The sequence below is a fragment of the Talpa europaea genome, assembly GCF_964194135.1.
Source record: "Talpa europaea genome assembly, chromosome: 3".
Taxonomy (NCBI): domain Eukaryota; kingdom Metazoa; phylum Chordata; class Mammalia; order Eulipotyphla; family Talpidae; genus Talpa; species Talpa europaea.
In genome coordinates this window covers 21,633,682-21,705,770 of record NC_140069.1, presented here as the reverse complement: position 1 = coordinate 21,705,770, position 72,089 = coordinate 21,633,682, and the positions used below count along the sequence as shown (strand labels likewise).

Here is a 72,089-nt window from a genome sequence, read left to right as displayed (position 1 = left end):
GTTTGTTGATTTTGATATTTTCTTTCTTATAGTTATTCTTTTTCCTGGTTCCTTAATTAAGTTTTCTAGATTCCTGCTATGAGGAGACCATCTGGTATTTTTCTTTTTCTTTCTGGCTTATTTCGCAGAGCATGATCCCTTCCAGCTCCATCCATGTTGCTGCAAATTGCATGTGTTTATCTTTTTTGAATGCTGAGTAATATTCCATGGTGTATATATATCACATCCTCTTGATCCATTCATCTATTTTTGGGCATTTGGGTTGTTTCCAAAGCTTAGCTATTGTAAATTGTGCTGCTATAAACATAGGGGTGCAGGTGCTCTTTGGAATTGATGTTTCTGTGTCCTTTGGGTAAATACCTAGGAGTGGAATTGCTGGATCATATGGAAGCTCTATCTTTAGTAGGTTGAGGAATCTCCACACAACTTTCCATAGTGGTTGGACCAGTTTGCACTCCCACCAACGGTGCAGGAGAGTTCCTTTTTCTCCACAACCTCGCCAACATTTGTTGTTGCTAGTTTTTTCATTATATGTGCCATTCTCACTGGTGTAAGATGGTATCTCATTGTAGTTTTGATTTGCATTTCCCTGATTACAAGTGATGTTGAACATTTTTTCATATGCCTGTTGGCCATTTGCATTTCCTCTTCAGAGAAGTTTCTTTTTAGCTCTTCTGCCCATTTTTTGACTGGATTATTTTCTTGGTTTTTGTTGAGTCTCGTCAGTTCTTTGTAGATTTTTGTGATCAGTCCTTTATCATTGGGGTTGTGTGCAAAAATTTTCTCCCAGTCGGTGGGGTTAGTCTTTGTTTTTGCTATTGTCTCTTTTTTTCTGTACAGAAGCTCTTTAATTTGATGTAGTCCCAGCTGTTTATCTTTGCCTTCACTATCACTGTTTTGGGTGATGTGTCTGTAAAGGTGTCTTTGATATGCATATCATGTAGTGTTTCACCTATATTTCCTTCAATGTATTTTACGGTTTCAGGTCTTATGTCTAGTTCTTTAATCTATTTTGAGTTGGTTTTTGTGCATGGTGTGAGGTAGTGGTCAAGCTTCATTCTTTTGCATGTAGCGACCCAGTTTTCCCAGCACCATTTATTGAATATACTTTCTTTGCTCCAATGCATATTCTTTGCTCCTTTGTCAAAGATTGGTTGACCATAAATCTGTGGGTTTATTTCTGGATTTTCTATTCGATTCCATTGGTCTGTGTGTCTGTTCTTGTTCCAATACCATGCAGTTTTGATGATTATGGCTTTGTAGTATAGTTTGAAGTCTGGGAGTGTGATGCCTCCATTCACTTCTTTTTTTTTTTTTCAGGCGAGCTTTGGCTATTCAAGATTTTTGGTGATTCCATATGAATTTCATCAATAATTGCTCTATTTCTTTGAAGAATGACATTGAAATTTTGATTGGAATAGCATTGAATCTGTATATTGCTTTTGGTAGGATGGCCATTTTAATAATGTTTATTCTTCCAATCCATGAGCAGGGGATGTCTTTCCATTTCTTTGTGTCTTCTTCTATTTCTTTTAACAGTGAAAAACAGGTGTTTGTTTTTTTTTTTTAATGAAATATATGAGGTTCTAATTCCTTAGAGGAATTATTTTCTACTTTTTTTTATAGTCAGGAATTTTTCTGCTCACAAACCTAAAGTTCTGTGAATTACAACCTGATCTGATTTCCACTGAGAATATTTAAAGAGTCTGTGAACTTCAGTGAGGAAAAATGCAAAGTTCTTTTCTGGCAACTGAATTCTTCTAAGTAAGTAAAATGTTGAATTTTGTTACTTTGCAATTCCAGAGGTCTTGCATCAGGAAATCAGTGGTCTGATTTTGCATTATTTGAATTATAAATCTAATGATCTTATTGTGAACTCAGAGTTCAACTCTTATAACCCTTAAAAAATCAGAGAAAGACAATTAAATTGAGATGCATTTCCTTGAATATGTCACAAATTGAGAATGGGGTATTATTCACAACCATCATTTACATCATAAGAAATTATCACCCTAACTTCAAGAGTCATGCACTGTCACTGAAGAATTACCTGCATAAAAGAAACAAGCATTGAAAGTTACAGCTAACCCCTGATCTCCCAGAAAACTCTAATTTCTAGCTGCCACTGAAAAAGAAAAGTGATTATCATACCCCTATCCTTACTCAATAATAGTTTAGAAGTTTCTTTTTCAAAGACAAGCTTAGGAAAATTTGATGAAGAGGCTCATTTTTCACAATTATGTAAACTGCGCATAGTGAGCATAAGAGAGGAAAAAGCTTTCTTGTGGGAGAGTCATCAGCAGAAGCCTAGGTGTGGATGAGTGGCTTGGGTGGACTTGAATCCAATCAGTCTAAGGACAGGAGAATAAAAGAGGCTAAAAGGAAACAGATTAAAGCAACAGGATGCTTATTTGGAAGTCTCGGCTGAGGCACAGAGAAAGGCTATAAAATAACAATGGTTTATAATGGACAAGACCCAGTTCAAAGAGCTTTTCAGACTTTAATATTCATGATAAAGACATGAGATGGGCACTTCTGTAAACCCCATTCTCTAGACGAAGAAACTGAGGCACAGACAGGCCAAGTTGTGACAAGCCAATATCACAACTATTGTTATGGGTCTTAGATTCCAATTTAAACCCAGGCATTCTAATTTAGAGTGCAAGCTAAAAAATGCTGCATTAAAGACTGTTGTAGCTCGAGGGACTGGCCATCTGCAGAAATGCATGCAAAACAACTAGCTAGTGGAAAACTGTTTCTACAGCACAAGAGAGGAAATGCCATCCACACAGTGTGATAGTCAAAAGAATGCAAGTGAGGAAGAGGTTTTTGTGAGAAAGTCTTTTGGATAAAAATCTTTCTTTAGAGCCCCATCCCCCTCTTCCTTCTATTAAAATTGATGAATGTCTCTAACCTCTTAGAGCAAGTGCAGAGATTGAGAGAGGGCCAGGGAAAGGAGATCTGACCTTTTCCTCTGGACATCTGAAGGCAGCAGAGATGGCTCAGGAGCTGCTCAGAGGCAGGGGGAAGGCAAATTTCTGCAGCTTGCTAAAAGGGACTACACCCCCCTTTAATATGTTTGAGTAATACATGATTGTTTTTCTGTAAAACAAAAGAAACAGAATAGAGAGAAAATTGACCTAGAAAACAAAGAAATTTATATCTATGGTCTTGCAGTTTTCCTAGAACCAAGTGACTACAACAGATGTTCAATGAATATTAACTTTATAAATTATAAGTTTATTATCAGATATAATTTTAAATTGTTTAATGTGTATTTAAATATTCATTAGTGAATTCTAATTAATTGATTAATGAACAAAGCACTGCAGAAGGAGTGGCCAACCTAAGGAAAAGCATTGCTGTATCACAGAACATCGAGCTCCAAATGCTACAAGAGCCTTCCAAAATACCCATTTAGATTTCTGAGAGAAAAAATACAGCATTTCTGTCTCATTTGCCCTGATGATTTCTGGCAGATGAAGATAATAATGGGTATCATGTGATCTACTCCCCTAACTCCCCTCCTGGAGTTACTATACTCCCATCCCTCCCCTTGCAGTTAAGGGAACAGAAGAGAAAAGCAAAGAGATGGCCTTTTCCCCAGGGCAGTTGACAGGTTGGGAAATATTTAATATCAAATCAACATTCAGGTTTTAATTACTTTTGGAGTCTGTTGACTTCAGTTTCTGCACTGAGGCAGTGTGCACTTAGAATGCCTGCAGGATGGAGGCAGTTATTGCAATTTGTGCTAGTGGCTTGCTAGAGCCTTGAGATAGTCGATGGGGCACTTCTCTTCCCCACTCCTAGATGTTCAGTGGCGTCATACTGATATTGAAATCAGTCATGATGGGAGGGGCTGGGAAGAAATATGTCATGAAAATTATCAGGCACCACAAATTAGTCACGCCATCTCTCACCCCAACCTAAAGCTGATGTTGAACATTTAGCAGATTCACCCTAGCATCACTAGATGCATAGTTTCATAGGAAAATGTGATTAAATCAAAATCAACAAAAAACTATGAACCAGAGACACTCGGTGGGGGGTGAGAGGGATTGGGGTCAAAATAAGGGGGTTGCAATTGTATGGGGAATATAAAAATAAAATTTATTTTAAAATAAAAATAAAAAAACAATTAAAAATTAAAAAATAAATAAATAAAAATTTATAAGCACTGAGCAGCATACTCTTCCATAAACTCTTAAAGAATAGAGAGATAAAATATTCCTAAATTCATTCAATGAAAACTGACCTGGAGGCAAAGCCAGACAGAGAAGGGAAAACAATATCATTTATGATCATATCTCCCATGATCACAAACACAAAATATTCATCATTTCAATTCAACAACACATAAAAGTGAATAACTTGGGTAAATTGAGGGATGCAAAGATGGTTTGGTGTAAATGTAATTTATAACATTAACAAGTTTAAAAGAGAAAAATCATACAACCTTTTTCATAGACCCACAAAAATTTGATAAAACATCATAAATTCAGGATAAAACCTTAAGCAAATTGTAATAATAAAGGGTATCTAAGCAACAGCAAATACTTCAGTAAACATCACCCTGAGTTGGGATAAGTAGAAATAGATGAAGATGCCCGTTATTACCAATTATACTAGCATTTTTATTGGAGGGTAAAACCAGAAAGGTAAGAAAAGAAATAGAAATTATGATCATAAGGATTGAATCTAAAAAATAATGCATAAAACATGATCATTTACATAGGAAGCCCCAAATAATCTATAGACAATTTATTAGAAATAATGAAAGAAGGGCCTCCCAGGTGGCGCAGCGGTTGAGCGCTGGGTTGCGAAGCTGCCCGCAGCCTCTGCAGCGCCGGTTCCATCCCCGGCTGCTCCCGGCCACCAGAGGAGGGTCCCACATGGCGCGCAGACCTCTCCTGCCGACCGCTGCTCCCCTCAGCAGTGTACTTTGGTCCTTCTGCCTGCTCTGCTCCCCGCTCTGGCTCTGGTGAATCCTCTCACCCTCCCGCGCTTCTGACTGTACCCAGTGCTTGTATAAATAAATAAATAAATATTTAAAAAAAAAAGAAATAATGAAAGAAGTTACTATAATGAAATTAATTCCTCTACACCAGGAAGACTTTGGAAAAAAATTTTTTAAAAGTTCCTCTTTGAAATAACCCCCTTCAAAAAATCAGAGACATAAAACTAAACCATAGCAAAAGATGTGAGAAATATCTTGAGAAATTTGAAGATATTAATAAGAAAAATAAAATAGTTTAAAGGATACACATGTTCATGAGAAGAGGGCCTGATTTTAAAATTAGTTTGGAAGAATAAAGGTTCCAAAATATATCAAGCACATCAACTATTCAGACTCATTTTGAAGTTATAGTAACTATGTTCTGGTACAGAGATAGAAAAACTGATACATGGACTGCAGAAGTCAGATGCAGAACTCTGATATCCAGCAAGAGTGACATGCCAGATCATATGGGGAGACGGGCTGTTCAACATATGGAGTTAGAATAAAGTTGTCTATAGAGAAACAGATGAAATAGAGTTCCTCTTTATATCCTATCCCAAAATCAACTGCAGATGCTGCAAGACTTTGGAAATTAGTTTAATTCTTACATTGTAAGTTTAAATATATTCACAGCCCATGACCCAGCAATTCTTTTAAACAAGTGCCTAAGAAAGCCCTGCACTGACATACCAAGAAACCTCTACAAAGGTTTTATAATAGCCCTGTGTATAGTAGCAAAAACCTGGAATCTACTTTATTGAAAGGAGATGGGTAAGTCAATTGTGGTATTGTGGTATGCGCACATAATAAAACATGCCAGTCAAAACAAATGAACTACACTTAGACACAAAGGTATGGATGAGTCAGCACTGTAATTGTAAGTGAAAAGTAGGCCACGAAGTAGCATATGTATTTAATTGCTTTTTATGTATTTAAGTATGACTAAAAATTTTGGTGAAGATATACTAGAAATCTCCTACCAGGCTAGAAGGAGAACCATAAGCACCACATTTGGTATAGTAATTGTTTTACAGAAGAGAAAAAGAGAAGTATGAGATGGGAAAGAAATATATATAGAGAGAGATTAGCTATTATCAGTATTCCAGCTTTATACTTCTTTAATTCTTTGACTGTTCTCTCTGGGAAGATCCAGGTTTTGTTTGACCCTAAGGGAATCTTTAAGACTAAATTTTTTTGCCACTAAAATCTAAGACAGCGATATTTACACAAAAGAAATCAGCCTTCTGGTTTCTCTAAAACCTCAAATCTGGACATATGGGGCTGCAATCCCATATTGCAAAATTTTTCTGGATTGCAGTAATGCCCCCACAAGGCAGAGCATGTGATTATTTATTTACATTACCTGTCAGACTTGGTGGAAATTTGAGTATGTGACCCCTGGTATGAATAGCACTTTCATGCTCCCTGGTTGGTTATTGTTTGTCTGATTTGGTTTAGTCCAATTCAATGAATCTTTTATTAGCACTTAGAGTGTTGGCTCTGAGAAGAATGCAATAAGGTATGATCCACATCATCAAAAACATCTAAGTCTAATGAGGGTGACAGAAACTTCAAAGGAGAATTTCATGTGTAATACTATGAAAGAAACAATGGAAGTAGTATGAGAACCAGTGCAGAGTATTTCATTCATACTGGGTTACTAGGGAAGATTCTGGAGAAGATGATGCCTCACTGAGTTTAAAAGGATTAGAGAGGGGAATAACAGAAACTTGACAGGTGAGTAAGTTGGGCAAAGGGAAGAAAACATGAAACAGCATGTGGAATGCGAAAAAATACTAGTCTTTTTTTTTTTTTTAACAATCCAGCAGTTTATTCTGCAGCTCTGTTTTAACCTATGACAGTCTCTAACTACTGATGATAAACCCTTAGCCACAATCTCTGTCTTTACTCCTTGCTTGTATGCCCACCCTCAACATGGGCCCGTTACAGGATTTCTCTCCCTGTAGGAAACAAATCTCCTTTAAAATATCACCCATTACTTATTTCATTTATTTCTCAACTTTTAGAACCCTCTACTATGGTATAGCAAGTGAGGAATGAGTTTTCTCTGTCACTGCTGTATCCACAACTCTGCAAACAGTATTTGACACATATTTGACATATAGTCAGTGTTAAATATACCTATTTAGTTTAGTTAGAGATTTGTCACAATTAAAAATATTTTTAGGTCCTCCCTGGTGGCGCAAGTGGTTAAGAAGCAGCACTATGAAGCTATCCGCAGCCACTGCAGCATAAGTTCGATCCCTAGCCAGGGAGGTGACCCACATGGCACAGCAGTCTTCTCCTGTCTAGCCTGCTGCTCCCCTCAGCTGTGTATTTCAGTAGATCTGCCTGTTCTGCTCCCCACTCTGTCTCTGGTGAATCTCTCACCCACTGCATCTCTGGCCTGCACACCTGCTTTTGTCTGCATAATAAATACATTTTAAAAAATATATTTTATAGTTCCATTTGCATAGTTTTTTTAAATGCAACCAAGTGTAGTCATATTTATAAGAAAATAGTGTGAATGAAAGGTTTAAACATAGACTAGAAATATTTCTTTATCATCTGTAAAAGAAAATTTGGTATTGAAAGCTCAAACTTCCTTCAAAAAGCAGTACCTCAATTACAGTCAAAATTATTTCAATCTTTCTTGTATGGTGTGAAGATCCAAGCAACTGATACAACTGAATCTCTCTCTTTAAACTGTAAGATTTATCAAGTGGTATGTTGGGGGTTATTTTGTTGTGCCGTTCATAAGGTATTTCCAGGAATGAACCAACATAAATAGACAAGTTAGCACTTTACTCGACATTACCACTGGCTTTGCTATTACATATCTATATATATCCAATCTTGTTTCAGAAAAGATTGAATGTGACTTGCAAAGTATATAAATAAAAGTAGTAAAAAAGGAAGAAATAAAGGAGATAAAATGGAACTAGGAATGATGCTAACATGTGCATTATAAATGATTGCTATATGATTGCTGTAACTGACTCAAAAATTTGACTCAGTAATCTACCACATTTGCTGGAAGATGGAAAATTGAATTTCTCAATGCACTGGATTAATAATAATATGAGAAATAGCAATTTATCAGACTGAGTACAATGATTATTGTCCTAAGATGAGACAGGATGTGCTCAATAATGTTCTTATATTTTACTTCAATATAACCTGATGATCACAGTAGAGAACAATTTAATAAAAGCAATTCTACAGGGAGGAAATACCACCTGGTGATTTCTCTCTTGTTATTTACCTACTTGCCGTAGTCTGCATGAGCAGCTAATAATCAACAGTATTCATAGCGTGTAGTTTCTGGAACAGTCCTTTATGTAGAACATTCCTATTCTTATTTCCAAATTATTTTCTCATTTTTATACAACATATCTTTAAACATCAAGCACAGAAGTAAAAGAAAAAATCCTGCATCTTTCACTGTGTCATTCTAAAAAGAATCACTCATAATCTTGACTTAGATTATAGGCTTTTTTGTTTGCTTCTGTGTAAAGAAAATTATGATCTTTATCATTTAAAAGCTCAGAAATATTCTACTTCCTTTCTATTTGCATGTAGTGTATAGTTCCACACTGCATAGGCAATAGCACTTAAAATCTATTGTTATTTTAATTATTTCTTGAACAAAGATTATATTGTTTAACAAAGATACCATGACTAAGCAAATAGGAGTGTTTTACAAAGGGAAAATGTGAAATTTTGCTTTTAAAAAATAATCATTTCATAAGCCAGAAAGAAAGAAAAATACCGGATGGTCTCACTCATAGCAGGAATTTAGAAAACCTAAATAAGAGATCAGGAAAAAGACTAATTATAATAAAGTAAAAATCAAAATCATCAAGCAACTATAAACTAGAGACATACTATAGGGGGGAGGAGGGAATAGGGTCAAACTAAGCGGGGTGGTATTGTGTGGGGAATATAACCAAGATGAAAATGCATACATTGTGCAAAAATGAAAAATGATGTAAAAAATATATAATTAAATTACATTACATTAAAAAATAGACAAAAAAAATCATTTCACCTTATACAAATCAGGCTAAAAAGAAAATAGCTGTTTTTAAATCAACCATTGAAAAGGGAGAACAAGATTTTAAACCCCAATTTAGCAACCATTTGTTGTACATGGCTTGTATTCTAAGCACTATACTAAAGGTTTGCACACATATACACCATAAAATATACCATCTCACCACCTTGTGAAGTAGTGTTATTATTCTTAGTTTATAGATGAGGAAATGAAGCTTTCATGTTAGAGCAGTACACTTTTTCTTTCTTTTTCCCCTTCATAATTTTGACTGAATTCCCACTTATTTATATAATTAGATAATCCAGTAACTATCTTTTGCTTCCTGACTTATTTTTATTTAGATCCTCAAGCATTACACATTTTGTGCCAAAAGTGACTATTTCATCTTTTTAATAACTGAGTCGTATCCCATTAAGTATATAATCCATAATTTCTTTATCCAGTCTTCTATCAATGGGCATTTTGGTTACTTTCATGACCTGGTTATTCTGAATAATGTTGCTATGAAAATAGGAATGAATATATCTTTTTGTATTAGTGTTTTCATATTCTTTGGGTAAATACAAGTGGTGTTGCTGGATCATATGGTATTTTACTTCAGTTTTTTTTTAAGGCATCTCCATACAATTTTCCATAAAACTGTACTAAATTTCATTTCCACCAACAGTGGATGTATGTTCTTTTTTCTCCACATTCTGGCCAGCATTTGTTGAATCTTGTCTTTTTGATACAGGTCATTCTTACAGGAGTGAAGTGATATCTCAATGTGGTTGAGCATTTCAAATGCTCAAAATGTTGAGCATTTTTTCTTGTGCCTGTGAGTCATCTGTTTGTCTTTTGTAAAAAAGTGTCTATTTAGGTCTATTGTTCATTTTTGATTGGGTTGTTTTATTTATTATTGAATTGTGTGAGTTCTTTATATATTCTGGGAATTAACCTCTTGTCAGATGTATGATATGCAAGTATCTTCACCTAGTCTGTAGGTTGCCTTTTCTCTGTGCTTTCGTTCATGGTATAAAAACGTCCTTTTATCTAAGATCAAGGGAGGTATATTTTTTCAAAAACAGAATGAGACAAATTATTTTAGATATTGTGGGCTACTCCGTCTTTCTCACAACCACTCCACTCTGCTGTGGCAATGTGAAGATAGTAATAGACAATATTTAAACTGATGGTGCAACTATGTTCCAATGTAACTATATCCACAAACCAGATGACAGGTCCTTGGGCCATACTTTACATACCTCTGAAAGTCATTAGTAATTTGCCCAAAATAATTCCATTATTAAGTAAGGAAATCTGCATTAAAATTCAGATTTTCTCTTTTGAAGTCTGACATCCTAGTCTCCTATAGCTTCTTTAGTACCTAGACATATGGAGTTAAAGAGATATATGTTGGCAAAATTTAATTAGCTGCTTTCCATATAGCCAAAATAATATGCCAGTTAACTTGTTAGAAAAATGTTTTGTAATGCTCGATCAACAATCTACTACTAGCTTTACATACAAGCTACCGAATAAACTTCAAAAATGTTTTTATTTAATTCAAAGGTAGCTGCTTTTCCTTTAACAAAACAATACATTAATGTATCTGTCTACACAGCCAGCAGATATTTATGAGAAACTTCCAAACCCCAGACATTGCACTCAAATTTGGAGAAATAAAAATGAATAAGGCGGGCCTCCCCAGTGGCGCAGCGGTTGAGCGCTGGGTTGCGAAGCTGCCCGCACCTCTGCGGTGCCGGTTTGATCCCCGGCTGCTCCCCGGCCACCGGAGGAGGGTCCCACATGGCGGTGGCCCCACATGGCGCACAGACCTCTCCTGCTGTCCGCTGCTGCCCTCAGCAGTGTACTTTGGTCCTTCTGCCTGCTCTGCTCCCGCTCTGGCTCTGTGAATTCTCTCACCCTCCCGTGCTTCTGACTGTACCCAGTGCATGTATAAACAAAAAAAAAAAAAAAAAAATGAATAAGGCACTAGCTAAAAAGGACACTAACCACATGCTCTTATCATATACACACATCTCCCTGGGATACATGCTTTAAAATAAAGACGGCTCTGAATTTTCCCTGACATATCTTAAATGCAAGCCTTAAAGGTATAAAATGAAACCAAGATAGTCGAACAAGGTGCAACACTATTCAAATAAAACAACAAAACCAATATTCCAAATGTATAAATACAACATGTCTGGCACCCAAATAAAATTACCAAGTAGGGGAAGAAAATGACACATAGCCAGAAATTCAGTCAACAGAAACAGATGTAAAAAATAATTTGCTCAAGATCATTCAACTAATAAATAAGGAAATCTGTATGTTTAAATGATGGTGGAATTGGCAGATGAATGCATTAAAACCACTATCTTAAATATGCTCAATATGTCCAAGTAAGAAGGAAAAAACAATTATGTGAAGAAATTTATGGAAGGTATAAAAGACTCAGGAATTTCTAGAGTTAAACAGATATTTAGTGGGATTAAGAACATATTAAATACTGTAGAAGAAAAAAAATCAGTAAACCTGAAAATATGATATTATAAACTATTCAAAATGAGGCCAAGGAAGGAAATAAAGAACTGAAAAGCAAATTGAGATGCAGTAATCTATAGGAAAATATCAAATAGTCTAACATACTGTAATTGAAATCTCAGAAAAAGAAAACAAGGTGGAACAAAAAATTTTTTAAGAAACATAACCAGGGCCTCCCCAGTGGCGCAGCAGTTGAGTGCTGGGCTGCGAAGCTGCCTGCAGCTTCTGCAGCACTGGTTCGATCCCCGGCCGGCCTGCAAGGGTCCCACATGGCGCGCAGACCTCTCCTGCCATGCCCGCTGCTCCCCTTAGCAGTGTATTTCGTCAGTCTGCTGTTCTGCTCCCTGCTCTGGCAAATTCTCTCACCCTCCCCTGCTTCTGACTGTACCCAGTGCTTGTATAAATAAATAAATCTTAAAAAAAGAAACATTACCAAACTTTGTATAGATTTGATATGAATTATAAGCCTATACTCCCAATTCAATAAATCCCAAGGGATATGTACATAAAGCAAAACTTCCAAGGTACATGGTAATAAATAGAAAATATTTAAAAACCCATAGAGGGATAAATTATTATATACAAAAGAAAGAAAATAAGAATTACCACAGAATTCTCCAGAGACTTCTTAGCAGAAACTATCCAAAATAGAAGAAAATTCAGTGACATTCTTAAGGGACTGAGTCAATTTTCAACCTAGAATTTTTTTACCCAGAAGGAATTTATTTCAGATATAAGTGAGAATAAAGACTTTTTATCCCAGACAAGTCAAATGAAGAGAATTTATTGGTAGCAGAGCTGCAGAAAATGAAATTTTGGAGAAAGTCCTTCAGCCATTAAAAAAAAGATGATACCACTTTTGCCAGAAGAATGAACAATACTGGAAATAATACCTATTTCATACCTAATACCTAGGTAAATATGAAATATAGGCTTTCTGCTTTTTCTAATCCTTTCAAAAGGTAATTGATGGTTTAGAGCAAATATAATAGTAGTATATTGCAGTTTATAGTATATGTAGAAGAGAAATGTATAACAATAGCATAAAGAATAAGAGAGAAGTAACACAAATATACCATTTAAGGTTCCTATATCATACATAAAGTGGCTAAATATTATCTAAATGTAGACTCTGACAAGTGAAAGAAGTATTTATAAATTCTGGAGAAGCCACTTTAAATTTTAAGATACAGAGTTATAAGAAGCCAATATCAAATATAAAATCAAAGTAATACAAAAACTTCAATCTACAGAAGGCATTAATAAATTGGGAGAAAAAAAAGGAACAAATGTGAGATTGGATAAATTGAAAATAAATGGCAAGACTGTAGTTTAAAACCAAACCATATCAACAATTATACTATTTTAAATTATCTAAGCATCCCAATTAATAGACATAAATGTTAGACTGGATTAAAAGAGCAAGAGCCCACAACATGCTATCTCAAATAACTGAATTCAAATATATAGACACATATTCAAAGTAAAATGAAAGTTGTACCATTTAAAAAAAACCTGTTGAGATGATTATGTTACTTTTAGACAAAGTAGATTTAAGAATAAGGAATATTGACAGATTTACAGAGGCATATTTGTAACTATAATCCAATGTTACATCAATAAAAATAAGAAAGACATAGCAACCTTAAACATTTAATTATTTATTAATAGAAATTCAAAACTAATAAAGCAAAAATCTAATAATAGTTTAAATACATACACTGCCATTTAATTGGCAATTTCAACAATCCTTTCTCAGTACTTAGTAAAACAAATAGAAAGAAATTCAAAACCCTTATAAACTAGAATAGTAGCATATTATTAATCCAACTTGATTTTCATAAGTTATCCCACCATTCTAATAGCTGAAGCTTATATATTATTCTCAAATGTACAGAAAAACATTCACCAAAATTGAATATACTGAGGATTACAAAACAACTCTCAACAATTGTCAAAACATGTAAACCAATCTTACCTCAATAAAAACTATTTACTTTTTAAAAACATAATATAGGGCCTTCCTGGTGACCCAGGCGGTTGAGCACTGCACTGGGAAGCTGTTCGCAGCTTCTGCAGCACGGTTTCTATACAATCCCACATGGTGCGGCAGACCTCTCCTTCTCGCGTGCTGCTCCCCTCAACAGTGTATTTCATCAGTCTGCCTGTTCTGTTCCCCACTCTGTCTCTGGTGAATCCTCTCACCCTCCCACGCATCTGGCCTGTACTCCGGTTCTTGTATAAATAAATAAATCTTTTAAAAAATAAAAAATAAAAACGTAATATAATAATAGTAGCAATGACAATAAAAATAATGATAAAAATATGCATACCAAATGATAATAATTACATGAACTTGTAGATGGGCAAAGCTGTAGTGATAAAAAGTAAATCAGTACTGGCCACAGGCTGAGAACTGATGGGAGGGTACTGGATAAATCAAACATTATACAAAAATGAATAATGATGTAAAATGTATATTTATAAATAAATATATTTAATAAGAAGAAAAATAAATGTAACTCGTTTTCCCATGTTATTTATATAAGGTCTTTCATAATCATTTTTCTGCCTTCTTAAATAGTCTCACTTCTACCTTCTTTAATTTTTTTCTATTTCTCATTTATATTATACTGCAAGCAGTTCTCAGAACATGCCATGCTATTTTATGATTGTGTGCCTTGGGACATACTTCTACCTTTTCTTAGAAAATCCTTTGAAATTCTGCTTAAATATCAACTTTATGAAACCTGCTTTCACAATTAATCTCTTATATAGCAATTTGTGCATTAATACATTAATATCTCTTTCACTGCATTGTAATTCTAACATTTTTGTCTTACTCATTTTTATTTCCTTAATACAAATCTTGATAGCCACTATTGTTAAGAAAGGCAAATTCTAGAACTGCTAGAAATAGGAAGTGGGGAGAACGAAAGACCTGTAACACATTTTAATACCTATAGGTGGCAGGAAATGTGCATCTAAGATATGGGAGCTAAATATTTTTGTCATCATATCACAAGTGAAGAAACTGACACTCACAGCCGAGAACTAATGTCCTTGTGGTCATCTACCCATTATCTGACAGAATCTTAATCCTAAGTCAGGCAAGTCTACCTGAGTCAAATACCATTTTATTTTCAATATACCAACAATAGATAAGTAGATATTATACTGTGAAGTGGTATAGACAAATTTTCCCTTCTGTTTACCTTCACCCTTAAATGTATGACCTAGCACTAAATTTAAGAGTGAGATACTTTTAGTATTTGAAATTAATTACACTATAAAATATTGCCATTTATCAGATAATAACATTATTCGTTCATTTCCAGGATCACAGTACATGGTTGTACAATGGAGAACCCCAGTTATCGGCACTATGGTCTGTGAGTGCTTCCCCTGGAGTTGTGCAGGTGAGCGCCTGCACAGACATACCTGCTCTGCCTCACTCATTAATTGAACAAGTATTTGCTGAGTGTCTGTTAAGTGCTGAATTCTGGGATGGACTCTGAGCATACAAAAACTAACAGAGATTTTAGTGTTTGGGGGGAATTAGACAAAGGAGAGGTAACTGCTACATGTTATCATAAGAGCAGAATGACATGATCAGTCTTAGGAAGGACTTCTAACTCAGAAGATGAAATGAGTATCTTGGATTTGCCTCTGTCCGTCCTCTCCCCACACTGACTTTTTACTGCCATCAAGTCACATTTCCCCTCCACAGAGGTAGTGTCACACCAAAGGTCAAGGCAGAAAAGACCTTGTTTCTGGCTCCTTGTTGGAAAGATGGTGATAGACCCTAATGGGTTGTTGGGTCATTACCGATCTCTTAGGTGTGTTACTCTCTAAGGCTAACAAATCTGTGCCTATAAGTATATTGATTGTTTTTCTTTATAATGTCAAAGTCATTAGGCTAAGAGAGTATCCCAAGAGCAAAGCTGAGAAGGAACACAGGAAGGGAAGGTGATGGAGAAATCTGTCAATGGTGTAAGTCCCCTGAGCAGAAGAGCCCTGTTTGTCTTATTCATGATTACACTCCTCTTGAACCCTACCCTCTACACACACTAGTGCTGGGTTGTACTTGAACATCAAATGAATGAATGAAGAATTGAATAATAGATATATGCATGTATTATTAGCCAGGGAACTTGGACCTTATAATGGATGGGAGAGAATGTTCCAAGCAAAGAGAAAAGTAAATGCAAAATTATATGCTAAAAAAAATAGATAAGAAAATATGATAGGGGGCCTCCCCGGTGGCACAGAAGTTGAGCGCTGGGTTGCGAAGCTGCCCACAGCCTCTGCAGCGCCAGTTCGATCCCTGGCCACCGGGCGAGGGTCCCACATGGCGCGCAGACCTCTCTTGCCGCCCGCTGCTCCCCTCAGCTGTGTACTTTGGTCCTTCTGCCTGCTCTGCTCTCTGCTCTGGCTCTGGTGAATTCTCTCACTCTCCCGCGGTTCTGACTGTACCCAGTGCTTGTATAAACAAATAAATATTTTTTTTAAAAAAAGAAAAGAAAATATGATGGGCTTCAGGAACTGAAAATAGACCAGTTTAGCCAGAGTTGAGAAAAAGGGGGGTTAAGGAATGAAATATAGAATTGTAATTCTGAAACAAATAACTGCTCGATTCAATAATTAGGCACCGTAAACTTGTAGAATAAACCATTTCTTTCCATGGACTGGGCTGGCATTCTGGAACATGTCATAATATCTAGTTAGTAAAACATTGAACTACCTTCTCCATCTCATTTTAGATTTAAACAGAACCATCATTTTGAATATAAGCAAACAATGATTTAAAACATAACATAATTTAAGGTTTTCTCAATATTAGTAACCATCTGCGTTGTCATGGTTGGGAAGCTCATAAAATAATCCTATAATCCAAAAATGCTACTAATCAATCTGAAAATAGACATTTTTTCTTGTGCTTTCAGCAATAGCTTCGGAGAGCTTCATTTTAATTAGAAATATCCAATTATAATAAATGCCTTCAATGAAGATGTAAAAGGACAGGGATAAAAGCAAAAGGAACAGGAACACTAAAGAGCTAGGTTCTAAAGGGCAACCATTATTCAGTTTCTTGTAATTGCCCTCAGAATTCACCATCTATCTTAAAAGAAAAAAAATGAATTATATAAAATGTATTACTAGCAATGATACTGTAGGACTTTTTCCAGGTGGTTTACATAAACAGAAAAATAAGTGTATATGAGGTCACACATATCCCTCTCAGTACTTAGGGATGATAATACTAGTCTTAAAATATAGTAGGAAAAAAGGGGTTAATCCTGCCTTCTTGCTTTTTGCCTTGTTCAGGTATACGTGTGAAAATTTATAATATAAATTGTCAAGTGTCATTTTAATCTGTGAAAACACTCTTTTTTAATTTTATTAAGTAAAATTTCTACTTATTGATATAAAATAGGTGTATAAGTATATATAAATTTCAAGTGTGCAGCATTTAATTTGACATCAGCATATACTGTTAGGATCACTACCAAAAATCTAATTGCCATCCACCATCATTCAATGAACCCCCTTTGCCTGAATTACCCAGGGCCTTTTTTCTTCCCCTCTCATAAACCACCGTTATATTTTTACAATGTAAAAGTTTGTTTTGTTTTGTTTGTTTTGTTTCTTTGTTTTTCACATATCACTAAAATCATATGGTATTTGTCTTTATCCATTTAACTTATTTCACCTAGCGTAGTATATTCTAGGTCCGTCCATGTTGTCATAAATCATGGGCCTTGATTCCCAATTATTAGACCATTAACTCTACCAGCTCTGAGTTCATGTGCCACACACGTGGGGATATTTCCTGACTAGCTCTTAAGAAACTATCGAAATTCAAGGTTCCTGGCTAGATTTACAATCACACAAATAGTATTAGAATCACAGTCTATTTGAATGAAAACTGTAAGCATAACATTTTCTTTAAATAAGTTAATATCTGTCCAATGATGAACAGCACATTGAAATTAATGGTCTGTGTAAGCATGTAGGGAGACAGATTAAGTCCAGAAACAGAAGGCGCTTTGACAAACTTGTCCCTACTAATAAGTTTTTGCAACATTTTTACCCATAAAGATGTCTAGGATATTTAAGAAATCCCTCAGGAGGCCTATATAATTAATATATAGTCGTCTACTGTATTTTAAGATGTCTAGTTCCATGATTAACTTTAATTTTCACACTTCTATGAGTTAGATAGGTTGGTTTTATCATCTTCATCTTACTTATACAGAAAATGAGGGCGACAAACTTGACCAATGACACAGCTAAGAGAAACAATTAGAATTAGAACCCATTCTAACTGTAAAACCACTGTGTTTTCTTCCATAAGCTTTCTAAAACATGAAATTAGTGGCTTGGAATATGTAGGAACTTTAACTCTATAATCATGTATCACTGCTTTACTTTCCTTCAGAGTAAAGATGAGGAGATATCTCATTGTTAATGGGAAGAACTAAAAGAATCCATCCCATAGAAAAGCCATGTAAAGTGCTTTGAACAGAAGAGACCCAGAATGAATGCATTTGTTTTGAAGTTTAACTCCATATTCAAAGCATATTATTTAGTATCATCCACATTTAAATATTATTCTATAGGAAAAAAATGGTTTCTGTAGTGTTTGGTTTCCCCCCCAAACACTAAAATCTCTACCTTATAATATAGGTAGAGTATTCTCGCATCTCCATCTTGAATATCAAACATCAGGAAGAAATTTTCCACAGGAATATTGTTATTGCTGTAATATATTAACTCCCTCCAATATTGAAATATTCCAATTATGGAAAGTCTACCTCAATATAATTCCGTTATAAAAATGAACTACAAATTTTCTCCAGGAAACTGGAATGGTGAATGGAACTGCTACATGCAGTTGAGATTTCCTTTTCTTCTAATCTCATTTAGATATTAGATCACAAGAGATCCAGCAGCTCAGAATCTGCCACGTCAGGAAAGACTCTGATGAGACTCTAGGAAAAAGGGAGAATAATGCCTCTATGATTCTCGTTAACAATGGGTCTGTCAATAATTCTTCCCAAACGCTACCACTAACCCTCCTATAATACCTCTTTCTTCTTAGGGCCCTTCCTAGCTACCTTACTTCTCACACATTTGGAAATGATTTAAAGGTGAGAGCTGTAAGTAAATAGAGGTACCCCACCTCCTGCCATACCCTTAAATAAGTGCAGCAGGGACATGAAGCACATAGACTCTGGAACCATTTGACTTTGGTTTGTATTCCAATTTTGCCATGAAATTGGGCATGTCACATATTATCTCCATATCAAGGCAGGGATGATAATAGTTTCTCCTGCATAGAATTTATAACATTAAATAGAGTAAGTTTTCAGTCAGTGTTAGCTATAGTTAATAGTCTGAAAAGTTTGTAAATTTTATTCTCCAACTCCATACTAATATAATTATAAAAAGTCCATTTATACTTGCAACTTAATTGTGAAAAAAGCAATGTTTTTGTTCCAAGCTTCACTAGAATCTCATTAAATACCCAGGAGAAGACATCCCATCTGTCTCTGAACAATATTTCAGACCTCACTGGTCACTAACTTCCCTCTTCCCAGCATTTCTGTGCCCCTACATTTTATGATTATGCATTTTTATGAGTTGAAAGAGGAGCAGTCACACTCTGCCATCTTTATTTCATCCAATTTTTTAATGTGAATGATAGTCTCATTTATTAATTCACTCTCAGTTATAATCCCACTTAATGGTGTGTCAATCCTTTCATGGTTTTCTTCCTGTATATAAACTTGGTCAATAAAACCAGTAATTTTTGTTTTGCTTCTTTCAAATCATATAAACAATTAAGTTTACAGAAGATAGGGCACTTTTTATTTTTGTCACCGAAAGACTCGGGTCCTGAAAATTCTATCGATCCCAGATGACGTGGGACAGTAAGTCTTTCTAAATTATTCATATTGGACAAATTTATTGCATTTGTCTCTAAAACCTCCCAAACCATTGGAAAATGAAGCATAGTAGAAATGACATTTGTACTCAGAATTGCTGGTTTCAAATAACCTTCTGGTTTTGCTTTCTACTCTCAGTGCTATTTTAGCAGTCAGCAAACATTCAAGGCTATCATTTATAAAATAAAATTGGAATATTGGTCTTTGTTACATTAGGACTGTTGTAACATGCCAACAGAATCATAATGAAGAAAAAGTTATCTGACATTAAAATTTAGTACATAAGTTACTAAATGGGGCTCCTATTGGGCCTCCCCTGGTGGCGCAATGGTTGAGCACTGGTGAGGGTCCCACAAAAAAAAAATAAAAATAAAAAAATAAATGGGGCTCCTATCAATTTATGGTAGTCACTAAAATTTAGGAGGAAAAATGAAATATTATACATGAAGTTCTGTTTTCTTTTCATAGATGTTCATGTCCATCCATATTCATGAGCAAGTTTATTTTGTGTTTAATCAATAATAAAAAATGCACATCTCTTTTGGAGTTCCAATATTCTCTGTTCTAAGAGTCCACAGACTCTTCCTTCAACATTTGAGTACAAATGTCTTCTCAGTTCAAAAAGAATAGGAAAAAAAGAGATTGTTTTAAGTACTGCTGTCACCAGTGACATTTTCACAATTACAAAGATAATGTTTTTCAAGACAGCCCTTTTCTCATAAGCTGTACAATGTGCCGGTGTGCCCCCTAGATTTCTAGCTATCCTTTTATGAGCTGTGACCTGGAGCCAGTTTTGTTGCTTCACTGTGCTTATATGTCTGCATCTATAAAATGTAAACAATAATAACATCTTCCATTTGGGATTATTATGAGGACTACATGCATGGATATAGAAATCTAGAGCAATATCTGGCACGATCCAAATATTGTAAAAGTATTTTGTCATTCCTTTGACTGAGTCAATCAATATCCTAGATGATGAAAGAAAATATTCTGCCCTCAAGAGCAGTATATGAGCATTATAAATTTGGGGCTAGGTCATGAGGTCATGATGTCAAGTAAGGCTTCCCAAAAGTCATGCACCACCTATGAAGGTTTTGGTCAACAACAGACTGCACAGGAATTGGCAACTGATTCCAACAGGCATGTAGGATTTGGATGAGGATAGACTGGCACATCAAGATCCACAGGAAGCAATCATGATTTGAGACAAGTTGTGGAGTGTTCATGGGTCAATCAGATCATGGTTTACAACTTCATGAACAGTCAGCCTTCCATTTGAGAGAAGAAAGGGGCCCCAACAGGGAAAACTTGATAAGAAAACTGGGGACCTACAAAAGCTAGACAGAATTTACTTTGGCCACAGAAATAAACAAAAATTATCTGTTTAATATCCCGCCATGTGAGCCTGAACATCCCACAATTTGTGGTTAGTACTTTAAAGGTAGTTATTCATCATCTTAATCACACCACCATCCAAATATTCTTGTTTTCATCACTAAGAATTAGTTATGCCAGACACAGCACAGTTTTAAAGAAACCCACATAATGTTCTATCTTTGCCTTTACTGACTTCCTTCTCAGACATTTAAGAATACCAAAAAAAAAAAAAAAGGACTTTGATTTGTCAAAATTGGCCATCACTAAACTATGTTACTCTACATGAACAGTTACTTTGGCATAACGAGCCTACTGTTTTACAAATGTGGTGACATTTATACATCCTAGTAAATGCCACCTCCTTCAAGGTGTCATGGGAAGAAGGCAGCTGCAGTGGCTGCCCTAGTTCCACACATGTGGAAAGCTTATGTCTTAGAATTCAACAGAGGTTGAATTTGCATTTTTTTATGCAACTCTTATGTGTGCTGCTTTGTTCTCATCCTGCTGGGGAAATGAAGACCCCCAGAATGGACCTGCTGTATGTGCTTGACATTGGAGGGACAGAGCATTTGGTGAAGAGCACAATCCATGGACAAAGTGGTTAAGTCAAGTGCTACACAAGCTGGGCAACCCTGGTGAGTTTCTCACTACCATCTTGTCTTTTTTCTCATCTACAAAGTGAGGATATAATAAAGTATAACTATACCATGGGGTCTAAGCCAAGACTATGGCTTCAGGTAGGGCTAAGTCCTTATCATTAAAAGATTAAGGTCCTTCGAATGACCAGGACTATAGTATTAATGAGCAAGTAAGTGTGAATATTAAACTTCTATTTTTTCTCACAAAATATTTTAAGCAATTAAATTTGAACAACCCACTACCTACTGCTCTTTTAAGAAAAATATAGCACATTTGTAACTAATGACTTAAATCTTTTAAAAATCATGGATTCTCACTGTTGCAAAGAAAGAACAGAACAAGTTATTTCTAAATTGGCACTCCTGTTTTGCAGACAAATTAAAAGTTACTGAGAAATTAAGGAACAGTCTCTAGCTGCTCATTCAGCTTGGCTTCAAGACTGATTTTACTACCACCCTTCAATAAGGGAGTTGCTTCAGTCTGACAGATCAAATTTAGTTTGAGTGAATAAAGTGAAAAAAATAGAATCAGTTTTCAGAGAGTTTTAAAGATCTTTGAATTGTTTAATTACAGCCTTTACAGAATTTATTAAATCCATCTTTATACCCTATTAAGAACTGACTGGTTATCCCCAAATCACCATGTAGAAACAAGACCGCCATCTGTTATCGTTCCAAAGCCTTCGTGCAAATGGATCCCTCAGGCTCCATGACTCAGCCACAGGCCAGGACAGCAGTTCATTAACATGCCTGCCAGCACCAAGTGGGTCTTGCCATGAAACTGCTCATGTGGTCTAGAAATGTTTGTTATAATTTGGGGTTTTGTGTGATTATGTGAATTCAGACTTGTGGGTACCTGTGGAAACAATAGTTTCGACCCAAAGTATGTTTCTTTATTCCTTGGTAGAACCAGATTTGAAGAATTCACGTGAGTCCTTGATTATGTATTTAGGCACTTTGCAACTCACAACCATGGGTAGAATGTTCTGGTGGTTCCCCATGGCCACAGCTGTTTTCTTCCTTCTTCAAAATGATACCTTTGCTTTCAGGCAGCATATCTGTGCCTACGCAACATGAAAAGCCCCTGTCCTGGTTGTGAGCACTGTACAAGAAGCACCTAATGTAATTTATAGTATGAGCTTGTATCAGACACAGGGGAAACCTTTATAACGCACAAAACAAAAATTCTTTCAAATCCAAGATTAAAGACTGTTTTCCGAGTTTACATTTGCAATGGATTTCAAGTATCACTTTTCCTCTTATTTGCTATTTTTTTTCCTATTTCAAAGTGTTAATCTGATGCTAGGAGAAAGTTTTTTTTTTTAAAAAAAATCTTAAGATGCTTATTGTGGACTCCTGGTAGGCAGTTCAAAGGAAAAGCTCTGGGACTCCTGTAAGTCCAAGAGATGTGAAGAACACTTTTGCGTCTGGAGTTATATTATATTTCAACCTCCAAACATCAGCAAGAAATACTACTAAGGCAACACAGCAGACATGTATGGGTGTTATATTGGGTTTATAGAAAGATAAAGCATTGTTTTTCAGAATTACTTTTACAAGATACACACACACACAGAGAGAGAGAGAGAGAGAGAGAGAGAGAGAGAGAGAGAGAGAGAGGAATTACCATTATCCAATAAATTGGAGAAATACTACTTTGCTAGCTCTACCTAGAGAAAGCTAATACATTTTATTATCTTAACAGATATGAGATGGTATACAGTAAAGAAATCTGTGTGGCTCAGAATTTCTCCAAGTGTTTGAACTACAGAATCCCTATCACTTGGGATTAACACAACTTGTTTTTTTTTGTTTTTTTTTTAGTAAAACACTTTGGAAAATATTCTTGAAATAATCATCAGTTAATGCCTATATCAGTATTGGTGAATTCATTTGCTTTTTAAAAATCAGTCTCTTTTCAACTTTAATCATCTTTTCCCTGCAAACTAAATTATTTTATCTTTATTGTCATCACTTCTATTGTTCAAACCTCTGCAAGTTTAGAAGCCTGGAAGGTGAAAGTTTTCCCTGTAGTAGCCAGGAGATGAGGCCTTATTTAAATCAATGAACAATTGCTTTTCTGACCCAATTACAAATTTGTCAGTGGCCTTTGCTTCTACTACTAGCTAATAAAATAGCTTCCACATTGTAGGAAGCAAACATTATCTCCTAACAGTTGTTCAATTGGGTAAGCTCCTTGCCATTCGATGAAAAAGAATAAGAATATGAAGCTTCTAAGATGCTGAGAAACTTCATGAGTAAATGGGAGGATGAGAGACTGACTCCAGGTCTGTCTTATTCCATCTGCTTTCCTTTGGACCACACAGCCTCCATATTACTACGGAGTACTAAGCTTGCTACTGTGAGCTTACCCACCTTCTGCTTTAGGAAACTACAGTATGGCTACATCCAAAATGAAATGAATGAATAAAAAAGATGTGGTGTATATACAAACAATGTAGTAACACCCAGTTAGAAAAAAAGATGAAACCCTGCCATTTGCAAAATCATGATTGGACCCCGAGGGACTTGGCACAGGCTAGCGATCTGCCGTAGAGCACAGGGCAAGGTAGTTAGCTTCTTCTCACCTTTCCCCAAAACTGCCTGGCTGATTTTCTTCCCCCATTAATATCTCCACATCAAGTGCCAGAGGATAAGGGAAGAGCCACAGCATGGAAGAGACAAGAAGGAAGTGTTGAGAGTGCAGTTTCCACCCATCACTCAAACCCTCTAGGATATCAGGTATCTAATTGTTCTTTATTTATTGGTGTTTTTGTGGCTGTTTAGAGGTGTCTTCCTTCTCCTCTCAGGGTCCGCCTGTCAGTTGCATTGATATAGGTAGTTCCTCCAAGACTGGCTCCTCTGTACAATTGCTGGAATTACCATCTTCCGGAGGTGTTGCCAGGGTACTTAGTGCGGAGCCTGTCAGAGGTTCCATGCCAGTATCGATGATACGAAAGAACAAACAGCTCCAGGGAAGCCTTTTTTTCTGCCCAGTACTTTCTCCTGTCTGGTTGCCAACCTTTAGGCTTTGATCTCTCTGGAGACCTATGACAAAGTCTTCAGTTGTCCCTTTGAGACACTCTCACATGCCACTCAGGGCAGTGGCAGTGAAGTCTGTCAACGACTTCACAGACCTCTAAAGAGAACATCCCTACAGCTTGTAAACCAGTCTCATCACATCCTTCCCCTTTGTATAGCTGGAGACGGGCAGTGAACTCAGTATCACAGAACTGTGTCAGAGTCTCCTGGCAGAGATGGCCTGGGGCTTACTCTTTTTGACGTTTGGAGCTTGGCCAACACTTCAAGGCTGCAGGAAAAGTCACATCACATCTAACATCTGGTTTCCCAGCAAGAAGCCTTTCTAAAGAATGTTCCTGTGTGTTTCAGTCTTGTGCTTGCATTTCCCTGTGGGTATCTTCAAGGTGCTTGATCCACAGTATGAATTTCTTGTAGGAAGTCACTGCAGTTTCATGTTTACAAGCACATGGTGGTTTATCTTTCACCATGTTCAGCTAATATGCTCTGCCCCTTATTTCCTGAGTTGTCTAGTGCATATTATTAAATGTCTCTGTGCCATGCTTTCAAAACCTCTGAATGAATATTATACCTAACTCATCAGATTGTTGTGAAGATTAAGTAAAACACTCTATGTAAAATGCTGACCATAGTGCCTGCTCTACTAAAAGCATTCAATTAAAAAGTAGGTAAAGAAAAAAAACCTGAATGGCTATTTCTCAAAAAACATGCAAATGTACACAGGCACATGAAAAAATGTTCAACTTCACTTAAAAGGAAAATGCAAATCAAAACCACAATGAGATACCACCTCATACCTATGAGAATGGTCTGTACCAAAAAGAATGGAAAAAGGTGTTGTCAAAGGTATAGATTTAAAAAAAAAGCCTCATTCACTGTTTGTGGAAATGTAAATTGGTGCAGCCTCTATGGAAAATGGCATGGAAATTCCTTTAAAATGCTAAAAATGGATATACTACATGATTCATAAATACTACTCCTAGTTATTTATCAGAAGACTATGAGCACACTAATTTGAAAGGGTAATACACCCCTTGTCACTGCAGCATTATTTACAATAACCAAGACACAGAAACAACCTAAATGCCCATTGGTGGATGACTGGTGACAGAAATTGAATACATACTCAACGGAGTGCTACTCAACTATTAAAAAAGATAAAATATTGCCATTTGAAACAACATGAGTAGAACTGGAGGACATCATCATAACAGAGTCAGAAAGTAAAAGAAAATTACTGGATGGTATCACTCTTGTCACATATAAGTAACTAAAGCAAATGAACTAAGAAAACACAACAAAAATAACTCTTAGACTCTGAAGAATATGGTGGTTACCAGAGGGGAAGCATAAGGCTGGTGGGAGCAATGCGTATGAGGCTGTACTGAACAGAATACTATACAGCAATGGTAGATCAAATTTATACTTAAAATTTCTTTTTAACTTAGTATTTAATCAAAGACACAAAATATATATTATATGACTATTCATGGAACTTCAAATAGAGACAAATTTAATCTGGTGATAAAAGTCAGTGAAATACTTTTAGGAAGATAATTGGGAAGGAGCACAGAGAGAAGCTTCTCAGGGGCCATAATTTTCTGTATCTTGACCTGGGTGGGGATTACACAACTGTGTTCACTTTATTTAAAAAAATCATTTAGCTCTACATTTATGATTTGGACATTTTTCTGTACATATGATATACTGAAATTAAAAAGTTAACTATATTTTTAACAAATAAAATTAATTTTAAAAATACTGATACAATATAGCATTAAAAATATATTTCCTCTTTATTATGATTTTTTATTGAAGTAACACTGTATTATAACATTATATAAATTCCAGGTGTTCACAGTTGAAAATCAACATGTGTATATACTACATTGAGGTCACTAAGATTTTGAATTTTAAAAAAATTAAATATAATTTTAAAAAACCTAAAATATATTTTAAAAATTAAATAATGATGACATTTATTCCTTATAGCAATGTTACTAGATGGGTGTGATAATTACACTCCCTATTTTTTTATAGAAAAGGTCCTGAACAAAGAGAGCTTTAATACCTTATTCAAAGTCACAAGATTAGAACTGTCTCCAGAACCTGGGTTTTATGCTTTGAAAGAATGAGTAATTTAATTAAGTTTTTTAAAACTGAACTATGACAAGAAAGCTCAGTAGGGAATCACACACCTAAGAAATGTTTTCCATAGTAGTCACACACAAGAAATTTAATCTCAGAAAAAAAATGACAGCACTTGTCAGAAGCAATAAAAAGTGCTAGCAATGGTCTCCACTATGAAACCTCTGAGTTGACACCTTTCTCTCCCTAAGTTAGAGATACTATTTTGATGCCACTCTTTTACTTTGTGGTTTGTATCTTTACAATATAATTAATTAATATTTAATTTGGCTTTTCTTGAGAAAACTGGTTTGAAATATTTTAAATTGATCATCAAAAAAGAAAGCAACTTGATTAAATCAGGAGACTAACATCTAGATATTTTCAAAATTCTTCAAGCAGAATATGCCAATTCTATGTACCCTACATTTCCTCTCAAAAGAAATATTCCTCAGTTCTAAGCTAAAAACCAGGAACCAGAAATAAATGGGAACATTAAAATGAGGACTGAAAACAGCAAATATCATAACAAACTTTGTATTTTCATAGACAACTCTGGGAGGGCAGCTCTCTGCTGCCCAACAGCTGTGTAATGTTCAGCAAAAATTTGCCTCTCTGGATTTATGAGGTATAAACAACGGCCATCATAAGATCTGAAAGTGATGAGACCAGTCTTGAAATCACTGTGTCAACACTTAGAAAGTGCAGTGGAAGCAAATAAAAATGATTAAATTTTCTGTGACAGAAGGTGACGGCGTGCAGAGCACAAGCAACTCTTTCCACAGGGAAGCATCTATCATGAGTAAACCAGAGATGGTGGCCAGGAGCAGGCAGCCATGGGCAGGTGGGCGAGAGGAAGTTATCTTGACCTGGGTGACTGCAGAGCAAGGAAGATGGTTATAGTCTCACTCTGCATAAGTCATACTGACTTTTTCCACGGACATCAAATCTTGCTACTTCAGTCTAGTGCCACATGATGTCCTTTGTGGATGGCTATGACTCCCTCTAGTGAGTGTTACTAGGTGAAAAATTATTCTAATCACTCTGTCTTCCCCCTAAAGCGAAGAGACCCAATTGAATATGGTGGACACTGGTGGAGGACAGGGTTTGAAAATGTATATTTCTAGAGGTTTGAACCTACAACTCCCAAAGCAGACACAAGATGTAAACCTACTTCACCTCAATAAACATAATTTGGAAAAAAAAAAACTCCATGAGTAGGAACTATTATCAACTTCACTGTGCCTATGAGGAAACCCAGACATGGAGAAATTAACTTCCCAAGGTAAAACAGTTAGAAAAGAAGAGCCCAAAATTTGAAGTGAGACAATCTGACCTGAGATGCCATTCTTAGAACATTCTATATCAGAGGTTGACAGATAGCCTCCAAATCTGTTATACTAGTGAATAATGAACTAAGAATACTTTTGTATATTTAATAGTTAGGAGGCATACCAAAAAAAAAAATTTAAAAAAATAATATTAGTGACACGTGAAAAATTTGAATTGAGATACAAGTTTCATAGTTCATAACTAATTTGATAAGAACACAGCTCCATGTATTCATTTATATGTTACCTATGACTGCTTTTGTGCTACAGTGGCAGAAAGGAGTAGTTGCAAGAAAGGTGGTATGGTCTGCAAAGTCAAACGTATTTATTCCTGGCCTGTAACAGAAAATGTCTCCTGGTGCCTTCTCTGTGCAATAATGAGCAGGGCTAAGGAAAATGATCCAAATTCACCTACCCAGATGATCATCTGTCCTTCCACTGCTGTCCAGGCCTTCCATTCTGTCCACTGTCTTCCTTATATCTTGCTGCTGCATGTGTGAATTTGACAGAACCAATGTTCTGACCTACCACCAATCAGTTAGCTTATTTTGTCTTGAATTGTGTGCTTAGAAATATAACCATGGCACACCAGAAAAAATGGACATGGTGCAAAACAGAGCTAGCAACGAAATCAAATTTCCAAAATATAGTTATTGTGACTTTAAAAATACTTGAGTCAGTGTTCAAGTGAGTGGGGAAAGAAGCATTTAAAAATCTCCCTTTAATTAGATCATGTCCATCAAAGAATAGAAAGTTAATCTGTTGCCCAGAAAAGGTAATCCCTTTAGCAAATCCAGTCACTCACTGCCTCCATTGTGACTGAGTGATTCTCACCTGAGATAAGAAAATAGGAGTCACTCTCTTGCTGAAGAAACCTGTGCATAAAGCAGCAATCAGAGAGGAAAAGGCAAAGGTAATGGGGAAGGTGGTGCTACTGCTGCTTTGATCACTGGGTTTCAAATATTTTAATAAATAAAATCCACATTTAATTTAAACATCAGTTTGATAAAAATTTCACCTGAATACTTCATGTGTGGCTCTTATCTCTCAGGAATCGCTATAGCAACAGCACAGGAGCAGGATTTGGCATTTCCTTAGTCACAGTCAAGGGGATAACCAATAAAAGAGCCATGGATAGCAGAGCTCTGGGTTTCTCTTGTGTTAATATGCATTTTATAAGAATGGAAAGCAAGAAGGAAAACATGATTATCTCTAAAGAGGATAATTAACTTGTACTCTTGGGAGAGAGGCTCATGTGCATATATGAGCAGTGTGTTTAAAGGTCCCTGAGACCTTGATTCTTTGACATCATGTGGGTTTTTTCCGCTGTGTTCCATTTTGCAGGGCTTAGCTGCCTCAGACTCTGCAACCTCATAGTAGTAAGTCTGTGATGCTCAAGAGTTTAGGTTCCTCCACACTGGAAGTAAACCACCTAGGACAGGTCACGTACAGCAACCAGGCTACCAACAGACTCAAGCAAAACAGTTTCACAATGTGATGTAATCCCAGGGGTACCACCAGAAGGGTCCCACTTCCCAGACTAGGTCCATAAAATAGCTTTGTCCAATTTCAAAGAAGACACCAACCTCATAAATCTTGGTTTGTTCAATATGATGGGATAGGGGCCTCCCCGGTGGCGCAGCGGTTGAGCGCTGGGTTGCGAAGCTGCCCGCGGCCTCTGCAGCACCGGTTCAATCCCCGGCTACTCCCCGGCTGGAGGAGGGTCCCACAAGGCGCGCAGACCTCTCCTGCCGCCCACTGCTCCCCTCAGCAGTGTACCTCGGTCCTTCTGCCTGCTCTGCTCCCCGCTCTGGCTCTGGTGAGTTCTCTCACCCTCCCGCACTTCTGACTGTACCCAGTGCATGTATAAACAAAGAAACAAACAAATAAATAAAGCATGCCTCTATAGAAAAAATAAAATTAAATTAAAAAAAAATATGATGGGATAGGAGTGATGTCATAACATGACAAATACTTTCAAAATCATACATTAAAACCAGAACATATTAAGTAATCCTCACCTTCATTTTCTAGACAGAGAAACTTAAGCTTGGAGAATTGAAGTAAATTGCACAAGGCCATCCAGCTCATTAATGAGATACTCAACTCTACTCTGGGACACTCAAGGCTTTCGCTTTCTTTAAAATCCCACCTAGAGTGCAAACTGGTCCAACCACTATGGAGAGCTGTGTGGAGATTTCTGGACCTACTAAACATAGAGCTTCCATATGATCCAGCAATTCCACTCCTAGGTATTTACCCAAAGGACACAGAAACATCAATTCCAAAGAACACCTGCACCCCTATGTTTATAGCTGCACTATTTACAATAGCTAAGCTTTGGAAACAGCCCAAATGCCCAAAAATAGATGACTGGATCAAGAAGATGTGGTACATATACACCATGGAATATTACTCAGCATTCAAAAAGATAAACACATGCAATTTGCAGCAACATGGATGGCGCTGGAAGGGATCATGCTCAGCGAAATAAGCCAGAAAGAAAAAGAAAAATACTGGATGGTCTCACTCATAGCAGGAATCTAGAAAACTTAAATAAGGGACCAGGAAAATGAATAACTATAAGAAAGTGAAAATCAAAATCAACAAAAAACTATGAACCAGAGACACTTTTTGGGGAGTGGGAGGTGGGAGGGGAGGAATTGGGGTCAAAATGGGGGGTTGCAATTGTATGGTGAATATAAAAATAAAATTTATTGTTAAAAAAAATAAGAAAAAAATAAAATAAAATCCCACCTAGCCTCCATGACCAGGTGGGTGGAAGCAATTTTTTTTTTTTTAATGATACTGGCCACTGCATATCATACTGAACTCTGCAAAAAGCTAATATGCTTGTTGAAACCTGTTGTTCAAATCACGTGTCTAGAAAGAGAAGATATTCTTAAGGCTTCTTCTGCCCTGGAGAGGTGATAAACCCTTGACATAATCTAATTGAGACAAGCAATGCAGTTTAAACTTACTGCCTGGACCATCTCCTTTGAATGACATTCAATCAGTTGAAAGTGTTTCAATCTGCACTAACACTTAGGTAAGCTGATTTAGCTTACCTAATGTATTAGGGACAGGCATAAAATTGTAAAGGTGTTCTTTTTCCAACTTTTATCACCTAGGTGAAATCAACCATTTTTGGCAGGTTTCATCATTTCTTCAATTATTAGGATAAAATAGAGAAATAAAGAATATTATTCCCGAAGATGTTTTCATTACTAAGAGACGTAGTAATAAGCTGGGAAAACCCACGATTTCATAAGCAAGCTTCACCCTTCCACTCCCTCACTCTATTATACACACTCTTCCCTCAGCCTGATATAGTCCTTTACCTTTCTATACTCAAGATTCAGGAAGAGGATTTGCTCCTGCTTGTATACTAGGCTCCTAGGGCCAAGAGTGGAGGAGTCAAACACTGCATGTGCAAAGGAGAATGTTCTCTATGGGACATCCTCAGGACCAGGCATTTATTGCTGTCACTGAGATTTGTATATGCATATTTCCCCTCTATCCCCCAGTTGTCTTGCCAGGGACTATTTGTCCAATTCTCTTTTTTCACAAACTATGTTTATTGAGGTAAAGTAGATTTACATCTTACATCTGCTCTGGGGATTATACATTCAAAGCTCTACAAATGCCCATCACCAGTACCACAACAATCCTCCACCATACTTCATTGGGTCCAACTCTTTATTGCTTATTTTTTCTTCATAGGTCTGTATCTGATTGACCTTCCTCATTTGGTGAAATTACTCCATGTCATTTAACATGCAATTAATCACTTCTAACACTGTACATTCTTTAAAAATATGGATATACCTCAATTATTGCAACTAGCCTTATGTGTTATAATTAGCAGCTTATAATTAATTAACCCTGCCAGGCTGAGAGCTCCTCTGTGCTTTTCACACTGACATTTCTAGCTATGCAGTCTGGCAGAAAGCCTGTCAAGCAATTGGCTCTCTATAAGTCATCATTTAACAAATATGAATGGATGAACAGGTGAACATACAAATGAACCTTGACACTGAAGGTGAGAATCACTGTGTAATGTTGTCTCTTAATTCATTCAGCACACTTCTTTTCTGCCATTCTTCTTCATAGAGGCTTTTCCAAAAGACTGGACCGTGTAAAAACAATTAGAAAATACTTTTGAAACATACTGCCTTAGAAAAATTACTATGACATTTTCACAAGCTGAAAACTTGTTACATATTTGTGCTTTTTTGTTGTTTTTAATTATTTCCAATATGGAAGTGGTCTTTGATTCTTTAAGAATCAAAGAATTTTGATTTGGGCAGATTGGGCAGGTCTCCTTCAAATAAAGCAAAGCTCCATCTCCTATCACCATTACTCCCAAATAGACACACACACACACATACACACACACACACACACACACCCCTTCTCCAAGGGTTTCTGCACCTATGAAACTATCAGTACACATTTCTTCATGAAAATGGTGTACTCTATGCAACTGTACTACTGTGAACTCAGTAACACCAAATATTCAGCTGAGACATTATTCAATGTCATAATGATTAAGTGACTAGATTGTATTATTCATCACAACTGTCTATTTTAAAAAATTATATTCAACTTTAATATTCTTCACTTTCCTTACTGTCCTACTTAAATCAACAATTCCTAATAACACAAACAATTCCTAACAACTAAAATAACAAAATTTTCTATCATTTACTTCAATGATATCGGGAAGAATTTCAGTTCTATAAATTCCTTCATAGTGGGCATAATTATGGTAAATGAACAAATACTGGCAGTTTGTTAGTTAATAAAATTACTGAGGCATACAATATTTAATGTTATATTTTGCACTAACTCAGTTTTAGAAGAAAAAAGTGTATAAACAATGATAATGACACTAGAATCTCCACAGAGATACATCTTAACCAAACTACCAAAAAAACTTCATTAGATTCCACAAGATCTATTTTATAATGTAGATACCACTTTAAAGTGACAGGTGTTGTTTTAGCAACTTTAATATTAACCTATTTATTTTTCACAAACACATTGTGTTGATAAAATAACAAATATAGTAAATGCTTATTATGTGCCAAGTGCTGGACTGAGTACTGAATATGTATTATGTAATTTACTCATCACAAATGTTCTGTGAATTACATTTTATATTAATTATTTGGGGACACTAATTCACTCATTTATAACAAATTTGTATTCAGCACAAAGAGCCTTCTCTGTGTACTGAGTATATTCTGTCTGCTGCATGCTAGAGGCACACAAAGCAGGGTTTATCTTAAACATGTAGGGTTATTTGCTGCTTTGAATTTTTTATATGCAATCATTAAGTAGATTTGTATGAAAACAAATGTGAACTTTCTAAGCAAAAAAAAAAAATTAAATTACATGGATCACCATCTGGGTAGACAAAACAGTCAACATTATGGAAATGTCAAGTAAAATATCTGAACACTGCATGGCACTTAATAAGTGCTTAGTAATCAACAACTTTTCTTCATCCTCATCATCCTTGTTACAAATAATAATCACCAAAAATAAAATAAAAAGCAGGCCTCCCTGGTAGCGCAGGGATTAAAGTTTCAGCACAATCAAACTATCACCAGCCACTGTAGCATGAGTTCAATCCCCAGCTAGGGAGCTAACCCACATGGCACCGCAGACCTCTCCTGTCTAGCCCACTGCTCCCATCAGCAGTGTAACTCAGTAGATCCACCTGTTCTGCTCCCCACTCTGTCTCTGGTGATTCTTCTTACCCCTCATACCTCTGGACTACACCCAAGTTCTTCTATGCATAAATAAATAAAAATAAATATTTAAAAAAAATAAAAAGCAAAATAATTTACAAAATTTTCTCACTTTTTAAAATACTAATTAATAGTTTTTTATATAAACACCATTTAATAATAAAGACATCTGATAGAGGACGGGCTAATTTTTCATGAGTTCAAACAAGAAGATAAAAAAGACTAGCTTAAAATGTAAATAAGACACATACAAACACTTTGCATAAAATAGGGAAATAATTCTAAAGCATAAAAAAATGAAGCCAAGTAGTTTTTAATGCCAATTTATCTATTCAGTTAGAAAGGTATATTTTTTTAAAAATGATGTTTAGTGTGGAGAAGGATTGGCATAGGAGGAAAGAAACATGAAACAAATAGCCACATGATAGATTTATACCTAACCACATTGATATTTATACTAAACATAGTTTAAATCCCTCAATTAAGGTTGGATATTATAAGATTGTTTAAAAAGTATGATTCAACTATATGCTTTAACAAGAAACCTATAAAATATAAAGATACAAAAAGGTTTAAAGTAAATAGTGGAAGGCAGTACAACTAGTTATAAGTAAGCTAGAGTGCTATCTCAAATCATACAATTAAACTTCAAAACAAAATATGTGAGGGATCAAGAGAGAGATTTCATGATGGAAAAGGGAACAATTCAACAAAACAGATAAATAGAAAAAACATGATAATTTCAAGAAGTTAGACACATAAGAGCCCAAACTGTTTAACTCCACTTTCATGAAACCTCTTTGAAAGGTAAATATAATCTAGTGATAGAAAACGGAACAACGGTTTTCTGAATGCAGAATTGCTCAGGGGTTAGAGAGTTGGCTGCAAAGGAATATTCTAAAATAAGAAGATTCTAAGTTGATGGAAGTTTTCTGTATCTTCATTGTGGTGATAGGTACAATAGTTTATATATTGTTAACTTATAAAACTCTACACTTAAAATCATTTTATGTAAGTTGTACATTTATAAAATGAATTTTTTAGTTATACATATATACCTGGGAAGCAGTGTATGTGTCTGGAAAGTATTTGTGTACATGACACAATAAAGAAATGAAAACAGAGGAGAAAATGAAGGTCAAATGCTTAATATAGGAGACAAAAAATCATTTGTAAACTCTTACACAACAATTCATGTAAGAATATAAATTTGATTTGAGATTCCTAGTAACAGGAGTGAAGAATAAAACATGATCAGTTGTATAATGGAAATCCACAACTCAATTATAGCAACTTTTTTGAACTTTAAAAAAAAATTTAAAGTGTTCCATAAAAAATGCAATAAGTCAAAGAGAAATATGAACTCAGGAATTAAATATTTTTATTAAAGTTTTTACTCTTAAATATTTTGTTTAGGTCATGTCCCCAAGTGATACTTTGGAGAAACTGTCATGAAAGTGTTAACCCTTCCTGAGCATACTTCCCCTGACCAGATAAGGAATGCTATAGATGGGGCCAGATGTATGTGTGTATACTTCTACATTTGTAAACACTTTTGGATTGAGTTCAACATGTTTTATTTTTAAATCTAAGATTCCATTTTTTCCACAAATGTGGGCTCTGGGAAATATAAAAGTATATATAACAGAGAAACAGAAAGGAAGACCAGTTTGTCCCCCAAATATATGGTACTGCCTATAGTGTTTTTCCTTATAGAGCAAATAAGACTTCCTATTTTTTCCAATAAACACAAACACAACTTCATAATTACATTACAGAAAGTATTTTCTTTTGTTGATCAACAATTTTCTGTAGCTCAAATTTAAATTTGGGCAAAAATTGATGTTGATTTTTTTTTTCTATAAAGATTGCAAAATGACTTCTACTCAAGACTCTGTGATGAAGCTTACACCTGAAGAGGGAACACTGAATAATCCTTATAGTTCAATGTCTACGTGACTTAGCATCAAATCCTATACTAACTTTGTTTTCTTCTTCCAAACTCACCCCAATTTCAGTGATCATGTTTCGGGGTGGTTTCTGTGTCCAAATCTTAACTTGAAAGATTATACAATATTCAGTGTTTCAAAGCCTAGAAACCTACATAGTTAAACAATTTTTCTCAGGAACCAGTCTTGTGCTAGTGTTCTGTTGCCAAAGTTTTCTACTGTCACTGTCACCTTTCCGAATCTTGGCAGGTTATTTGCATCTTCATTTAATTTCCATGGCCCTCCTAAAGTCTAGGACACCAAGTAACATCATGTAACATTCCAGCAACCAATGTCTGTTGGTGTTATTTAGTAGTTTTTGACCATTGTTGTATGTACCAAAGCTAGTCATGTCTTGTCTAGTCACATAAGACTATCTGGGAGAGGAACCTAATATCTGTGTTTAAAAGCTATTCTGATGATTCTGAAATTCAACTGGAGATGAGAAGGCTGTGAATAGGGTGAGGCAGAGGAGGGCACAAAATTTAAAGGGTCTCCAAAATCCAGCAATCAACATATAACTTTAATGCAATATTGAGTGAATGCAAAGTATCCATGATTACCAAAATATCAACATCTAAGTAAAATGTCAATACTTGGAGGCTGAGTAAAAAGAAAAAAAATTCATAATGTTAATTTGTCTTACTAGAAAACCCACCTGGTCTTCATTGATTTTTGCCTCATCTTCAGCTCAAACTCCTTGTGGTCAGAGTACAATTTTTCAAATTTAAATGTTAAATAGTAATCACATTATTTAAAATCACAGAGTTTACGCTGTACAAGTCAAACAATACCTGTCTGAGAGCTAAATCTGGGTCACGGTTCATTAATTTGTAGCTAGGGATGATTTGGAAAAAGTAGATTCTCAAGGAATCCTTAAAAGTTCACAAGGTAGAATTTACTTCATATGATCCAAAGCTGTCTTTCATCTCATTTTATCTAGGCTTAAACATATTTTTGATATGCATATGGTACTGTCTAAATCTTCCTTTTCATTGGCATTTTCGAGAAGAAGGGGATCTGAACTTGATAAAATACAGAATCAACCAGTTCATCATGTAGGGAATGTTTTCGTTGTCAGCTAATAAAATAGAAATGGACAAACATTAACACTTGGTGTATTCAGTTGGCACCTGTAAATGGAAGACATGTTTTCCAAGCTACCATGAAAAAGTATAAAGATAGCAGCATTATTTACCATAGCTAAGCTTTGGAAACAACCCAAATGCCCAAAAATAGATGACTGGATCAAGAAGATGTGGTACATATACACCATGGAATATTACTTAGCATTCAAAAAAGATAAACACATGCAATTTGCAGCAACATGGATGGAGCTGGAAGGGATCATGCTCAGCGAAATAAGCCAGGAAGAAAAATACCAGATGGTCTCACTCATAGCAGGAATCTAGAAAACTTAAATAAGGGACCAGGAAAAAGAATAACTATAAGAAAGAAAATATCAAAATCAACAAACAACTGTGAACCAGAGACACTCTATGGGGTGTGGGGGGCGGGGAAAGAGAGGGCTTGGGGTCAAAATAAGGGGGTTGTAATTGTATGAGGAATATATAAAAATAAAATTTAAATTAAAAAAAAGCTTAAATCATAAAAAAAAGATTTACTCATAGGCAATTTTAAACATCCAAATATTATGAAAACTAATCCAAAAAGATTTATCTATGCCTATGTACCTATAGTAACTATAGCAGCACTCTCCATAATTGCCAAGACATGAAACTAACCCAAGTGCCCTCTAACAGATGGACTATGGAATATATAATCAATGGAGTACTACAAAGCTGTGGAAAAGATGAACTTGGGTCAAAATGGATGAACCTTAAGGTAAGTGAAGTTAGTCAAAAGTGAAAGACAGGTGTCAGATGCTTCATTCATCTGTGGAATATAAATAGCCAAAAAACATACACGGGCAAAGTAGAGCAGGAATAAATCTTGAACTCAGTGAAAGAATATAATGGTTACCAGAGGGAACAGAAAGAAGGAGGTAGAAGAGAGAGACATACGAGGTTATGAGCATAGATGGTTTAGTGGCGGATGAATGGAACATGTGCACATATGGAAGAGCAAAAATGTCACCCCCAAAATTTAATTTAAAAAAAGAAATAAAGTGTGGCGCGCAGACCTCTCCTGCCATACACTGCTCCCCTCAGCAGTGTACTTCAGTCCTTCTGCCTGCTCTGCTCTCTGCTCTGGCTCTGGTGAATTCTCTCACCCTCCTGCGCTTCTGACTGTACCCAGTGCTTGTATAAATAAATAAATAAATCTTTTAAAAAAAAAAGAAAGAAAGTGTACTTTACTAAAAAAAGATGGCTCTACAAGGTTTTGTTTCAGAGGGGTGGTACCAGCACTGGTTTAAATCGGCACTAGATTATTATTTCCACCTAGAAATAAATTACAGAAAACATTCCTGGATGGGTCATGTGGTTGGTGGTGCAGAAGATGAGAGAGGGGATGAGGGACCCAGAGCAGTGGGGATATTCTATGATGTGATACAGAGACAAAGTTGAAAACCAAAGTTAGCAGATCATAAGCAGGTTTAAATTAATGTTTTTAGCTCAAATTGTTTTTTTTTTTAAATAATTTTTATAAGCCTCAGAAAATTGCAGCTGAAATGGAACAAAATTAATTTTAACTCATTTTCCATTCATATAATATGAGAGGAGGGAGCCAATTTTACTGTGTGATTGAAGAACTAGTCTAAAGGTTTCCAAAGCAGAGAAAGGAGTTGATTTCAGCGCAGACAGTTATTTCAAGCTTCAAGGACTTGCTACCACCAAAGGGACAGGGAAGGATTTGCTACCACCAAAGTCTTATCATACGGAGCTGCTCAGGTGTGGAAGTTCCTGCAGAACTTAAACTATAAGCCACTATATACCACCTGCTTCAGGACCCTTACTTGAGATTTCAGCCTTCCAGACTAAGGGCTGTCTCATCAGTACATTTAAAAGTAAATCTTTCAGGGGCACAAGATTAAGAATCAGTGAGAGCTGACTGGCATCTCGAGTGTGTGTGTGTGTGTGTGTGTGTGTGTGAGAGAGAGAGAGAGAGAGAGAGAGAGGAGAGTTAGTTCTCATTAGGAGACGCTCTATGATTTGACAGCCTCGCTGCTCTTGCTGCTGCTCCTGCTGCAGCTGTATGGTCTGTCATCAGATGAAAAGGGCTGTGAGGGTTTGGAGGAACTGCAGTTCTGAAGACTGAGCATTGCTAAGTGGTTTCCCTGTCAAACAAAGTAGATGATATTTTCTGCAGAATTGGAAACTTGGGCTTATTACTGCTTCATCTACGGCTAAAAGCAGGCAGCTCTACAGAAGAAAAGGTAAGGGAAGAAATTGATCTCTATTGGTATTGATATCTTCTGTCTTAAGGATGTAGGCAGGGGCATGGGGAGATGTATATGCAAAGAATTGACATTTTTTAGCAAAGGGATCTGGGAGCAAAAGACAGCAAATACTGGATTCATACCAATCTCTATCACTTAGCTGCTTGTTTCCCCCCGCCTCAGTGCCCTTCTCCTATTGGTTATACCTTCCCGAAGCATCTAAGATATTTCTTCGTATATGTTTTTTCCATTTGCAGGTATTATTAAGTTTTTCCCTTTGGGCGGTCTTTCAAAACAGGGAGCTTTTTCTGTTTTCTTAAGCATCATTTTCCATTAAGAGGAAACTAGTCCCTCTTACAGTAAGCTGGTCAAAATAGTTACTCCCTTGCACATTAGAGTTGCAATAAAAGGAGTTTTCAGAAGTACATATGAGCTGGTTACTGCAGAAAAATAGGAGGTAGGAGAGGAAGTGGAAATTATCTGTTAGTGATATGACTGGATCTGAAATGGAATGTACATGGATTCTAACTCTTCACAGGTAGGAGAGGACCACTGTTGTAAAGGCACTGCATAGAAGATGTTTTGAGAAGTGTTTCAGAGAAACTTCAAGCCACTGAAGATGGAAAATGAAACAGTAAGTGAACTCAACCAAACAGAGCTTCAGCCACGAGCAGTGGTGACCCTGGAATACCAAGTGGTCACCATCTTACTTGTGCTCGTTATTTGTGGCCTGGGCATCATAGGCAACATCATGGTGGTCCTGGTGGTCATGAGAACCAAGCACATGAGGACCCCCACAAACTGCTACCTGGTGAGTCTGGCAATAGCTGATCTCATGGTCCTGGTGGCCGCGGGCCTTCCCAACATAACAGACAGTATCTACGGCTCCTGGGTCTACGGCTATGTGGGATGCCTCTGCATTACTTACCTCCAGTACCTGGGTATTAATGCATCCTCTTGTTCAATCACAGCCTTTACCATTGAGAGGTACATAGCGATCTGTCACCCCATCAAAGCCCAGTTTCTCTGCACATTTTCCAGAGCCAAAAAGATCATCATCTTTGTCTGGGCTTTTACATCCATTTACTGTATGCTCTGGTTCTTCTTGCTGGATCTCAATATTAGCACCTACAAAGATGCTATTGTGGTGTCCTGTGGCTATAAGATCTCCAGAAATTACTACTCACCTATTTACCTAATGGATTTCGGTGTCTTTTATGTTGTGCCAATGATCCTGGCCACCGTCCTCTATGGATTCATAGCTAGGATCCTCTTCTTAAATCCTATTCCTTCAGATCCTAAAGAAAACTCTAAGACATGGAAAAATGACTCTACCCATCAGAACAAGAATTTGAATTCAAAGGCCTCTAATAGATGTTTCAATAGCACAGTATCTTCACGGAAGCAGGTAAGCAAATATGAACCTCCAAGTCCTCAGAGGAAAGGTGGGGTAGAGTTTCTTATGAGATAGGATCAACTTTGCCCTACTTAACTGGTGCCAAAATCAGAATAAAATCATGCAAATGTTTCACTGTGTAAGCTTCTGCTTTACATATTAAATCCATCTCTAAAGCAACTGAAGATCTAAAAATAAATGGGGGGAAATGACAGCAGGTCAGCAGGTATTAGTTCAGGTGCCATTGAGATATAAAGAATTGCACACAGAAACTCTAGAAATCCACCTTTAAAATGTTTGTGCCTCTCTGGAAAATATTATCTAAGTATTTAGATCGTTTCCGGCTCCTGTAGAGAGCTGTTGGGTGTCTTTAAGAATTCTATTACACAACAAAGATTTGACAAGGTAGCTCAAGAAAAGATGAGTCAAACAACTGTGAAACTTTTCTTACCATGCTGTGCTTGCTCACAACTGAGGTACAGTAATTGAGGGGCTCCTAGATTTGTACTTTTAGTCTTAATGGGAAAAGATTCTCTCATCCTCATCTCCAGCTCCCACAAATTATCTCAGCACGCAAAAACTGAAAAAGTGTTTTCAAGAAATGTTTTAATTAAAAGGCCAATGCCAACCTCAATTTGTTACAAAGAATGATTGAATTTTTGAAATGTCTGTTTTTCCTCCTAACTAAAAATCCCTTCATGCTTCCAGATCACCTGAATGCCCATGTGGTTTTACTAATGAATAGTGGTTTTACTAATGAATTAAGTGCAACTTTGTTACAATAGATGTGATGTATTGACAATATAGGAACAAAATGCTTTCATATCATGTAAGATTTATCCATACTTACACAATTGCTAGTTACTTATGAACTTAACTCTCAGATCCTTCTCCTCCTTTGCTAAACAAAGTTAATTCATGGTGAACATTTATTCTCATTGCTGAAAAATAACAAACTTGAAATTAGCAATAGTGGTTCTTTCAAACAGATTGAATCTTTTCGTCTTTTTTTCTGCAGGGGGTACAATTCCTCCTGTATTCATAGATAGAAACCAAGAGAACTTTTTAAAGAACATGTATGCATCGTCTGTGCTTTTACTTCCTAAACTCTAAATTAGCTGATACATGAAAAATTATAATTGGATATAGAGGCACACAATGAAGTAAACTTTGAATAAATGTGTTTTAAATATGCATGAAATGGGTAATGAAGTATAACTAAAAAGAAACATACCATATTTTAAATACTCTAGTAGTTGATTTATATAACATTTATTGTAAAAAGGAAAGAACTGAACAATTATTACCAGCTCTTAGCTTTCTCTTCCTTTTGGCCTGGCAGTGCTACCTAATAGGAGGCATATTTAGCCATCTGTTATCCAAAACTTGGTTAGGGGAAATTTAAAGAGATCTGTTGATCATCTGCCAAGATAAACATTAACAAATACAATAGGAGTGTGTAAAGAAAATATATGTATATGTCAATGGGAGACCAAATTTGGGTTAATGACTACAGCAAAGAAAGAAAGTCAGTGAGTAAATCCATTCACTAGACTCCAATTTTAATCTAGTTTATAAATTCTAAGAAAATTTGTTTGTCTAATCTAATGTCCTTCCTTTCAATTACAGTCATTAGTACCTTTCAGCATTAATAATGTGCTTTAAATTACTAATTATGTTAGCATGTTCACACTATTATTTCAAAGGTGTTTGGAGATAGGCTCTCTTTTCTAGAGGCTGTATGGTAGAAGGAAAAAAAACAAAGATTTGGTTCCAAACAACCCTGGGCTTTAATGTCAGGGTTATAATCAATCTGTGTGATCTTGGATGAAAATTGTCTATGTGTTGGTTACCTCATCTATAAAATAAAGATGTGGTTTGTTAGACAAGGGTTAGTGTGAGGGTTTGGTGAAACATCTTATGAAATACATTTAAAATTGAATGGCAGTTAATACCTAAGGTTAATCAGCCTCCTTTCTGGTTTTTTAATATGTTGGCAAGTATACGGGAAAAACAGACTGATTCTTAAAATATATACATTCACCACTTAAAACAGATTATTTGTTGAACAGATGTATATATTACACAGTAACTACTCTAAGGAACTTTTTCATAATTAAGGCATTTGAAAATGTATCCAGAGTATTTGGGGTTGTCATAGTAACATCACTCTCAGCATTCAGGAGCAAAGGATGTCAAATGTCCTGAAATGTGCAAGGCAGTCCTACACATCAGAAAGTGCCCTGTTAGAAAATGTCAATAACACCCTGGTTGAAAAACACAGGATGACACATAAATCAACAGAAGTGCATTTGACCAATATTTCCTGTACTTCATTCTTGGTGATTAACTGGATAAGAGTTCAGAGAAAAGAATGGAAATTATGGTGCTAGCAGGACTAGAGAAGACTGTGGAAAAAGTGGCATTTGAGAAGGCTATAGGAGGATAGGAATCATTTGGAAAGTAAAACTTAGGAGGGACAGCGCTTCACACATACAGGAAGTGACTGGACTAAGAATGGTAGGTGTGGGTTTAAAAAGAAGTTGAGGGTTTTATGTTTATGGTATGGAATGACTTGGTTGATTAAAATGAATGATGTGTTTAGGGGGAGCAGTAGAAAGTAAGGTTGGATTAATAGAAGTATGTGATATTGTGTGAGTGAGTGAGTGAGTGTGTGCGTGTGTGTGTATGTAATAGAAAAAGAAAAAGGACTGTGGAGGATCCCAAATATCAGGCAGAGAAAGGAATTTTAACTTCATGTGGAAGCAAGAAGAGTGTGAGAGTATGTGTGGTAAGGTAGCAGCAATGATGAAAGCAGTGTTTGGGGATGATAAATCAAAGAGCTGGGAAGGAGACATAAGAGGAGGAAAGACTGTGGTAGAAAAAACATTTTGGAAAAGGTGGGTAGCAATTCAGACTTGAGGTAGTAATATTCTTCATCAGGAGAATTTAAAGATGTGAACCAGAGTGATACTTCAAAGTAAGAAAGAGTGAGATATGAACGTGTTAGCTACAAAGGATGAAGAGAGGACAATTCAATATGGAACCAGGTTCCAAGTCTGTAAGAATGGCGTGTCCCTGAGGAATTGGAATGGAGCCAGGAACAGAGGCAATTTTGTCCAAAACGTTTCCTCTTTTGAAATAGTTCTTTTTTAAAATATTCAAAAAGTTCAAATCCTCCACCCAAGGACTTTTATTTAATATTTTCTCTGCATTTTTTTTCTTTCAGGCAAATTTCATTTCCATTTTAATAAATACTGTCTGGGCCAGGTCTTTCTATCTAAGTTATTAAAGTCAAATGTGTGTAGCCTAAAAGAAATATATTAAAAAGGAAATAAAAGAGCATTTATAAATAAAGGACAAATGTGTCTTGGGAAGATTTTTAACTTATACTCTTTGTGCAAAAAGTTGAGGCCAGAATCTTTTCTCTTCCTATTATTGAGTGATTCAGTTATATTTTAGGAAAATAACTATATATTTGGTAGATTCAATGAAATAAACTAGTCAGACTAATAGCTTGGGATTGTATATACAAAGGAATTATCTGATTAACCCTATTCTTTACAAAATTGGTTGTGTGAATACTGAGAAAAGAGTTTAAATTAGCATGCTTTCAGATTTCAGTTCAATCTGTACTGTGCCTAACCATTCTCTCAGTTCAGTCAATTTGGGTATTCAGCATTGTGTATAAAAGATATCTTAATTATTGATGGCCTGTTTCTAAGGAATAATTGGACCTTTTGGTATTTTGGAGGTGCAGAAATGCCTGACTATCTTGGTGAAGGATTACAATATGGAGAAATATATTCATTTCAGATATTTGCTTTCCATAACATGCAGACTATTTTCAAAGTTAGGCCAGTTTAATTTTAATTTTCAGTTGAGTCACTCTCATGTATTTTTCTTTTCGACAGTGTAACTAGTGGGAAATTATATAACATAGTCCAAGTCACAGCCCTGAGAGCTTATATATGACAAAATTTTCATGATGGCTTTTATTTGACTAAACCTTTTAAGTACCAGTCTTTGTTTCTATAAGTTTTGTAAACATCTTCTACCTAACTTGAGAATGTTGGTAGCCCAAAACACAAAAGCGATTTCCCTTTTTAAGACAATACACGCCTCTTGTTGCTGCTATTGTTGTTATTATTTTACATCATGGAAAAGTAGTTGTGTGTATTTTGAAAAACAGAGAAAATTAGAAAATAACAAAAAAGGTACCCCCTGACTTAGCTCTCAAAGACCACAATTATTAGCATTTTGATATATCCTTTACCTTGTTTTCACTTGATCTTTTTACATAATTATATTCATAATGTAAAGATAATTTTGTATCCTGATTTTCTACCAATTGCTGAAATTGTGATTCTCAAAGAAAATAGCACAAAGTAAAAGAAAATAGACAGGCTACTGAGTCAGTTTCTTTGAACCTCAATTTTCTCATCAAAACAATGAGAATAACAAATATCTCATAGTTGTTAATATGAGAGGCATCAGGAAAGATTCATCTTTGCTTTCTGCCCAACTTTCCCTTCCCTTCCTCCTGTCCTTCTCAGTGATAGCCATCTTCCAAGAGAGTCTCCTGATCTTCTCTTAGGCAATCTTCAGTAAAATGATATGCTTGGAAAGTGAAGACACTTGGATAAAGAACAGGCTTAAAAGTGTCTTTTACATTTTTTGCTCCCGTCCAGCTCCTACCTCCAGTGCTATTTACTTTTTAAAGAAAAAATCTTGAAGGAGGAAAAACTTTAAGACACAAAGGAAAGAAGTCCTAATGGTATGATGTCAGGTGGTAGAGCTGATATTTATGGTTCTCTTATATTGCATGGGTAGCTGAATCAAGGATTGATCTTATAGGACTGGGACTGTTTTCATCATATTTTCACAAGTAAACCTTTCATTTCTAATTATTTTATTTGTTCCAGTTGTCCAGGTTCAACTATATCCTTAAAAGTATAAAAAGCTCTAAATTGGAAAAAGTTCAATTTTTGGCACTTAGCACATAGACATCAAAGTGTGACATCTTCATTTTCTGATTCATGTCCTATATAAAAAAAGACTTTGTACATATCCTGTAAATTCACTAAGTAAAAATCCCCTGTAGTCTCATGCTTTGCATCCTTTGGTTATATGAATACACATTGTTTATCCCAATTGAACACTTGCAGCTTTGAGCCATAATTTTACCAGTAGAAAAAAAAATTTTTCCTATATGCCTACAAAAGGAAAAACCTGCACGCTGTAGAATTTCAATTTGATCTCCAAAAAAAAAAAAACCCTTTAAAACAGTGAACCTTGAAAGTGGCTAACTATATTTCTTATTAGCTTCTTGTCAATTTTTCAAACTGCAAACATATATCTTAAGTTCCAGACAGATGCAGACTACCTAGTCTCCTAAAAGACCATTTAGGATGAATTGGCAATTAGGTGAAAGGTATAAAACAAGATCAACTTCAACATTAAGCAAAAATCTGCATTAGGTAATTTTATATAAAATACCCTACTCAATTTAATTAAACATTCACTCATAACCCCAATATCTAGCACTGTTCTGGGTGTGGAGGCCACAGGCTATATAGCTAAGACATACTCTCTACCTTTAGAAAGTTCACCATTGGCCATGTACACAAATAATCCTGAGCAGAACAGTATGTTCTGTAATAGAGGACACAGTACCAGTTAGAGGAGAAACAAAATGGTGGTGAAAAAAAAAAAAAAATGGTGGTGAATAGAGAAAGCCTTTATGGAGTTCAGGGCACCAAGCAAGGCTTGTAAAGGTAGGCAGAATTTCTATAAGCAACAATAATGAGACTGAGAAAAGAAAAAAAAAATAGTTTTATAGAAATAAAAGCATTGATAGGAAAGAACGAGGCATGTTCAGGAAGAGAATAATCTAATATCATTGAAGAGAGGCAGTGAAAGGGAATAGTTCAGTGAAGGAGTTGTCCAGATTGCTGTCCTGCTACATCTAACCCCCGTCTCACCAGCTCTGCCCTTTGTCATTCTACATACTTTTGTCCATACTAGTAGTTACCAGCTACCACCTAGGAGTCTCCAGTACAAAGACTAAAAGAGACATCTCCTGGCCCATACACTTAAATGATCTTTCGATAGCATGGAAGTATAGCAAATCCAATATCTAAGATTAAATCCATTATTGTTTCTCATAAACACCTACCTATCTATTTTCATATTTTAGTTTTCCAAGGCAGAAATCTGAAATCCTTTATAAGTGCCTCTCAGTCTACACAGCCAACCCCAAACTGAAATAACCTAATGCTAGTGATTTGCTGTAACTCTCAGCAACCTACTGCACACATTGACCTAGATCACACTATTGTTCCTTCAAGTCGTTCCTGAATTTCTCAGGCAGATTTATATAACTGAATGCCTAATTCTAACTATGTATGTTAGGTGTTCTACCTTGCTTCCAGAGAACTTTGCAAATATTTCTGGTTAAGTAATTCTTAAGTATCACAATTGTTAGACTGTCTGGTTTCTCACTGTCACTGCTATGGGGATGAACTGTGAATGCTGTGTTGTAGGTGTGGGGGAGATAGTATACCTTTAAAACACAAGCAATGTTGTAAACTAATGTTAACTCAATTTGAAAAAATAGGGTTATATCTTCAATGCCCTCAGCACTGTGTTTGGCACAGGGAAAACTCCCCAAAGTGTACAGATGAGCCTAGACTTATGATGCAGTTACCTTCCAATAAACCCATCAGAAATTAAAAATACTGGAAGTCAAATATGTATTTAATTTACTTAATGTATTGAACATCAGCTTAGCCTAGCCTACCTTAAATGTGCTCGGAACACTAACATTAGCCACTGTTGAGCAATTATGAGGACCATCTCTTCTGTAGACATAATAGGATGGGAAGACACAAGCACAATATCCAAAAATGCTGGCAACACAGTGTACTGTAGAATATCATTGTTTACCCTCATAATTGCAAGACTGACTGGCGATGCAGCTGACTGTGGTTGCCCAGCAGTGTGTCGTAGATAGCACTAGCCTAGGGAAAGATCAAAACTCAAAATCTGAAGCCTGGTGTCTACGGACTGTGTATCACTTCTGCTTTACCATAAAGGCCATAAGTCAAACCACTGTAAGTCAGAGACTATATAGACAAAGCCATGTTGCAGACAAAGAATACTGGCTTTGTAAGAGCAATTTGTTACCCTCTTTTCCCCGCATGTGAATGCTTAAAATTGGTCACTGCCAGAGTACTTACACTGCAGAAATCAGCACATATGACAATACTCATTTTTTTATGAAAAGCTGATTGCTAAATATTTACCATCTCACATAATTTTACATATGTAATAAATGAAAGTGTAAGAGGTACATGAACACTTAAGGACTTAGTTAATTCCAACACTGTTTTTCTCCCCAAAATCTTTATTGTTCATTTATGCCATGTCCTTCTCACTTTTAATTAAAACTTTGTCTTTTGTTAAATTCTTTTGAATTCCAAAATGCAACTAATCAGCATGTTAATGAATATGTTAATAGATAAGACTTTCTAGGATTATTACCCCTTCCCAAACAGAACAGGCTGACTTGGAAACATGGCAGACTGAGGTAATGACTTACTTTCTAGTTTTATACAAAATCCTGTTGGTTTTTCAATGAGCCTTTGAAACACATACATACATGCACACAACATCCATATATATATCCATATATACATCCCTCCACATTTTGAGACCCATATGGGAGAGAATGGGTGTAGAAAGAGGGATTGCAATGCAAGGAAGGAAAATAATGTGAGCAGATGTGTAAAGATGAGAATAAATTTGACTTCCCTGTTTGGTTTTCCTGGGACAATTTGCATAATCTTCTTTCAAAAAGAAGTGTCTTATGACTGACTCTTAAAGACCTCTAAAATCTTACCTTTCATTATTTTTCTGGCTTTGCTCATCCATTATTTCTTTAATTCAAAAGTAAACATTGAACACCAGTTTCATGCCAGGCATTGCTCTGGAAAACTAACCATAATCACTATGTGAAAGAACTTTTAGTAAATTATAAGCAATCATCATTCAGAAACAATTGAAAATACAAGATTAGGCTGTAAAATGTACTGTGTGCAGAAAAGGCAGTATGAAAAGGGGCAACACTATGCTGAAGTCTGCAGAGCAAGCCCCCAAAAGAGTAATAGTCACTGCCACTTTTGGATAGTAAGTAGGCATTCAGCAGGTGCCAACTGAGAAACAAGACCTTCAACAAAGCAGCAGACATAGTCATTTGTGTAACCAAGTAAAGCTCTAGGCATGTCCTGTATGTCATCCAGGGGCATCTGAACTTGGACCTAAGGGACTGGGGAATCACTGAAGACCTCTAATGAGGACAGTTGCTGTTGTGATTGGGACAAGAAGAAAAGAAAGCTTGAATTAGGTTACCAGTAGGGAATGCTAGGAAGACATGTATATGAGGAACATGTAGTAGGTAATGTCAGTAAAACTTAAAAGCCAGTTTGGCAGGTGAAGAAAGCTCCTAAAGGGGTCTCAGATGCTTAGCTGGTCTCCTGATGCCCGTGACCAGGTTTGGGGTTCTCCCTTCCCTTTGCAGTACTCAGTTCCTGCTTCTGTATAGCACACCATGTTGCTATCAGAATTTGTCCAAAGGTCTCTATCACCTGACTGTGTATTCCACAATAAAAGAGAAGCCTCATTCATTTTTGTGTCCATAGTGCCTGCTGTGCTCTCTAGAGACCCGGATAAATGACTAAGTAAAGAGTGGACATGAAGGATAAGGAAGAATCAAAGAGAACAGGAAAGATATGACTGTTGTTGAAGAAAACATGGAGGGAAATGTTATTTAAAACATTGTCAGAAAGCTTCAGTTTTAGATGATACTTGGATTTTTTTCTCTAATGATTTTTTTATATTTCCATTTTAATTGTTTTAAAGACTGGATTGATTGATTTATGCATATAAGACTATGGTACAGGCCAGAGTTGTGGGGGGTGAGAGGGTTCACCAGAGACAGAGTAGGGAACACTCTGAAATACACTGGAGCAGCTGGCAAGACAGGAGAGTTCTGTTACGCCATGTGGGTCACCTCCCTGACCAGGGATCAAACTCTTGCTGCAGAGGCTCAGGACAGCCTCATAGTGCTTTGTCTTAACCCTTGCACCACCAGGGAGGCCCTCTATTTTAATTTTTTATTGAATAACATTGTGTTAGAACATTGTATGTCATTCAGAAACAGGCTCACCCTTCTTCAAATGCATGTCACCTCACCACACCCACCATCAAAGCACCACAGTCTCCACCATAGTCCATTGTGCCCCCTCCCCACTATGTTTCCCTATTCTCCCTCTTGTAGCATCAATTTCATAGATAGATTTCTAGGGTTTGTTTTTGGTTTAGTTTGGTTTTCTCTGACTCTTTGTTTTGTTTCGCTATATCTCACATGTAAGTGAAACCATCCAATAGAGATTAAATTTTAGATTGTGAGCATTTAGGATTTGAAAATTTTAGGTTGTAAGTGAGTGGTCAAATATATAGATTTGGAAATCATTAGAATAATGAAAAGAAGGTATGACTAGTATTGATTTTAAAAAGAGGGAAGAATAGACTTATAGACCTGAGTTCTGGAGGAATCATTACATATGGGAGGTTAGAAGAAGACTGATGTCTTTGCTAAAGACAGGAAGACCTATTTTCCCCTCTTGGAACATGATCAGAGAGTCTGTGACAAATTTTTAGTGAATATTCTCAACTTGGAAGAAACATAAAGAAAAATGAGCCAAGAAAAGATACATTTTATAAGCCTGTATACCTGAAACCTATATAATGTTAAAAACCAATGTTAGCCTCAATAAAAATAATTATTAGTAATTCATTCATTTTTCAAAAAGAGTAAGTGGATTTTTCTAAAACTGAGTTGTGGCCTTATCCCTATAACCAAATACAGATCTTCAGAGCTACATGAGAGGCACAGAAGGAAATTTGACTAGTGAAAGTTAAATTAGCTCTGAAAATTAAACAAACCTAAATACATGTACACATGAAATAGGATGAATAATGGAAAATGCCTGCCAGCCGTATTTAGTTGAAGTAACAACGGATAACATCATTTTAGAAAAGAAAACACTGCCACCTTTCATAAACAACCCCAGGATTTGGCTAGACTCCTTTGGATAGATTGTCTGAACATTTTATATGGTAGCTGCAAGTGAAGTATCTTGGGCCTCGCTCTCCATTCTGTGCGTCCATTGTGTTTTATGGGGATTTATGACTATAGAAGAATTCAGCACATTTTCTACAGGAGCAGCTCTTAGCCTAGAAAATAAGCGAGTGACTCAGTGAAAGAGGTGGCACCTTCGTGAGAGTGAGGACAGAGGCAGGCTACAGGCAGAGCAACTCGACTCTAAAGATCATTTGTACAGTCCAGTGTCTCTGTCTCTACCAGAGCATGACTAACTCCCGGGGGTCTCCTCTGATAAGTGTTCAGCTTTGTAGCTGATTTGACTTGGCAAATATTTGAAAGATTGTGCATACAGAAAATGTGGGTGGGGGAGGGTTGAGAAAAGAATGTGCTGATGTGTTTTCTGCTTTAGCAGGAAAGATAAGAATAGGCTCAGATTCAGGGTATATTTACAGGAGAAATACGTAACTAAGGATTATAAAGTGCTAGGATGAACCTTTGGGATATTCTGTATGAATCAATTAGACATCTCTCTGAGTAAGTTAAGTGTAATCAAGTCAATACATTTGTAGAAACCAACTGCAATGCACAAGTGGAGGTGTTACCCTTGAATCAAGAATGGTCTTGTTGAATTATTACAATGCCTTTCAGGTATTACTATATGGAATGGGAAATAGTGGGAGCAAGAACAGATTTGACTTAATGGAAGACCTAGTCTATATCAGGCAGTAGGATGCAAAAATGAGTAAGACAAAGTACCTATTCACAAAAAGTTTACAGTCTAATGGAGGGGGATGGGAAAAACAGGCTGATAATTAAAGCTATAAAGGGAATTTAAATGTTACAATAGAGAAAAACTCAGATTGGTGTTACCTGCCCTAGATTACTTGGGGAAAGGTGGGTATCAGAAAGATTTTTCTGGAAAATATAGACTCCAAAGCAAGGTCTTATAAATTAATAAAGGTTTTAAAGATAAAGAAGGAAAGGAAGATAGTTTACGCAATAGCGATTATACAGGATTCCAGAAAGAACACAATCATTCCAGAGAACTATAAGCAGCTCATTAAGGCTGGCAAGAAGATGAGACTGATGTGGTAATCAGAGACAGGGAAACAAAATCTTTCTCTAAGGTATCTAGGATATTTATCTTGGACACATATTCAATTGAAGACTATAAAGCCAGGAGTATTGAAGACTATAAAGCCAGGAGTATTGATCAGATTTATGCTTAATGGTCATGCTTTTCAATGTAGGCAAAAGGATTGAACTATTGAAGACTATAAAGCCAGGAGTATTGACCAGATTTATGCTTAATGGTCATGCTCTTCAATGTAGGCAAAAGGATTGAACCAAAGTTGAGGACATTAGTTAAGAGAGTGCTGCTATTTTATGGGCAACATAATTATTCTGAAAGGGCCTAATGTTAGAAGGTAAACAACAGCATGTATAGAAAGAAATAGATACATTTGGAATAGAATCAATAGATTTGGTGTGAATAGATGTGTATGTAGAAAGGGAAAGAGAAAGGAGTCAAGGATGACTCACTAGAACTGTTGAGAAAGAAAGAGGTGGGACAGTTGAGTCAGCATTCTGGAATCAGAGCTTGGGTTGACTGCTGACTCTGATGTATGCAAGTTAATTTCACTCAGTTTGCAAACCTATAAAAAGGATACTAACAATATGTCTTCTCTCTCAAGGTAGTTGTTAGGATTTAGTGTAAAAATTTATATAACTTATTGCACACAGTGCCCAAAACATGGGAATAATAAATGTCACCTACTGCTATTATTAATTGGTTAATGTAATTTACCCAAATGAGGAAAATTAATGGAGGAGCATATTTCAGGGGAAAGAGCTGCACAGTTCAGTTTTGCTCATGTTGCATTTGAGATGTCTATAGAATGCAAGTGTACAGTTAGAAATACAGGAGAGCTCAGAAGAAGCATCTGGCCTGCAGACATAGATCTCTGCAAAAAAGGTTTATTATTAGATATGATTACTGGAGGCAATTTTGGGTTATGAGGCCAGAAGTTGTGATTTCTCACCAACTGGTTTCCTTTTTTTTTCAGTGAAATAGAATGGAATGTCATCAACTGAGAATGATGAGGGGAAGGATCAAGTGAGGGGACATGAATAGGGGCATAATAATCATGTGGGGGATGGAAGAGAAAGAAACAAGTACATTAATAACAGGATTAAGTCCCATTCATGCTTAGAAAAATGAACTGATGCAATAGTAAATTACAGATGATACCTGAATTTCTTAGTGATAGCTCCACACTTTCCAGTGGACCCTTTCTGGGACTTATTCCCAATAAGTAGCTTCTCAAGCAAATTAGGAAAATCCTTTTCTTTGTTTGGGTAATCAGAGGCACTGAGCTTCAAGGCCATATTTAAATGAACCATTTCTTTGTCCTCAAGGCTGTTTCCTTTTTCTATTGCAGCAAATGACACAGCTAAAACCAGCACAGTTTCCTATTTAGCACCTCATTCTCCTTCACTAAGGCAAGGATTATTTGATAGAGGGCCAGACAGGGTCAGATTCGATACATAACCAAGAGAAGCGATTTCTACACTTGCCAAAAAGTTCCATCAGAAGCCCAGCCTCCAAATCGATAGAAGACAGATGCATCAATAAATCCCTTACTCAAAAACACTGTGAACAGGACCATCTCCTGAGCAGTAACTCTTCCCTCATGATTGTGAGCCAGGGATCTCCTTTACCAGCACTTTCCATTGACATACCCTGTGTTCACAGGCTGTTTTCCTTTCCCTCAAACATCTTGGCCCCTTCCACTTTGTCACAGATTCTGGAAACACACTTAAAAACAATTAGCTTTGTGACAAAAGCAACACACTCAATTTTGCATAGTTATTGATTTTAGTTTGCTACTGAGTTTCTCTCAAAGAAAGATGATCTCATGAGGTACAAACACTCTTAATAAACAAGGTTCCACATGATCAAGGGTGCTTGACCCTTCTCATTCGTATTCAAGCATATTGGGTTTTGTGCCTCACCAAGACCCTTGAGATACTAAAGGCAAAGGCCAGAGAGACTCCATGTAATAGCACTTTCTTTATCAGTGAACCACTCTTCACACTTCAGCACCATGCAGGATGTTTGTTTATTCCTTAGGGGAGCTCTCCATTACTCAAGAAGTCTGAGCCAGCCACTCAAAATCCAATGCAGACCCAAAATCCAGACAGGTGGAAAGCTGCCGCTATCGACCATGGCTTTTAAACTAATGAATAACAGTTTCTGCTGTTGGCTCCTCCCCAACTCCACCTATTTCCGCAGAATAATTAATCTAGAGTGGTCATTAAATCACATCAGTCTTATTGTCCTCATCCTAAGCATGTTTTAAAATAGACAATTATCCATGTATATACCACAAGTAGAAAAATCTGTCTTGAATTGTTTTTTCAATCATGAAGACTGAGACACCAAAAAAAAATCAATACCCATATTATGCCCAGTTAGTCAAAAGAGTGAACCTTGATAGTATGAATTAGTGTGTCAAATAAATTTTAATGGTCATTAAGGAATGCTTAGCATTAGAAGACAGGTGCAAGAATAAATCCCTTACTCAAAAACACTGTGAATGGTGTTAAGGAAGATGCACTAATTTTTACAAACTGATACCTAAATGCAAACATGCTTCCAGACAATGCTGAGTTACAGATTAATGATCTCATATATAGTATTCTATTTATTTGGTAAAGTCACTTTTCTGCCTCCATTAAACTGACTCAGCATGATCTGAGTATTAAAGGATGGAATCAAGTTATTTAGTAATCCTGAGGAATATAAAGTATTCTTTCAAAATCACCAATAATTTACCATTAAAGACAACTTGAAATATGATGATTAGGATAAAATTCAAAAAATTATTTTCCCTAAAGAGAAATAGAAATGTCTGCATTCAGAAATAAAACATCTTGGTAAACTGTTATATAGTAGTGCTGCGGAAAATGTTATGCACAAAAGCCCTATGTAATGAGAAGTAATTTCTTTGTATACTAACTAGCCAATATTTCATATATATGCCATGTTTGTCATCATAAAGATTTTAACATAATATCTTAGTAATATATTGTAAATTTATCGACTTTTATATGCCTGCAAAACCCCTAAGGAACAAGAAAATTTTCCTCTCAATGGCAGCAACACATCCGACACAAATTCTAAAGGGGAGGATAATTTTCCCAGTTTCCAGAATGCATGAAGAGTTTTAAAATTTCCCCCAAGTGAATCTTACAACCTTTCTCAAAACTTTCCATCCCAGGGCAAGTCTGTAAGCTGTTTCAATATTACAGCTTAGAGTCTTCAGTTAAACTCATGCACCAGGCTATCCTTCTGGTCTTCCTCCCATCACGTTATCTGGAGAATAGCCTGCCCCATTTGCATGGGTATCAGTTTTTATTTAACCTTTCTGATGAGTAGTACTATTGAGCTCTTACTATGAACCAGGCTTGGTCTTCATGGACTTTCACACTTCACCTTACTTGCATCTATGTTGTAGATTTATCTTACTCCATCAGTTTTAAAGATGAGGAAAGTTTGAGATTTAGCAACATTAAGTTCAAAGCCACACAATAAAAAAAGAAACAACAAAGAGTCTAATCCAAAGCCTCTGAAAGGAACACTACCCTCTACTTCCTCACACACTTGACCAGATACTAGTAACTCAGAAATGAAATTTAGAGTGGGCTGTGGTGAATATCCCAGGCTCTGTTATAGACCCAGGAAACACAATACTAAGCAAATAAGACAAACATCTTTGTCCCATAGAGCTTACATCCTAAGGAGGAAGGAGGAAATGGAATAGACACACATAGCAAATGAACAAGTTCAAATGCACATAGTCTATCATTGTGACATAACACATTGTGAAGAAAAGTGGAGCAGATAAGCAGCATGTAAAATGTTGAAGTAGGAGGGGCATAATTTTAAATAGGGTAGCTAGGAATATCAAATTCGTAGCCCATTTTCAGAGTGCAGTGTTGTTTTGATTCTGCATGCAGACACTAGCAAATGTCATTTACAAATCATTGCCTAAAACAAGAGGGTTAGTGAAATGTTGAAACACCAGACTGGCCTATAGGAGTCATTTGACTTTTATGTACTGGAAGTACACTATCAATGATACTATTCAGTTATATATCATAAAACTTTGTAACACTTATTCTCAAATAAAATGCAGTGTGTGTTCTAATTCAGAACTGAAACAGTCCCCAATGGTGGGGAATAGGGACCAATAGGTAGATCAGTGACTGAGAACAGTTTGTGATAAAGGTTCCTTTACCCAAAAACTATTTAAGCACCCTCCATTTTTGTAAGAGAAAGTATGTCAATCTCTAATTCTTCTCACCTGAGGAGTAAGAAACAGTTGCCTTGTTAGGGACAGATAGGATAAGAGACATTCATCTTTCCAGGGGCAGCTAGAGCAGGTAAATAGATTGGGGCAAACTTCCTGGATCAAATCCATTTTATCAGTTGTAGGTGGTGGTATATGGTTACCTCTTTGTAAAATGGAGATAATGATAGAACCTTTTCACAATGCTATTGTCCAGATTTACTGAGCTAATATGTAAACGAAGCACTTAGCACAGGGTTTGATGCACAGTAAGTGTGAGTGTCTTCTATTATTAGTTTTAAAAATAGCCTTTGCCTTTCTAGCATTTACTCTGTTCCATCACCACAGTTATACACACAACTACCCTGGGACACAAGTCAAATTGCTTTCACCATTTTACTAAAGAGAAAACTGAGACTAAGAAATAAAAACAGATCCAGTCTCACAGCTGTTAAGTCCTGAAGACAGGATACCAGCCCAGAGTGACTGCTATAACAGACAAGTCTTTGACATCAGTAAATTAGAGTTTGGTAGAAAAATTGAGCAGCTGGCTTGTTTAGTCCCAAGTGGGCCAACTACCATCAATCTGAAAAGGCAACTTCTCCTATTGCTCCCACCTCACTCCTAATTTAGTCATTCATAATAGTTCATATCTTCTGGAAAGCAGTTCCTGGGATTATTAAAAGAGCAGTATTGCAGTATTATATTTTTGGTTGATTTTAACAGCAGTAACAAGAACCATCACTCTGCAGAAAGAAAATCCAATTTTAAATCAAAACTTTGGTCCATAAGCTTAGAGCCAGCATTCTCTGGTCCACATTTCTCATAGGTTTTGTTGATAAGAAAATGAAGAACTTGAAAAAATTCACAATTGCTGTTTGAAATAGCTTATAGGCCATTTGTCTCTGTTGTTAAAAATGCACATCTATTCCACTGGTTGGCAAACTATGGTCTTAGGTTAAGTCCAGTCCTACTGCTTGTTTTTTTTTTTAAAATCAAGATTTCCTAGAACACAGTCATGCTTATCATTCATGTGTTGTCTTCTGCTGCCTTCACATTAGCTATGACAGAAACTATATAATCCACAAAGGTGAAAATATTTACTAGCTGGCTCTGTGTGCTGTAAAAGTTTACTGACCCTTGAACTATTCCAATTCAAAAGTTTACTGGTAAAACTTTATACTATGTATAGTACAATATATATTATATATACTATATGAAATATTATATACTGAGATTACATATTATATACTAAATTTTATATTCTAATCCTAGGTACTAGTGTGTGATAGGTACTACAGATATAAATGATAAATATATATGTATGTTTGAATTCCACAAAATTACCAAAACAGAAATATTAAACATTATTGCAGAAGACTAAATTAGCAGCTAGTATATACCCTGTCTTACTTTTGACTCTGAATCTCCTAAAGAAAATCTTTTGTCCAGCTAATGGTAGAGTGTTTATTTCAATGAAACCTAAAAATGCATATTTAAAATGCAGAGCAGCACCTGAGGAAATAGTTTTCTGCAACCTCTTGAGTGATAGTGAATCCGCAGGTGATTAAATATGAGAGCATACAGATAAGACAGAACAAGAATGCCTGTCAAAGTGAGGTTTATATCTTGGAGGCAAATCCCAGCTTACTTTGGTATCTATTAGTATAGTATCATTCAATTCCCAGTGATGGGAAATAAACTCAAATCATCCTGAATTAGCATCTCCTTAGCTCTTTATATTTCCTAAGTTCTTCGTACTATATATCCAAAAATTCTTTATTTCTACAGAATAACAGATGGTTCCCTGGAAAATTTTATTCACCATAATTCCAGTCTGTTCTATCATGCTCCTTTTTGAGACTGAACTTTGCACATAGATTTTAATATTTACCTTCAAGCACTTTTGATGCCAAACCCTGTTTCAGAGGCTAATAAGAATATTCAATGCACATTATTCCTACCATCAAAATCTTACATATCAGAAGAGAAATCAGACCTAGACTAATAATGGCATTTGTGAATAGGGTTGGAAGTATCAAAGGCCACATGGGAATCCACAGGAGAAGCAAACTTAGAATAACACATTAGTGACTAGTCCATGGATTCATTCGTTCGTTTTCTGGATGTGTTTCACACCCACTGGGTGCCAGACCTCATGTTGTTCCTTGCATGTAGGTAGAGCAGGGAACTTCAAGGAGTCATCACTCTAGGGAGGGAAGAGAGACAATAGAGGTAAACAACGCAATCCTTTCAGAGTGTGACTGTTAATACAGAGGAACTACACAGGGAGATAACAGGGAAGGTACCTTTCTCAGGAAATATTAATTTCTCTGAACCTTTTTCTCCTCACCTATGAAGAAAGTAAAATGACAACTTCATAATTACTATAAAGACTAAATAATTCAATAAACTCCCTGTTGCTTTATGATATGTTAAATGTTCAGTAGGCATTATTATTGCTGTTATCATCCTCATCATTATCAAATGCTTCTTATTATTTAGTTAATTCCTCCATCTTTTCCCAGAACCGAGAATTTCGCCACTCTAAATAGAAAATTAACTAAGTGTAAATCATTGAGGACCATTTTCTCTACCAATGCTTTGCAAAATTATCTCATCTGTTCTTCATATCTGCTCCTGAGGCTTAGAAGGCTGAGATGTCTTGCTCAATGCTGTACATATTGTTAGAGGTAGAACTAGAATTAGAATTCTATCTGCTCAGTAGTCTATTTCCATAGCCACTGCACTGGTGCTACAAAGCAACCCATACAACATCATCAAAGAGACTCTAATGACTCACTAATCCGTGCTAAAATCTCAGGTCTCATAGCACTGGGCCAGCATGTCTTGCTTTGCATCGTATACTTTGTAGATTCAAGTGGGTTTCTAGTCAGAGAGGAAAAAAAAAAAAAACAGATATATGCAGGAAACATCATTCAGTCTATTGAGATAACTGGAGGTGATAAGGTTAGCACCCCTGATCAGGGGTGCAGACTTCAAGACAGGGTAAGGAATAGAACAGCTTCTTATATTAGAAAAGTATAATTATAGCATGTTTTCAAATTTTCCTTGCGGTTAATCATTAAGCAAATATTTTCATTTATTAACTGAAGACACAAAATTTTAGAAAACTGCATAGAAATGAGAAAAGCTGAGATATCAAGTCTTGATTCTAAGTCCCTGCAGGTAGTATATCAGAAAGTTAAAATCAGTGGGAAATGCTGACTTTATGGCTTGCTGAAGGGAAGAAACAGCCCTCCCCCATTTTGACTATCTCCGTGAGTTCTTTTGGGCCTAGCATGCCCAAGCAGGGTGCTGGCACTCTCTCCTGGGGGAGACACACATCAGGAAGGAGGTGGCTGCCTCCAGGTGCTCTCAGGCTCATGATATAGAACATTGTCCAAGACCTTTAGCCACAAGAAAAACAAAATGCCCACTCAAAATCTGGCAGCTGGGAGAGCTTTATTCTATTTAGAGATAACCTCTCTTCCCTTCCATCATTCATGTTTTACATTTTAAAATATTCTTATTGATTTTCCATCCCCTGCTGAATGAGCAGCTGAGGGATCACTGTCTGTGTCACGGTCTACAATATCACCCTAACCAGGCTGTCTGGCCAGAGAAATATAAGGGAGAGATGAGATGGGAAATATCTCCCTCCAGAAAGCTCAATATCTACATAGAAATGTTGCCCCCAGAAGCTGGATGCCTAGCTCGGTCAGTCATGATGCCTCAGTTAGAATTTCTAAGGACTGGTTCCAATGAGGGGAAAAAAGACCTGGAGAAGTAAATATAACCGAGAGCAAAGGTGGGGGGGCTGGGGAGGGGTGAAGCAAGTCATATCAAGGCAGACTTTTCCACACGTGTAGCCATTGGCCAATGGAGGAGGAGAGAATGTTTAGAAAAGGTTAAATAGCATTCTCAACCCATGATAGGTGAGTGGTAGCATTGTTCAAGCTGGCTCATGAAAGAATTCAGAATGACATTTGATTTTTTTACACTGAGATGTTATTATAATTTGAATCCCATTGCTGCCAGCTGAGTTTTACCCTTCTCAGCATGTTTCCAAATATCCGCCTCCTGTGAACAAGAAAGCATCCAAGAGACAGGAAGGAGGCCAGCCTTTCTTCAAGCCCCATCACCAGACTATGCCATCAATACTGACACCCCACAACCCACGGTGACTGAGCTGGGAGGGAGCCTTTGACCCTCAAGCTAGCTGCACAGAGTACATGGCTCACAGTAGCCTTCCATTCTCAGGGAAGAGCCTTGAAACCAGAACATTTAGCATCCCCAGATTTTTCTTTCATTTTCACTAGCTATACCACACTTACGATTTTATACATCAAACACCTTGTATTATCATTTTACTCTTAACCCCTACTTCTCCTGCTTCCTCAAGCATCACAAAATATAGCTACACTTTCTGCACTATGAATCTGTGCTCATATTTTCATGAACATTTTTTAATCAGAGTGCAGCCCAGAAGACACTGCAATTGTTGCTAGAGTGGTTATTCTGAATGGCGCATTTAAGATATAGTACTTGACAGGTAGAGTCATGAATCCTTGCATTGGCATCCCTAGGTAGTTTCTTGTCAAAAAATCTAAAAGTAATTCACAACGCAGGATATGACAGTTCATGATCTCTTCACCACTGAGTGAATCACCACTCAGACTTTATTCTTTTTTTGTATACCTTAATTGACTTTGAATTGCTTCCAAGTCCTTTCCTGTCCCTATCATTCAACTTTTAAGCCCCACCAAGAACCCCACATTGACTATAACTGTCTACTAAATACTGTATGTTCAGACGCTAAGTCAAAACAGAACAGTCGACAAGAGGAAAATCCGAGTGTACCCAATCAATGTGGAAGTTTGGCTACATTCAGATTTATATAACTATCTAGTCAAGTTTATGCTTCAATTGATTCAATTAATGCTAATGCAAAGAGTCATTGATCACTCTGCTGAAGACCATCTGTAAGCAAAATATTCCCCGTAACTGAACACTTCGTTAATATGCAACAGTGTTGAAGAGGGACTGGGTCCAAATACAGAAGGTATTGTTATCCTTCAAAGAGTGGCATTAGGATATTAAAGGCTAACTGTTTTGTATTCATTAACCATGAAAACATGTCCAGAAGGAAATACACATCTGAAACTGGGAAGATTGCAGCCAGAAGTACAAGCACTAGAGCACTTTGTTCATTTAAAGAGCCCTAACCTCACACATACCTCCACAATTATATTTAAACATTTCTTTAAAATAAGCATTTGATCAATAATAATTCAACTGTGCACTGAGCACTTACTCTGTGGCAAAAACTTATCCCAGGCTGTTGTGCAGTAGAGATCAATAAGAGGTGGTTGTTGATTCCTTTGTTCCTAAAGTCAAAAACAGAATTTGGGCAGCATAGAATGTGGGACCCAAAATTGATGGAGGCTGTTCACAAATTAAAGTTACTTTCTATGATGTCCTTGAAGATCGTGCATTGTTGAGGAGATTCTTCAAATACAAGTTTACTGATATGATTGTTACCTCCTATCATATGGCTTTCCTTCTTAGTATCAAGAAAGCTTTCTTGCTTTTTAAGATTGTCCTGAAATTTAGATATTCTGCTACTAAATGACCACCAAAGTTGGAATGGGTCCTGGAAACTTGCATTAAATAACTTGTCTGATCATTTCTTTAAAACTGCTATAGTTTCGGTTTCAAATTAACCCTACTCCTTTAAAAGAATTCAGTTCTTTTCTTCTTACAGTGCAATATCTATACCATTCCATAACTCCATGTCTTCAATGATATATCAATTATAATAAACTGTAAAAGAGAAAATAATAACAGGTCAGGAAGCCATGGTCCCAGGTCTAGAAATGCATCATGTTCTTAGAGAGCTGCAGGAAATTGAAATGAATTCTAGTAATTTTACAGCACTTCGGAAGGAAACTGCATCACCCCTGAGAATGCAGCAATTAAGATGATTACCTACAATAACTGTGATTAGGAGCTGAATCTATCCCTACAGTTTATCAGCACCTTGAGGGATACATATACACCCTTTGTCTAATATTGGAAAAGCAGTTTTATGTACACTCTTTAGAAGAGGCCAAGCCCACCACTTGTTCACTAGATGTTATTTCCTATTCAAGAATGTAATTCCTCCAATTGTCTTCCTTCTCTCTCTGCTGGATCATAAATTTCCTCCTCTCTATGGGATTGTTCCAGAAGCGAAGAAGGAGGCTGTAATATCGTTCACCTTTGAAAAAAATAAATTGACTTCATTCCCTCCAGTGACCCATCTGTTTTACTACTCCCTTTCCAGGAAGGCTCTAAGAAGACATGCTATGCTATCATCACTCTTCTTCCATCTTCTTTTGACCCCACTCCAAACAGACTTGCCTGATACATCAAAGTTTTTATTAGAATTAATTAATAACAATTTTATCCCAAAAGTCCACATCCTTTTACCCATGTCTTTCTGTCTTATAGTCACACTCCATTTTCCAAAAGCATCCTATGTATGTATCCCAACTGTTTTAGTTTTGTCTACATTCTGCAATTATTTTTTTGAATCCTAATAGCTCTATAAAAGCAGTTAATAGTTTTTACTAGATGATAATAATTCTCTCTCAGAGTTGTTTCAAAGATGAATATTTATTATCATTAAATATATTAAATATTATTATTAAATACTTAAATGTTTATTATCATTAAATATTGGGTGTATACTTTCAAAAGTAAAAACATACATCCACATAAAAACTGTACAAAGAAATTCACAATAGTATTATTCATTATACACCAAAAATGTAAACCACCCAAAGGCATGCATACATAAAATATGATGTATACATATGATGGAATATTATTTAACAATAAGTGAAGTACTGATACATGCTAAACATAGATGAACCTTAAAAAACATTATGCTAGTGGGGTTTCTCTTTGTTTTGTTATTGTCTCTTTTGCTGTGCAGAAGCTCTTTAATTTGATGTAGTCCCAGCTGTTGATCTTTGCCTTCACTATCACTGCTTTGGGTGATGTGTCTGTAAAGATGTCTTTTATGTGCATATCATGTAGTGTTTCGTATGTATTTTATGGTTTCAGGTCTTATGTCTAGCTCTTTAATCCATTTTGAGTTGGTTTTTGTTGGCGAGGTTGTGGAGAAAAAGGAACTCTCCTGCACTGTTGGTGGGAGTGCAAACTGGTCCAACCACTATGGAGAGCTGTGTGGAGATTTCTTGACCTACTAAACATAGAGCTTCCATATGATCCAGCAATTCCACTCCTAGGTATTTACCCAAAGGACACAGAAACATCAATTCCAAAGAGCACCTGCACCCCTATATTTATAGCAGCACTATTTACAATAGCTAAGCTTTGGAAACAACCCAAATGCCCAAAAATAGATGACTGGATCAAGAAGATGTGGTACATATACACCATGGAATATTACTCAGCATTCAAAAAAGATAAACACATGCCATTTGCAGCAACATGGATGGCGCTGGAAGGGATCATGCTCAGCGAAATAAGCCAGAAAGAAAAAGAAAAATACTGGATGGTCTCACTCATAGCAGGAATCTAGAAAACTTAAATAAGGGACCAGGAAAAAGAATAACTCTAAGAAAGTAAAAATCAAAATCAACAAACAACTATGAACCAGAGACACTCTATGGGGGGTAGGGGGTGGGGAAAGGAGGGCTTGGGGTCAAAATAAGGGGGTTGTAATTGTATGGGGAATATAAAAATAAAATTTAAATTTAAAAAAAACATTATGCTAGTGAAAAAAAAAAAACAGTCATACACAAAAGATTGTCTTTCCATTCAGATGGGAGGTTCAGAGCAGGCAAATATATAAGGACATAAAGGCAATTACTGGCTGTCTAGGGCTGGGGAAAATAGGGGGAATAGTGACTGCTAATGGACATGGAGTTTCTTCTGGGGTGGTGAAATGTTCTAAAATTAGATTATAGTGATGCCTGCATAGCTCTGTAATTGCACTAAAAGCCTTCACATTGTTTAAGTGGGAAAATGTAATTGCATATAACTTATATCTCAATAAAGCAATACATGAATTTAATGTCATCAGCTGGAAGTCAAGTAGTTAATCTGCATCTTTGACATGTTGTGTTGAGAATGGCACTTCACCTCTGTGTGCATCCTCCCCCCAAATCCATAACTTCATTCTACCCAGGAGAAAAGCATTAGCCAAGTTCAAATAGAGGGACATTCTCTAAAACTATCAAGTCATTAGAAATAAGGAAAATTAGAGAAACTATCACAGCCTAGAGGAAACTAAGAAGATGAAATGATTAAATATAATGTGGTATCCTGGATGGGATCCTGGAACAAGAAAAGGACACTGAAGGGGGAACTAATGAATCTGAATAAAATATGGAGTTAACTAATTCAATACAAAAATTATCAATATCGTTTCATTAACTATGACAAATGTACAATAATGTAAGGAATTAATAATCAGGAAGCTTTGCTCTAGGGTATATAGAAACTGTTTCTCTGTATTATCTTTGCAAATTTTCTATAAATCTAACACTGTTGTTTTTTGAAAGCAATATACAAGCATTAGTTAATGATTCTGGAACTTGTCATAAAAGTCATAGTACTAGTAATTATTCATGTAAGTTTTCTCAACAGACTACCATAGAAAACCTAGTTAGCCTCCAGTTTCACATGAAGCAAACATATGCTGTTAAGCTTCTGTCCACTCAAGGAACTGTAATCTCAGCTTTAACAATCAGATAGAAACCTGTACCCAGTAAAAGAGAGACAGAGACAGAGACAGAGAGAGACAGAAAGAGACAGAGAGAGACAGAAGAAAGAGGAGGAGGAGCAGGATGTACTGAAAACAACTCAATCCCAACTTTCTTAAGGGAACCATATGCTACCTATTCCATATAACTACAGTGAAGAATTAAATATTTATTAATTTATTTATATATGGGCTATTATATATATATATATATATATATATACACACACACACACATACATGGTAGCAAATTTCAAAACATCAAGATGATAAAAAAAAGTTTATCTGTCATGATGGTGGCCAGGAACAGAGACCCGACCAAGTGTAGACCCACATATTCCTACTCTGCTAGGCTCTTGGTAATCTCTCTCTTTAAACATTCTGTTTCAATCAACTGATTTTTACAGTCTCCTTTCCTGTCCTCAGCATACTCTGCAAAAATGACTGTCTACTTTCTGGTGGACTAAAATGGCTCCAGGGGGCTGATGTTGTCAGAACTCAGCACTTTGCCCTGCAGCAGTGTCTCCTCGGGCAGCTGCCTTTCTCCTGCTCTAGCAATGGCAGGACCCCACAGAGTGTGACCTCACTTCATCCTATAAAAATGATTGCTCTTGTAGTACTTTCAGAGGGCTCCTAAAGAAAGAAATAGTTCCACTTCTTACGTGGTCTGCCATCAGGATTTGAAAACTAAGTTGCTTCTGGTCCCAATGATGTGACTTGCTGTCTATGTCTCCAGATCTTCGAACACATCCAACCTCTGCAAGAACACCCTTCCTGCTTCTTTACCTTCAGATTTTGGCTTCAGTGTCACTAAGACCAGATAGTCCTCACTAACCAGCCCTAAACAAACCCAAATCCAGATCAGGTGATCTCACAGCAAGCACCATGCCTTTCCTCTGCCTAAGTATTTATCACATTGTGTGATAACTGCTCTTCGAGCAACAAGGTATGTGAAGACATTGGCAGTGTCCCTCTAGACCATTGTAGAATCCTCAAGAGCCAGGAGGACATTGACTGGTATACAATAAAAAGCAAATAAATCCATTAGAGTGAATGAATACATTTCTTCTCTCATAAAAATACAATCACACTGTTTCCCCTGTGCTCTTTCTCAAGGGCCTTGACATCAGGGTGGAGATTGGTACAAAGAACCAGTCTTTCCAGCCTCCCTGGTGGCGCAGAGGTTAAAGTCTCAGCACCATCAAGCTATTGTCAACCACTGCGGCATGAGTTCAATCCCTAGCCAGGGAGCTGACCCACATGGCACAGCAGACCTCTCCTGTGTCACCTGCTGCTCCCCTCAGCAGTGTATATCAATAGATCCACCTCTTCTGCTCCCGACTCTGTCTGTGGTGAATTCTCTCACCCCCCCACACCTCTGGTCTATACCCCAGTTCTTGTATGCATAAATAAATCTTTTAAAAAAAGAACCAGTCTTTCATGTCATCACAAATTCCCCTCATGCCCCCCCCAAAATGTCAGTGCTTAAAAACAATGGCCCAAATATATTTTTAAAATTATTTTATGTCACTTTATTTGGAATAAAGAATAGTAACAGCAATGAAACGTCAACCACCACAGAAAAATAAAATGAGTATGAAAGACTCAATCTTTCTCCAAGACATTTCCTCTCCAGGTGTTTGCTCCGATATCGAAGAAGAAGGGTTAAAACCCAAGCTATGGTTGCACTCATAACATATGCATATTTTAAAAGTGATTGAACTCAATCAAAGGTATTTGGAAATAATTAAAAATAATTAACAATAGAATTAAATGTATTCTTTATCATTCCACTAGAGACGCTCTTTCCTCTAGGGCAACCTTAAAGACATCATTATGTTAGCTTTATGTTCACGCCTGCCATGAAATTTTTAAAGTATATTTCAAATAGAAAACTGAAATATGTGAACTCATTTTGCTAATTAACCAATTTCCATTTGAAAGGACTTTTTAATATTAAAATTAAAATTTTTATAAATGTCTTCTTACAGTATATTGAAATATTTAAAATTCAGAGAAGGGTCATAGCTACATTTTTTGAAATAGTTTTTTTCCATGCCTGTATTCAATGCTTTGTTTCCTTATAGAAGTAACATTGGTTCACAAGACTTTATAGAGTTAAGAGGAATAGGTTCGCACTTCTACAGATGCCTGTTATCACCACACCCCCACCATCCAAGCATCCATAGTCCTTTATCCTAGAGTATTGCCCCCCTCCCTCCTTTGTTCCCACAAGGTCTGGCACATAGTAGCCTCAAGTGGCCTCAGATCTGCAGTCATAATCCTCGGTACCCCGCAACTACTAGGAGATTGCAGCCAGTAGATAAATGTTCAGCTTCTCTTCCTCTAGACAGAGAACCCTGAAGCACACTGCTTCATCTGCAGTTACCCACAGTAGGAGTCAGCTCAGCAATACCCCTTATTTTGGGTTTTTCTTACTCTGTCACACTCTCCTCAATAGCCTTAATCTAGCTTCCTGGGTTCATCACTCAAATGAACCACCTGCATTTGTCTCAGGCTTCATCTTGGGAACAAAAGCATGGAGGGGGTGGCAAGGGGCTGGTTGTTTTCTGCTGCTGCCTTTGTTTTCCTGTGCATCTGCACTGCATTTCTTTCTGTTTCTCCTTAGGTCACGAAGATGCTGGCAGTGGTTGTAATTCTGTTTGCCCTTTTATGGATGCCCTACAGGACTCTTGTGGTTGTCAACTCATTTCTCTCCAGTCCTTTCCAAGAAAATTGGTTCTTGCTCTTTTGCAGAATTTGCATTTATCTCAACAGTGCCATCAACCCAGTGATTTACAATCTCATGTCCCAGAAATTCCGTGCAGCCTTCAGAAAGCTCTGTAACTGCAAGCAGAAGCCAGCGGAGAAACCTGCTAACTACAGTGTGGCCCTAAATTACAGTGTCATCAAGGAGTCTGATCACTTCAGCACGGAGCTTGATGATATTACTGTTACCGACACTTATTTGTCTGCCACCAAAGTGTCTTTTGATGACACCTGCTTGGCCTCTGAAATAAACTTTAGCCAAAGTTGAGTCATAACTTAAAAGGAAATGGACCACAAAGTAAATGAGAATCTGTGCTGTTATGCCCAAGAGAGGAAACGGTCAATACTCATATAAAAAGACAGAACAGATAAAGATTTTGCCAATGCTCTAACAAATTCTGGTCCAAGATACTTTAACCTATGAGAAGGATTCATATTTTCCCTCTGAGAGAACTAGTATTAAAAAAATCCAAAGAGTAGACACTGCACATGTAGCCCTTTCCACCTAATTTAAGATAAGTATATTCTGGGCTATGAAGTTTAAATAAAATCCAGACATCAATTTGTATTATTCATAAAAATTTTGTCAATGTAACTTCTTAACCTTTTCCTCCAAATTACTTATACATTTGATAATTTGGAAACATGCAAAATTTTAAATATTTGCATTTAAAACCTCACTGTACCAAAGTATAGTGTTATTTCATGAATATCTGAGACTATAGGGGAAAATAGAAAAACATTTTATTTATTGATTCAAAATGAAATTTCAAACAAATATACTCACTATAAAAAAATAGAAATATCATAATACCTATAAAAGTCTGAGGCCTTTTATATCTTACAAAATATATGGTTATCATTCAATTATAATGTAAAATAAACCAGAAAATAGCCAAAATTACAAATTGAGGAGGCATAGATTTGATTTACAGATAAGTCCACCTCTTGTCAGCTCTTTGGGTCTTTAAATGATGTGTGAGACAGGAGAAATATCCAGTTTAAATAGCTGTGAAGATGCAAATTAACCTATGATTAATATAAAAAGTATAGACAAGACTGATTCTTTCAAATAAGGATTTACTTTTTCTCTGAAACTTTTAAGGAAGAAAATTCTTCTTGTGCACTTGTATATAAACTGCTGAGCCATGTCAAGTGAATTCTTCTACCTGAATCTAGCTTAAACTTTGAGACATTCACAAAAGACTACCTGCTATTCAAAGCCAGAGTCTATTGCACCCCAGATGAAGACTCCCCACTGAGCATTGCAGCATATGGATTTTAACGTGTCCAAAATTGTCTTTTCTTCCTGATACTTATCATTGTGGTTATTTATTTTTCCAAATGCAATTTTGTTCACAGATTCCAGATCAAAGCAAAGTAAAATTCCATTTACTATATTTCCAGTAGAGCTAAAATTGATTTCATCCCATTATCAATATCCCTCTAGAGTCGCGTCCCTCTAGAGCTGCTACTGCAATGACTATGAGGATGGTGTGAATATGCAGCTGCCCAAGACATAGTGCCAAGTCCTACTTTAACCCCTTTCAAGTGACTCAACTACTAAGATGTGATCAATCAGTATCTCCAAGAATATAAATTATCCTGGAGGATAGTTCAGGAATAGCTGATTTTTAAGAACTGGATCAAAAGGTACTGGTAATTTTTAAGTGCCACTGAGCCTGGCACTTTCCTCCTCCAGCCTATATCCCTGTTTCGTGGATTTTTTTCTGAAACCTAATGTGAACAATAACTGCCCTTCCCACCTTTTTAATAAGGAAAATGTCACACTATTTTGGAAACTTCTGTTTTAAAATGCTGCTTTATGAAGACTGCCATCCAGAATTTCATTCCAGAATATGCTGTTGTGAAAGCTGGCCTCATCTCTGCCAGGAAGACATTCTTATCCTTTCAATGAACTAGCAAGCAAACATTTATATCTGAATCTCCTAAAAGTCTGTCTGTGTGACATTAAGCCATCTATTTTAGTTGACTTGCCACCCTGTAGTAAATACTAATATGCTGGAATCACAAATAGAACCCCCGAGTGACCTGCCCCAATCACACAGGTACATGTGCAGGTGTATGCGAACAGGTGACTTGTGCACAAATTGCTTAACAAAGGGGCTTGGAATATATTAGATTTTTCATTAGGGAAAGGAACTATTATCACTGAGTCTATGTTCCAGGTATGCCAGTAGGTAGTTAATCTGCTGTCTTCATCAGAGTCTCACAACAGCTATAATTTCTCTGATGATTCCAGGGTTCAGGAATCAATGCAAATTCCTGAAATTGTTAAATTCTGAGGAGAGAAAAGTCATTTCTTTTTCAAGACAGGAGAGTGCTAAAAATTCCTGTGACCTGATCACCTAATTAATAAACACAGTATATTTTGCTGAGTAGTAATATCAGATATTGAAAAAAATGTTCAATAAATTTTACATGTTATACGCAGAACACTTCCACCTTTGAAAATTAAACATATGAGCTCAGATTTTCCATCTTAATTTTTAAAATGTTATTTGCTAATAATCTGTTAGTTTTAGACCACATGGGAAATTCAAAAGAACAGAGTTCATGGTGTTTCAATTCTAAAGTAAATGCCATTATGAAATTAAATGTTCCCATGCAATGTGCAATAGATATTTGGGTTTACACAGGAGAGATGTAACTTCTAAAGTATTCTTTTTCACACTGTACTAAATCATAAAATACTTCCATAAATAATCAAAACTTAATACACTATCAAATGAAAAATAAAAAGCTAGATTAAAAATTGCTAATGGAGTGAAGTAATATTATTAAGGGCCTCCCTTAATAAAATTCCTTGAGTTATTTTATTACTTTCAATTTCATTAATTGCTGAGTGCCTTTGGTTTGATCTTGCACCTCAGGTGTTTAGGTAAAGGGCACAGATCATGAGCAAAACAAGCAAACATAAATCCCCACTTAGGACTTCTCCACTGATATTGTGAATATATTTCTAAAGCTTTACTCCAACACGAATATTCTAAATGCTGAAGAAAAATGGAAAAACACCAAACTGTATTTCTAAAAAAGCTAACTGCACAGATCTTGCCAATATTTCAAAACTAATGATTGATTTGAGCTAAATACCTACTAAAATCAAAGAAAAGCTATAGCCACATAGCATAACTGTCAAATGAATCTTAAATTGGTTAATTTTCTGAACAATTTTTTTGAATAACAAGGACAATATAACTTCACAAAGTTGGATCCACGTGATTTGCTCTTAAAGAATAAGTTATAGCTCTTAAATTATCTTAAATATGTAAATATGATAGAAAGGAAAATATTAATCTTTTTTAAAAAGGAGCTTTTAAATAGTTTACCCATGACTCAATGAATTCTATAAATATCATGTTCAACATTATTTTTTTCCCTCATCTGCAATTCACAAAGCAACTAGAATATTTATCTATGGAGTAAGAAAACTAGATATGATATAAAAGGGCATCCAGAAACAACTAGTTAGTTCCAGATGAGAGGAAAAATTTTTACAAATGTTTAGAATGTTTCATTCACCTTGGAAGTAGCAGAGCTTAAAAATTTCTAGCAATTCATTTTATATTTCTCTTTAGTCTGCAATAAACCACTATCAAAACCTAGATTTGACTGAGAGAATGTAAGTTTTTAGATTAATACACCTGAAGCTGTACAGAGCTCAATAGTAACAAATGGTATTTTTCTTTCTCCTTTTCCCCTCTCAAAATCTTGTGCACCCACAAACATTGCTTTCCTCAGAGCAGACAATTTCATCTGACTTCCTGCAAGAATAAACCTGGACATGAAATCTTAAGTGAAAGTGTAAATATTCTTTCAAGTATATTCATATATGAAAATATTTTGTTGTTCTGATCATTTTGGTATATTCATAAAATCATGTTTTAATTAAGGAAAAATCAAAGTTTCTTAAGTATATATTTTACTGTGTCTCCATTTGCATGTGTACAGTTTAACTACCCAAATGGCTTTTTCCTCACAGAATAAAGTAGAGGTCTGGCATTTCAGAGGTTTCAATGAGTGACTAATAAAAGAATAGTTCATGTGTGAAAAACTCCTGGAGAAATTTGCACAAGAAAACAAAAGTTTCTTCCCATTCTGAAGGAGCTCACAGCTCAATAAGGAAAAAATAGGCTAATATGATATCATCTCAAGATATAACTGGTTGGCAATATTTGGAATATGAATTAGAAATGTCAGAAATGATTTACAGAAGCAGATGTAAAAAGTCTATTTGGAAATTCTTTAAGATGACTTTTAATATAAAAATCATTTACATGTATAATTCTATTTTGTGACCTGTATTTAGAAATATTGATTCATTTAGTTCTTAATTTCTTTAGTTATGTAAGAAAACGAAAGGGTCAGCTAAGATTCTGTAATATTTTTGCTTCTTATTGTTTGATCTGTAAGTATAACTCAAATCGCTCCACAGAAAACTTCATTTACAAGAGTTGCAC

At 36.2% G+C, this 72,089-nt stretch overlaps 1 protein-coding gene across 1 annotated transcript; it reads left to right on the top strand.

Annotated features, from left to right (window-relative positions):
* Window positions 1-39,718: 39,718 nt before the first annotated feature.
* On the top strand, window positions 39,719-67,873 carry TRHR (thyrotropin releasing hormone receptor; the record flags this gene model as incomplete). Its single annotated transcript, XM_084230318.1, has 2 exons — window positions 39,719-40,547; window positions 67,466-67,873. The coding sequence occupies exons 1-2, from the start codon at window positions 39,759-39,761 to the stop codon at window positions 67,871-67,873; spliced, it is 1,197 nt and encodes a 398-aa protein (XP_084086444.1). The 5' UTR covers window positions 39,719-39,758.
* Window positions 67,874-72,089: the final 4,216 nt, after the last annotated feature.